At 43.0% G+C, this 71,412-nt stretch overlaps 2 protein-coding genes across 2 annotated transcripts; both read left to right on the forward strand.

Moving 5' to 3' along the window:
* Window positions 1-2,250: 2,250 nt before the first annotated feature.
* ACSL3 (acyl-CoA synthetase long chain family member 3) lies at window positions 2,251-32,911 on the forward strand. The gene is made up of 14 exons (XM_054385954.1): window positions 2,251-2,643; window positions 8,102-8,279; window positions 15,357-15,466; window positions 17,024-17,162; window positions 19,572-19,722; window positions 20,295-20,418; window positions 20,671-20,742; window positions 21,549-21,688; window positions 22,352-22,524; window positions 24,285-24,359; window positions 26,204-26,395; window positions 27,938-28,052; window positions 30,914-31,071; window positions 32,324-32,911. The coding sequence occupies exons 1-14, from the start codon at window positions 2,251-2,253 to the stop codon at window positions 32,485-32,487; spliced, it is 2,184 nt and encodes a 727-aa protein (XP_054241929.1). The 3' UTR covers window positions 32,488-32,911.
* A 21,522-nt stretch (window positions 32,912-54,433) lies between these two features.
* KCNE4 (potassium voltage-gated channel subfamily E regulatory subunit 4) lies at window positions 54,434-54,925 on the forward strand. The gene has a single exon (XM_054386243.1). It carries the CDS (start codon window positions 54,434-54,436, stop codon window positions 54,923-54,925), a length of 492 nt encoding a protein of 163 aa, XP_054242218.1.
* Window positions 54,926-71,412: the final 16,487 nt, after the last annotated feature.

Genomic DNA, 71,412 nt, shown 5'->3' on the forward strand with positions numbered 1-71,412 from the left:
TCATAGAGTCATAGAATTGTTTCAATTGAAAAAGACCTTTAAGATCACTGATTCCAACTGTTATCTACCTCTACCAAGTCTGGTGCTAAACTGTGTTCCTCAGCACGACATCTGTTCATGTTTTAAACACCTTCAGGTGTTTCAACCACTTCCCTGGGAAGCTTATTCCAGTGTTTGATAACCATAGAATCATTCAGGTTGGAAAAGACCCTTGAGATCATCTGGTCCAACCATTAACCCACTCTACCAAGCTCACCACTAAATCATATCCCTAAGCACCACATCTAAACAACTTCTAAACACCTCCAGGGATGGTGATTCAACTACCTCCCTGGGCAGCCTGTCCCAATGCTTGATTACTATTTCAGTGAATATTTTTTTTTTTTCCCCCTGATGTCTATCCTAAACCCACCCTGGTACAGTTTGAGGCTGTTCCCTCTTGTTCTATCACTAATAACCTGTGAGAAGAAACCAGCACCTGCCTCTCTATATTGTCCTTTCAGGTAGCTATAGAAGGCTTCCTTCAGCCTTCTCTTCCTCAAACTAAGCAATCTCAGTTCCCTCAGCTGCTTTTCATAAGACTCATTCTGTAGGCCCTTTAATAGCTTAGTTGCCATTTCAGTGAAGAAGTTGCTTCTAATGTCCAACCTAAATCTCCCATGGTACAGCTTGGGTCCATTTCTTCTCATCCTATCACTTGGTATTTGGGAGAAGAGACCAATCTCCCCTATAACCCCCTTTCAGGTAGCTGTGGAGAGTGAGACATTCTCCCATCAGCTTCCTTTTCTTTGAAATAAATTCTATTCTTGCACAAATGAGCAGCTGATTCCTCCAGGACTTAGTCTGCTGACCTTTCCTACATCAGAAGTCAGGGTAGGGTATGAATGCTTTATTCCTCCAAAATCCCTCTAGGATTATGTGAAACCAGGATACATTTGTGTTCTAGAAAAACCTAAGTGTTTACATCTAATCCAGACCACTAAGTTAAAGATCCTTTCTTGTGTCCTTTAATTTTTATTTGTCAGTAATTAAGCTGGAGTGACCCAAGAATGGTACTGTAATGGCAGTGGGCTTCCTCACAGTATCATAATCTAATTAATACTAAAACTGCTTAGGATCCTGTTGCTCTCTGCTTTCCATTCTCTGTCCTGCAATGTTTGGTTTACTTACCCTCTTTTTACGCTCAGAAGCAGTTACATACTTCCAAAATTAGGCAGGTGACCATAATTTATATTTCAATCAAATCTGAAAGTGCCAGTAGAGTATTTCACCAAGTATTTCAGAGTTGTGTTTTTTTTTTTTTTTTTTTTTTTTGTTTGGTTTTGATTTTGTTTCTCTTTGAAGAGAGAATACAAACCAGCAAACAGTGCATCCCTGTCCTGGCTTTCAGATTTGATATAACCTTGAAAATGTCTCCCAAGCTTTTTGGTTTTTAATTATGTGCTTTCATTTTGAGTTTTTAAAATGCCATGCATTAGAGGTTCACAGTAACAATTGTTAGAAATACCTGTGCAGACATTGAATCTGAATGAGAACGATCTTTTTCTTGCACAGCGTCATTAAAACTGAGGGATTGTAAATGTTAAATGAACTTTAAACCCTGCCTCCATCTGTTCCATCTGAACATAAGTAGAAACTTTCCTATGAGGATTCTGGACCAGGCTGCCCAGAGCTGTTGTGTATCTCCTTCTCTGGAGGGTTTCCAAACCCACCTGTACCTTGTGATTCTGGTCATCTTGCTGTCCATGATCCTGCTTTAGTAAGGGGGTTGGACTCGATCTCCAGAGGTCCCTTCTAATCTGCACCATTCTGTGATTCTGGTTTGGCTGGAGAAAATCTTTTAAATTGTATTTTCATATAGCATTTTCCAATAAGTGCATGCTGTTCGCATGCCACTTAAGTAAAAAATCAGGTCCTGAATTCTTCAGGTTCTGTATTTGGGTCCAAAGAAATAAAAATATTAGCAAGTACTGTACTCTGTTAAATGGGAATGGAAGACGTTTTCCTCACAGATCTGTGTCAGGTTTTGTTGTCATAGAATGGTCTAGATTAAAAGTGACCTCCAAAGGTCATCTAGTCCAACCCCCTCTGCAGGTGAAGACTTGTTCTAATTTCTGAATAAAAAATATCTACTTGGACATGCATTATCATAATATAGTTGAAAATAACCCCCTTGCCAATAGCTCTGTAGTTTACCGCTAACTTTTTCTCCTCTCTCTTTTCAGATTGTTGTGGATCCCAAACTGATCCATGCTTTCTGGCTCTCCCTTACAACCTTCACAGGCAGCCAAGATGAAGCTGAAGCATAACATCAACCCTGTTCTCCTACAGTTTATAAACTTAGTAATTCTGGTGTACACCTTTGTAACCTACATTCCATGGTACATACTTTCAGGATCAAGGCAGGCTATAGAGAAAGCCAAGCAGGTTAAAGCCAGACCTGTGAATAACAAGCCTGGGGGTGCATACAGATCTGTGAACAGCCTGCACTGCTTAGCTTCAGTTTTATATCCTGGGTGTGATACACTCGACAAGGTTTTTAAATATGCTAAAACAAAATTCAAGGACAAGAAGCTCTTGGGAACACGTGAAATCCTTAAGGAGGAAGATGAAATCCAGCCATCAGGCAAGGTTTTTAAAAAGGTAAGTCTTTCTGCAGCCTGCCTTCAAAATTATTTTGAAGTACATTTCTTTTGCAATATTTCCAGTCCAGGAAAGCAAATCATGGGGAAAAAAGTAAATTTCTCTACTTAGATTAAGTAGTTGTGCAAAGAATTAAATTATCTGCTTCCTAATCTTTCATTACTTGTCTTTTAAAACAAATCTAAACCCTCTTGTATTCTTGAGTAGATACTTTTTTTTTTTTTTGGCTTCAGCTAAAGAAAAACCACAAATATGTTTTAGGTGTTTGTAACGTGATGCTGCCACTGAGTTCAATGCTTCCCTTTTAAGTGAGTTTAAAAAGTCATCTTTTGTGTTATTCTAACTGTAATGAGATAAATACAGGAAAAATAGTGGATGCCTCTGCTCACATGTGCCTTTCTGGTAAACTAAACTGTACATTAAGGATTTACAGTTTTGTGCTCTGAACTCAGGGTTGAAACAAACTTTTTGATAGGAAAAGTATTTGACAGACTTCGACTGGAAGACCTTTCTTTGTCTTTCAGCCTCCTTTAATGTGAACTAAGCTGTAATCACAGTGTGGGGAGAGATGCGATTTTAGTATAAAACTCTATTTCAGGGACTGATTTGTTGTAGTCTTAAATTCAGAATTGTGTTGTCAGTTGCTGTTTTGTAGTTGTTCAATGGCATGATCCAAGGACCAAAGCATTTCTTCTATGAAGATGTCCTGATAGAGTTGGGGTTGTTAATCCTGGAGAAGAGAAGGCTCCATGGAGGCCTTAGTGCAGCCTTCTAATATTTGAAGGGAACCCTACAGGGTAGCTGGAGGGAGACTTGTTACAAAGACATGCAGTGACAGGACTAAGGGTAATGGCTTCAAACTGGAAGAGTAGACATTAGAAAGAAATTCTTCCCCATGAGGGTGGTGAGGCACTGGATCAGGTTCCCCAGAGAAGTGGAGGCTCCAAGCCTGGAAATGTTCAAAGGCAGATTGGATGGGCCTTGAGCAAGCTGGTCTAGTAGGAGGTGTCCCTGCCCATGGCAGGGGTTTTGGAACTAGATGATCTTTAAGACCCTTCTAATCCAAAGCATTTTATGATACTGTGATTGGAAAATGTAGCTTGCTGGAAGAAGCAAGTCAGGGATGTGCAAGTGTGTTAAAGATCTGTACTGCTGTATTAGTTGTTAACTACATGCTGTAAAGACAGCTTTTAGTTCAGATTAGTTTTCCTACAGAAGAATAATATATTTCTTCATATAATAAAATGATTATAAAGGATTAGTTCTTACCTAGGATTTTAAAATAGAAATAAGTTAATATCATGATACATGAATTATAGGCTGCTTTGGGTTGGAAGGGTCCCTTGAGAGGTGGACAAAGGGACTGTGATAGGACGAGGGGCAGTGGCTTCAAACTAGAGAGGAGTAGATTTAGATTGCATGATAGGAACACATTCTTTACTGTGAGGGTAGTGGAGCACTGGAACAGGTTGCCTGGTGAGGTGGTTGGACCCCCAGCCCTGGAGATACTCCAAATGAGGCTCAGTGGGCCTCTGGGCAACCTGATCTAGTTGAGGATGCCCCTGCTTACTGCAGGGGGGTTGAACTAGATGAGCTTTGGAGGTCCCTTCCAACCCAGACCATTCTATGAGACTATAAGGTCATGTAGGCCAGTCTGCCTGCAGAGAGGAGGTAAATACCTTCAACTAGAGCGGGTTGCTCGGAGTTGTGTCCAACCTGACCTGGAACATTTCCAGGAATGGGGCTTCTACCACCTCTCTGGGCAACCTAGAACACTGTCTCACTACTCTCAGTGTGAAAATATTAAATTCTTACTTGCATCTAGTCTAACGCTGCAAAGGTTAGGTAGGTCTGTAAAATCTTCATAGCAGCTTCTTCCCAGCTCTGAAGTTAATAGTTTGGTGTGAAGGAGGTACTGGGTACATCTAATCTTGCTTGATGCATGTTTTTTTTTCTGTAGTTTTTTTCCTTAGTATCTTATTTATAAGAAGAAAGTTCATGTTGTACAGAGTGCATTTCTGAGCACAGATCAGAATTTTGGCAGCTCGTGATCTGTGCTCTGGTTTTCAAACATCATTAATAGCATAAAGCTTAAGAATTTAGGAGTTTAAGTCTTTTTCCATTGTGCAAGCAAAATGTTCTCAGTGTTGGAAAGTAGAAGAGTGTTGGTGTTGACCCACTTAAATTACTTGTTTCTAAGTATTTAGACTTAGAAATTACCTAACTGAGGTAATTTTGTGTAAGCGTGATGCAACAGCTCATTATGATCCGCTTCTATTCTATCCCTCAGAGTATTTTGTTCCAAGTTGTGGCATTATCACTTACATCTACTTTTAATTTATGGTTTGGTGTTTTTTTTCCACTAGGGTTTCTTAAAGTTTTATAACATGTTCGAGCAAGTGAGCGAAATGGGAAGGTTTCACAAGATAACTTTTTGATTCCAGAGTTCTTTACCTTTGATTTTTTTTTTTGTCTTTCACTTTCATTGCCTTGTTCCTTCCAAAGGCAACCTGTTGAGGTTTATTTAGTGCACAGCAATTTCAGTTCTTAGCTGTAATGCCTGTAATTTCTATATTTTACAGAACCTGTAAGACTCATTAATGATTTTTCTTCCTTTTAAGAATTCAACATGAGAACAAATGGTTGATGCATTTTTATGAGGTTCTCAGCATGCCAGGGGGCAGATCTGAGTGTAAATCATGGGTCTGTGTACTGAATTTTATTCCCTGTGCAAATTATGATGGGCTAGATTAGCCTTATTAATTAATGGAATTAAATATATATATTTTTACTCCCTTAATAAGGCTAAATCAGAGTCAAATATTAAGCCTTTGATCCTTGGGAAAGCTAAGTGTGCCCAAACTTCTAGCTAAATTTTTTTAAAAGCTAGATATTGAACATGTTTAACATCAGATAATATGTTTATTTATTGAGAGCAATGCTATCACAGATAATTTCTTGAATTTTTATGATACTGTGTTGTTCAGAAGATTGATTTATTCCTGCATAGTGGCAAAGTAGCAAGAATTCAGAGATATTAATAAAACACAAGCATTTGCTTCTACTTACTTTACATTTTATGACATTTCATATGGAGTTAGTTCTTCTGTTTCCTTCTGTAATCCCTTTAGTACAGGGATTAGAGAAGATAATTAATATGCATAAATACATATGTACATCAAGAAAAAAGTAATGCTGAAAATACCTCACAGACCAAGATTAATTAGAAAAAATAATTAATTTAAGCAGAGCTCAAATTTTGAGGCACAAAAGATGGGCTTTATTTTGGTGGTTGGTTCATTTAATGCTGTTTTATTGCATGTGGGCAAATACTTGGAAATTCAGAGCTGATACCAAAACTTAGTGTAAAGTTATGGTTCTAGGCATGAAAAGTTGTGGAGCAGTACAGAGTAGCTTATATGGTGTTAGAAAATGTAGGATGTAGTGTTATGGTGGGGATTCCAAGAAATGTTCAGCTGCAAACCACATGTTCATGTAAAAAAATGCCCGAAATGGACATGTAAAATAACCTCCTTTGCATTATTTTTAATATACTTTCTCCAAGGAAATAAATGTATTTGAGTTGTGAGAACTGGTTTGCAAACTGTAGTTAAGGTTCTTTTAGATATTGACAAGCATTGATATCTAAAAGATGGGGGTGAAGAAGATGGGGCCAGACTCTTCTCAGTGGCACCCAGTGACAGGACAAAGGACAACAGGCACAAACTGGGACCCAGAAGGTTCTACCTGAACATGAGGGAAAAATTCTTTCCTGTGAGGATGCTGGAGCCCTGGAACAGGCTGCCCAGAGAGGTTGTGGAGTCTCCTCTGGAGAGGTTCCAAACCCACCTGCACATTGTGATCCTGGGCAACTTGCTGTGGGTGACCCTGCTTTAGCAGGGGTGCTGAACTTGACCTCCAGAGGTCCCTTCCACCACCTACTATGCAGGGATTCTCTCATTCTTCAACCTTTAAAAACTACTTTTAGGAAGGTTATGAAAGGTAGCTGAGTTTGACTCTACATGTACCAGCAGCCATTGCGAGAACATTTTACACCACCTTCACACTAAAAATTGGAATGTGCATGTGCTCACTCTGCAGCAAGTAGTCTCTGTACTTTGCTGGATTTCCAGGTATTCATGCAGCACTGATATTTGATGTTCTACAATTCATTAAAACTGAAATCTTTATCATGAATTGCATTAGATAACTCAGTTATTTGAATAACTAGGCACGTTTAAAAACTGTTGCACTAGAGGGCAGCATTTTTCTATGGAATGTTGTATTTGGAAGTGAATGTTCTGAGGTGCTGTCCCCTGATTCAGGGTTTGGTTTTGTGTGTCTAGTCAGATCTCCATAACTAGCTTCTTGGGCCCATTTCTTGCAAACTCTCAGACAGCTAAGCTAGTTTTTATACACGTGTAAGTAGCTATCTAGCAGAAATAAGTTGTGAAAGTTGAAAAATCCATATAATTGTGTACTTTGGAAGAGACCTTTAAAGGTCATCTAGTCCAACCCCACCACAGTGAGCAGAGTCATCTTCAACTAGATCAGATTGCTCAGAATCCCATCCAGTGTGACTTGGAATGGTTTCAGGGATGGGGCATCTACCACCTCTCTGGGCAACCTGGGCCAGTGTCTTACCACCCTCACTGTAAAACATGTCAGGTTAGATGGAAGAATCCCTCTTCTTTTAGTTTAAAACCATCACCGTATGTCCTGTCACAACAGGCCATCGCTGATCAATGTTAATTAATAACTAGTGGCGGGGGGGGGGGTTGCAGATGGAGGGGATGGAACCCCAGACCCTTTTCAGTGGTGCCCAGCAAACAGGATAAGGGGCACAGGCACAAAGCTGAACCCAGGAGATTCCATCTGAACATGAGGAAAAAATTATTTTCTGTGAGTGTTTGAGAGCTTGGGACCAGGCCCCCCATCTGGAGAGGTTGTGGAGTCTCCTTCTCTGGAGAGATTGCAAATTCTTCTAGACATTGCAATCCTGGGCCACCTGCTGTGGGTGACCCTGCTTTAACAGGGGGGTTGGACTGAGTTCCCTTCCAACCCTGGCCATGCTGGAATACTGTTCTGTACTAGGTGGTGCTTGACACCTTTTACTTAAAATAAGCCTTTGTGAAAACTGAAGGCCTGTGCCTCAGATAATCATGGCCTTTGGGAGGGCTGCTGAAGCCTTCTGAAACATAGTGGGAATTGTGTGCTTCCCTAATGTGAAAACAGGAACAGAGGTGATAATGTGCATGGAGAAGTTGCATTGTTTGTGTTGGAACTTCCACAGTGCCTGTAGTGTTTTAGGCAGGAATATTATTCATTATCTTGAGTAAGCTGCTGTGATAATTCAAGAAAACGTGAAACAACTGTGGTTTCCTTGTGTGGATGAAGATGCCATAGCCCGTGTGTTAAGGATTTTAATTTCCTAAATAGAATTTATTATTCTTATTAGGTCATCCTTGGCAAGTACTCCTGGCTGTCATATGAAGATGTATACATTAAAGCTGTTAACTTTGGCAATGGCTTAGCAGTATTGGGTCAGCAGCCGAAGACCAACATTGCCATCTTCTGTGAGACCAGAGCGGAGTGGATGGTTGCAGCACAGGCCTGCTTCATGTGCAACTACCAGCGTAAGTCTGCCTCTGCCCTGACATTTCTGTCTTTTGATTGTTGACAGGGGTTAGGGCTGGGCCAGCCACTAGACAAGTGACAAACACTCACTGTGAACCCCTCTCCCTTCCCAAAGGGGAAGAAAAAGGGAATAAGGGAGACACTGATGGGTTGGGAAAGAAACTAGACCAGCTTGAATGGAAATAACAACATGGATACAAACTGATGTCAGACCCAACCCCCTGATGGCAGTGGCATCACCATCACAACTGATGCTGTGGGCAGGCACTGAAAAAGTCCCAGAGTGGACTCAGCAGCAGACAGGAACCTGGAGCTAAATTCAGGAGATGAATTTTGGAACTAGATTCAGAACATGCCATGAACTTCACAAAGTACTGTCACTGAGAAGAGACTGAGTTGAGAAGTCAAATCCCTGAACAGAATTAGTTCTGTTCTAAATCAAACCAGAACAATTGTGCAACAGAATCTCAAACATTTTTCTTACTCCCCTTAATGTATAAAGAAAACTTTATATAATACAGAACATTTAAAATTACAAATAAAAACTTGTGTATAAGGTAGAGATGTGGTCTTTGCAGTATTTTACTTTGAATAAAGAAACCTGTGTCTGTTGGCAGATGGTTTCAGTAAGTAGAGCTTGCTCAATGAATTTGCAAGAGGTTTATTTTCTTTCCATCTCAAACCAGTACAGATTCCTGAGTTCCTAAAAGCAAACAAACAAAAATCACATGATGTTCATTGACTCAGTTGCAGGAGCTGACATCAAGACTTTATCTGTGCTTCCAAGTCTTGTTTTAACTGTGTTTTTGTCAGTTCTTCAATTTTTATTTTGTTGGAGTTTGTTGTATTGTTATCTCTAGGTAAAGGGTTGATTAAGTCCTGTCTTTGTTTTGGAAAGCTCTGTTGAATTAAAAAGTTGCTTAGTAACTACTTTAGTAAACTAAATCATTCCTTAACTCAAACCTTAATCACAGACAATGCATTTTTTTAAAAAACACTTTAGTCTTTTCTTTCTTCTCTTCTCCTTTATTTTCTCATAGTCCATTGTGTGTCATTCAATACATCCTAATTTAACCTGAGTGCTGATTTGAGTGTGCTCAAAAATAAGCTTGAGTCCTCATTACTTCAGAAACCTTTAGGTTGTGCTTAGTCTTGGTGGGCTATCAGTCTGTTTTAATCATACATTAACTGGATCCTTAACCCTGGCAGTGGCCTGAAATGGGGGTCTCTGGTGTCTTTGGGCTCTTTTGTCCCATGACGCTATTAGTCCAACCTGTAACTTCTAGTTATTTATCCTTTAGTCTTCTGTTGTTTTATTGTGGAGAGTGTGAACTGTTAGGCAAGAGCTGAATCTGATTGAGGCGAAGAGGTTCTTGGCAGGATGTGTATGCTGGGCAGTTGCAGGCTGTATTGGAGATGTGTTTGAGGAGTGGTAGAACAGGACAGAGTGGCTGAAGGTGTCCTTGCACAACTTGACCCCACAGCTCAGGGCAGAGACAGATGAGAAGCCAAGTCAGCTCCCCTGTTTTGAAAACTCCAGTCATGGAGATGGCCACAGGTACCTCTCTGCCATGGTGGAACACCAGCTATATACTCTATCCTGTGCCTAGGCACAAGGATATGTATAGGAGCTCCAGGCCTATTATTCAGAAACCTATTGAATTGTCATCTAAACTTGGTATAGGAATTGTTTTCAAATATCTTGTTTCATCATCACTCTTAGTATGTGAGCCTAGCCTGGCTGGGTTCTGTGATTCTCTCAGTGCTGCGGTTCCTCACAGGCTTTGATATCTTCCCTCCCATGACACGTTTACTCTCCTTCAATAAGAAATGGGCTGTAGACGACAGATGTGCAGAAACTCCTGATTCACTACCTACCTATACTAAAGACGTGTATGAATTAGACTTTTCTCAGATTTTGGAAGCAAGGTCTTTCTCTGCTCGAAGCACAAGTCTGTTTCAGTTTGAGAAGCCATTTGTTGATGACTATACAGCAGCTGTCAATGAAAGAAGCCTTTCCTGTAGGTTATTTTGTGCATACCCTTAGACTGTTTTGTTCCCTGAGTTTTAAGGGTGATCACAAGATGTACTGCCCTGGCCCATGCTATTTCAGAATCACCCTGCTTGCCTTGTAGATCCGATCTCAAGTAGGTATTTTTTGTGCCCAACAGAAAGAGACCTGGGGGTGTTGGCTGACAGCTGGCTGAAGATGAGCCAGCATGTGCCCAGGTGGCCAAGAAGGCAAACAGCATCCTGGCTTAGATCAGCCAATAGTGTGGCCCACAGGGCTACAGCAGGGATCATCCCCCTGTACTCAGTGCTGGTAAGGAAGGCTGATATGCAAATATGGGAGCATCTGGGGTAGTAATAGCATGAATGTAGCAGATAGGTCCAGGGAAGTGATCCTTCTCTTTCTTTTGACCAGTGGAGTATTGTGTCCAGCTTGGGGCTTCCCAGTAGGGAAAAAAAACATTAACATATTGGAGTGAGTCCAGTGGAGGGCTGCCAAGATGCTGAAGGGGTTGGAGAACGTGACATATGAGGAGAGGCTGATAGAGCAGGGTCTGCTCAGCATTAAGATGAGTGAGTGGAGATCTTGTTGCTGTCTAAAACTATCTGATGGGAGTATACAGAGAAGATGAAGCCAGATGCTGCTCAAAGGTGAGTTTAATAAGACTTGGAGGTAGTGGAAACAACTTGAAACACAGAAAAAATTGATTTGTATGTTGTTATTCTTCATTGTGAGGGTGGTTAAATACCAGAAAAGGAACCTAAAAGGATTGTGAAATTTCCATCTTTGGAGATAACACTGAACTGTCATGGGCCCGAGTGCCCTGCTGTAATGAGCTGTTTTGTGCAGGTGATCTTCTGGGGTGCCTTCCAACCTAAATTCAGTGATATGTTTGGTCCTTTCTTCAGTGAGTGACTCCTGCTGCCTTGCCTACCAGAGAACATTAGAGAGTTGCTCTCAGATGAGATGCCTGTGTTGCTTTTAAGCTACATGTCTCCTAATATGCCATGTCAGTTCCCTTTTATCACTTTTGGGATCTCTTCGATTCCTAGTGACTATATTGGGAATAAAAAGCAAAGACCTGTATCAATTATTTTTCATTTGGAAGTGAAGTTCACTTAGAAATCCTAGGAGGATTTTGTAATTGGAGAAGGGGAAAAAATATCTGAGCTAGAGGATATTGTGTGCAGAATGGTATGCATGTCGTTTGGTTCTGGTTAGATTAACGTTTTAGATTCCCGTCTTGAGACGTGCTTCAGCACACTGTCTGACGTGGTGTTTAGCAGCGAAGCTGTAGGTCGTCCTTCATGGACTTGGCTGACTTGGATGCTGGCAGATGATGATGATATCATGCAGTATTCACCATTGGTTTGCTGAATGAATGATCAAAGTCAAATGATGTTGAACCATTGAATAGCTTAGGTTGGAAAAGACATTTAAGATCATAGAGTCCAACCATTAACGCAACACTACCAAGTCCTACTAAACCGTGTCACATTTACACATCTTTTAAATCCCTCCACCACTTCCCTGGGCAATCTGTTTCAGGCCTTTGCAACTCTTTTGAGGAAGAAATTGTTTCTAATGTCCTGCCTAAACCTTCCCTGGGAGAACTTGACTCCATTTCCTCTTGTCCTGTTACTTGCTGTCTGGGAGAAGAGACTGATCCATCTTCCTTACAGGTAGTTGCAGAGAGTAGTAAAGTCTCCCCTTTGCCTTCTTTTCACCAGGCTAAACAATCCAGTTCCCTTAGCTGTTCCTCACAAGATTTGTGCTCTAGGCCCTTCGCCATCTTTGTTCCCTTTCTCTGGACATGCTCCAGCACCTCAATGTGCTTCTTAGAGTGAGCACCCAAAACTGAACGCAGTATTTGAGGTGAGGCCTCAGGAGTGCTGAGCACAGGGGATCAAACCCTGCCCTAGCCCTGCTGGCCACACTATTGCAGATCCAATATGCTGTTGCCCTGTTCACCTGGGCACACATTGGCTTATCTTCAGCTAGCATTGACAAACATTCCTGGGTAATTTTTCACAGGGCAGCTTTTTAGCCATTCTACCCCAAGCCTGTAGCATTTCAGGGTTTGTTGTGTCCCACGTGTAGGACCTGGCACTTGGCCTTGAAGAAGCAGTGTGGCAAGACATTGCTAATTGACTGTTAGTGGTTTTCAGTTTACAGGTTTCACAGTTCAGTAATGTAGAGACATTCTTTGGGAATGTGGAATGTATTCAATCAGGTATGTGCTTAGAACTGACATCAAAGGACCAAGTTCATCTGCTTCATGCAGAGTGTTGGAGTTCCTCTAATAATTAATACAGAAATAAAATGGCAAACGTAATTATGTTAGGGATTATTCACACAAGTGGTTTTACGATTAGAAACACTTGATTGCAAATATTGCATTGTTTGAAGTCTTGTGTTTACAGGAGGTAGAACAGGATTGCTAGTTCAAAGCTGAAAGCTAACATGAAAACAGATTTTCTTCCAAAGTTATCTCCTCTTCATCTGTGTGAAGAGCTCTTCACCAGCGTGGGCAGATGAAACACATGAATGTATAACCAAAGAATGCAATAAATAGGAAAGGTTATGTTTCATTTTCCATTCATGCCCTCCTGAAGCTTGGGCAGAGAAGTGGTTCAGCCAGAACTGGTCCATCTGAAGCCTTTAAAGATACATTTTCCTTTTTATTTATGATGTACAATGGGTGCTAAAATACTCACTTTAACATTTTAGTTACACTGAAATAAGCAAAAGTTATATTTGTTTGTTGATTTTTGAGGGTTTTCTTTTTGTCAGATGTCTAAAGTATTCCTGGCAGAAGTTCAGCTAGCAAAGACTCACTTGCACTATTGCTTTCTCCATATGTTTTCAGGAGAGCAAGGAGAGGAAAAAAATTACCTAAACTTTGATATTTGCCTGAAAAGGTTTTAGATGCCAGTGTGAAATAAGCTTTTCACAGATCAGAGTCCATTGCTCAGCTTTTTTTCCCTTATGACATCAGTACATCATATGAACATCCACACCTCTCTGTGGCTCTGCTGTGCAGCTCTGCATTGTCCTTGATGTACTTAACTTGTAGATGGGCCATGAACTACCTAAACAGTTGTTTCACCCCTTGAAACATTCCAGATCAGGTTGTTTGGGGCTCTGAGCAACCTGCTCCCATTGAAGCTGTCCCCTGATTTCAGGGCCCTTCCGAGCCAACCCAGTCTGTGACTGTATGGTTTCAGAGGTTGTCCTTCTCTTCCTGGGCGGTGCATCACTTCGGTTGTGCTTGCTGGCTGGGGGAAGCTGGATGTCTGCTTAATGTTTATGTAACAGGGGTCAGTGGCGTGAGGAGGGAGAGCTCGTGGGAACGAGGAGAGGCACTCTTCAGGACTTTGCTCCCACCAAATTAAAGAAAACACAGTGCGTGTGCATTTGCCCTGCAACAGTTCTGATGGACTGTTTTAACAAGGGAAAAAGAAGTAGAGGTCAACTATTTACTTCTCTGTGCAAAAAAGCTGCTTTTGAGCTCTTCCTTCATGTCCTGCACTGGGCCAGTAACTCCTTGGGTGTCAAATCTTTGAATACACTAGTTTGATTTTTTTTTAATTTTTTTTTTCTGCAGTGAACATTGTGTAGTTACAGCCCTAGCATACAATAAGGTGCTTTGTTAGAATAATTGTTTAAATATTTAGTGAAATCCAAACTAAAATACCAAAGGCATTCTGATACCTCATGAGACAAAACTTTCAGCACCAATGTTGCAATTGTTAATGACTGTTTTGATTGACCTGACAACTTCTTTGCCATGCCTCTGTGTAGCACTCTTGTTGGAAAATAGGAAATTCTTTTGAAGCCAATGCCCCTTTTCTTTTTTTTATTTTTCTCTTTTCTTACTCAGTTCCCATTAAAACAGCAGGAAATTAACAGTTTCTAAATCATATTTAATGTGAACTAATTGTGGTTTAACACTCCAGGACACTAGTGAGCTGTCCTTAAAACCTCTGTTTCCTGTATTCAGTAGTCAGTTTCCTAAAAACTATCTTTCCTTGTTATTCTGTATTCTCATGATGTCACTTCAGTGTCTGAAGGCTTAATCATCTCAGACATCATTACGTTGTTTTAAATAGATGGGAGAGTGTGATAGTTGCAGATTTATTGCTGAGTGTGAGAATGAATCTGCTGCTGACATGTATTATGATGTTAGTGTAATTTACTAGCACGCAGTTATAAAAGGCTGGTAAGAGAGCATGTGAATCCTGGAAAGGGAAGTCAAGTCAGTGAAAGCTGTTTGTCTCCTGTGTGCAAGAGGACTGTTAAACTGTGTTTTAGACTTGCCTTTACACTGGTGAAATGGAGGCTGAGAGGCATCTCTCTGAGCAGGAAAGGCTGAGAGACCTGGGGCTGTTTAGCCTGGAGAAGGGAAGACTGAGATGGGATCTTCTTAGTGCTGATCAATATCTAAAGAATGGGAGTCAAGATGAAGGAGATGAGCTCTTTCCAGTGATGCTCAATGACAAGACAAGTGGCAGTGGACACAAACTGGAACACAGGAAGTTCCACCCAAAAAAATTCTTTCCTGTGACGGTGCTGGAGCCCTGGACTAGGCTGCCCAGAGAGGCTGTGGAGTCTCCTTCTCTGGAGAGATTCCAAACCTGTCTGGACATTGCAGTCCTGGGCAACTTGCTGTGGGTGACCTTGCTCTAGCAGGGGGGTCTCCAGAGGTCCCTTCCAACAGCCACTGTACAGAGGTTCTGTAAAAATTCACAAAGGTACAAGAGTAGATCTACCAAAGAATTACATGGAGTAATGGAGTTTTGGTACCTCCGGTGAGACCTTGAGAAACACTGAACAATTCCATAGTCAGTGGTTACTCTTTTTATTCCTTCTGGGAGTAATTGAAAAATCATGCTGTATTCAAATGAATATGTAGTTTCTGAAGCACAAAACTATACCACCTTTTATATTGGTGGACAATTTTTTTTTTTACTGCCTTGCCTAGCTTGTAATAGGTTCATGTCATAAACCTTACTTGAAAGATTAATGTGAGATTCACCGTTTTCTCCCCCATTTTCTCTTTCAGTTGTAACTCTGTATGCTACTTTGGGAGGCCCAGCAATAGTACATGGGCTAAACGAAACAGAGGTGACCACCATCATTACAAGTAAAGAACTGATGCAAACAAAACTGAAGGTCAGAAAACTTTTCTTTGTCTTTTTTTCCAGTGTAGCTGTTTCTTAGTGTGAAGAGAGCTGGTTCCATTGTACAGAGCAATGATTTATTGCCTTTCTCTAGGTCAGACACTTTTTAGAGTAAGATTTATGCCTCTGTTTTCATGAACAGCAAAAATGATTGTTAGTCTTCAGAGGGATTGAGGCTCTTCAATGATTCTGGAGAACAGGATGAGCAGTTTGCACTTTTGAAGATAAAGTGGTGCCTGGAACAACACCTTTACAAAAAAAAAATGCTGTGATTTCTGGGTGGATTTAATGCCTAGAAATGTAACAGTAGTAACAAATGGGAGGAACAGAGAAGTGTATAAACTGTCTATCTAGTGAAAGGTGTCCCTGCCTGTGGTGAGGGGGTCGGAACTAGATGGTCTTTAACGTCCCTTCCAACCCAGACCATTCTGTGTTTCTATATAAACAGCTAAATGTCATCACCCTCCTGATTTATTATTGGATGTTTTCCCAGCAGATAATGGCCCTAAAATCTAGAGATGGGTGCTGGTAGAGTTAGAGCAGTTTTCCACTGCAGGGGAAAGCTTATTAAACATGAGAGCAGCCAAAAAATCTTTGACTTACTGACCCAGATGAAATACATAAGTAGAACAATGAATCTGCACAAGTTTCATCATTAGCTGGTTTGGGGAAACTAGACCTGTCACATATGGGAATTTTTAATTTAAACCTGTGTGCTGTTGCTGAATTTTGAATGACAATTTCCCAAAACTTTTGTTACTAAATTACTAGAATGACAGGATATATACACTGCACGTGGTGACAGTGTGTATACAATGCACATTTATTTCAGCTTGCAGTAAGAGAATGTTTTGTTCTGGTGTTTTTTTTTTGTCTGCTAGAGATGATAATCTGGCATTTGATAATCTGGCACCTACACTGGGTTCATACTGCACTGGCAGGGGTTTGGATTTAGATGATCTTTAAAGGTCCCTTCCAACCCCTAATATTCTGTGAACATCGATAAGTATTTTAGGAGTCACATTTTGCTTAGCTAGTGCTTAACTTGTAATTCTCCACATTTTATTTCTTTTCTACCTGTTGTGTATTTTAAATATACAAATTTTAATTACATAAATTTAAATGAATAGATCCTTTAATCAAGGAGCAACTTACCTATAGTGAATGTACTTTCAGTGCATATACTGAGAGTACTTTCAGTGTTCTCTGAGAGTTGAAAGTCAATTATCTCTTTGAGTCATTGGGGTGGTCTTTGTGAGCTTTGCTTGAAATAAGATGCAGCTCAATAAATGGTTGGAAAAGGTTTTGGACTTGTAGGTGGAAAATTCAACCAGTCCTGCAAATGTAAATGTGGAAGGTTTAAAGCTTTGCAGCTATTTGAGCTAGACAGGTTCATCTTGTGATATTTTAAATACTTGGGTATTTTATATCAATGTTTGAAGTTTTTTGTATAGATGAGATTAGCAGACACGTTTAGTTGTTTCGGGTGGGTGGGTTTGTTGTTTTTCTTGGCATAAACCTCATGTTTGATTCCTGTTTGTGTCCACAGGAAATTGTTTCTCAAGTTCCACTCCTGCGACACATTATTACTGTGGATGGCAAGCCAACAACATGGTCTGAGTTCCCCAAGGGTGTCATTATTCACACCATGGCTTCTGTGCAAGCCATGGGGGCTAAGGCAGGTCCTGGTAGGTTCGCTTCCTTCTGCTTGCATCATCTCATTTGGTGTCCTACTTTGACCCTGTTGAGCAAACTTGGAGGAATAGTAGATCTCAAAAAAATTATGCAGCGATTAACCTTTTATCAATCTGCTTTTTCTTTAAGTACAATCTGTTGGGTTTTTATTTTGGATGCAGTTAGATTTTTGGAGTGTGGTTTTCCACAGGGCAAGATGCTTTTAATAAAATCTCTCTTCTCCACAACAAAGTGTCACATGTTGAAGAATAATTTTTAGGATAGGCCTGCCAGGATAGAAATGTAAAAGGATTTCTATGGTTGCATATTAAAAGCAGGTTGTTCATAGCAGGCAGAAAAAATTATTGTGGGCCTTAGAGCAAAAGATAGTAGTAATTCATTACTGTTAAGTTTTGTTCAATTCAGAAATAACAAAATATAAATTAGCCATTTAAATCTGATGGAACTTGATCACTTCTGTTGCATTTCTGAAAATATATATCCACTAAATATAATAATCTGCTGTAAACTTAATGTATTTGCAATCTAGATAACATTTTTTGAATGAGAATTTAAAATTCCAGAGGATTTTTTTAACTATTGTCATCAAAAATTTTTTATTCTTGGTTCTGAGGAGCTGCTAAAGCTAGTATCTAAAATGTTGTTCTTGTTCTTCGTGTTTTCACAAAGGCACATGAACATGGGATTCAGTCTTGGTTTAGGAGTAGGGTGGGTGATTAATCCATCTGCTGTTAATGTTCAGAGGGATGGCAGGTGTGCCCCCAACCTCTTAATGTCTTTAAAAAGATGATTTTCCCATTCTGATGGTGACTCCACCACCTCCCTAGGCAGTGCATTCCAACAGCAGATCACTCCTTCTGTCAAGAACTTTCTCCTCACCTCGAGCCTAAACCTCCCCTGGCACAGCTTGAGACTGTGTCTTCTTGTCCTGGTGCTGGTTGCCTGGGAGAAGAGACCAAACCCCTCCTGGCTACAACCTCCCTTCAGGTAGTTGTAGACAGCAATAAGGTCACCCCTGAGCCTCCTCTTCTCCAGGCTAAACACCCCCAGCTTCCTCAGCCTCAACAGGGTTGTTGTAGCCAAAGTGCAGCACCTGGCACTTGGATTTGTTGAATGCCATCCTGTTGGACTCTGCCCATCTGTCCAGCCTGTCAAGGTCCCTCTGCAGAGCCCTCCTACCCTCTAACAGATCAATACCAGCTCCCAACTTGGTGTTGTCTGCAAACTTACTAATTGTGGACTCAATCCCCTCATCCAGATCATCAATAAAGATATTGAACAGGATGGGGCCCAGCACTGATCCCTGGGGGACACCACTAGTGACAGGCTGCCAGCTGGATGTGGCACCATTCACTACCACTCTCTGGGCTCGGCCCTCCAGCCAGTTCCTAACCCAACACAGAGTGCTGCTGTCCAAGCCACAGGCTGACAGCTTGGCCAGGAGTTTGCTGTGGGGGACAGTGTCAAAGGCCCTGCTGAAGTCCAGGTAGACTACATCCACAGCCTTTCCCACGTCCACCAGGCGGGTCACCTGATCATAGAAGGAGATCAGGTTGGTGAGGCAGGACCTGCCCTTCCTAAATCCATGTTGGCTGGGTCAGATCACTTGGCCGTCCTGCAGGTGTGCTGTGATTGCCCCCAAGATGATCTTGCCTGGCACTGAGGTCTCTGTTTCACTCTTTGCGTTCAGCAGGTTTTTTGCTGAACAAACACAATTGTTTTCCTGTTTTCCTCTTTCATTGTCTTTAAATATTTATAGAAATTTGACCTCATGTTGTCTCAAAGTTCCTTGCTGCAGGTGTGGGAGCACATGAGAAAATAGGTTGTTGATGGGGACTGACGCTGTGGCAATGTGGAACCACTGACACATAGCTTCTCAGTGGCATTCTGGAGAAGCTCTGCCTATTTTTCTTTCCTCTGCAGGAATATGGGAGACATGATAGAAGAGGTGGTGCTGTGGTAAATGAGGACAATCACTTGGAAGTATTGCTCAGCTAATCCAAAGAGGTTCCTTCTCTTAGTGAGGGCATTTAAGGGTTTTTTGCACCTTTAGGTTCATCATTAGTCACAGTTTATTTCCTGAAAGGGTTGTCAAGCCCTGGAACTAGCTACCCCGGGTGGAGTCACCATCCTTGGAGGGATTTAAAAACCATGTAGATGTGGTGCTGAGGGTCATGGTTTAGCAGCAGCCTGGTAGTGCTTTGTTAACAGTTGAACTTCATCCTAACAAGTCTTTTCCAACCTAAACAATTCTGTGATTCTGTGAAAGCAAAATGTAATAGCGCAGCAATCATGAAGTGTTACATCAGAATTCTTGCTGAAATATGTAGGTATACCAGATCTGCAGCCTGATGGGCTCTCCACACGTTATGCACTCTTCTTTTTTCCAGTACAAATTACAGGAAACAAGCAGCAGGCTAGGCCTGTGCCCTCTGACATTGCAGTGATCATGTACACGAGTGGATCCACAGGAATTCCCAAAGGAGTGATGATTTCCCACTGCAACTTAATCGCTGGGATAACTGGAATGGCTGAGAGGATTCCAAATCTGGGGTATGTACCAACAGCTGCTTCCCAGCAAGTAGCCACGTAGTTGTGTGTAATTTTAGATGGATCACTGTGTAAACTCTTACCTGTTGTATACTGCTTTGTCTGTGACACCAGTCTGTGCACTGATGTCTGAGTATCTCCCAGTACTGCATTAAATGACATGACTACTTCATGTGCTGTTTGTGTTCTCGTCTTCTGTGTGTGGGCCAGACCAGGACACAAAAGCCTGTGTGACCGCCTTGCACTAGAGGGGCTGAAAGCTTCCCTAAGCAGTACTTTCTTTGGTTAGTGTAAAATTCTGTAGTTTCTTTCCATTGGGTGTAGTTTTTCATCTCGTCCACGGAGTTGTCTTTGCAGCCATAGCACACAGTTGTCTTGGATGAGTAAACATCATGCTTTGTATTCATGCCTTGAGCCTACAGTGTGTAGCACATGACTGCTGAAGTAAACCCCATTTTATCTGGAATGCCTTCTCCAGCACAAAGGCATTTTTCCACTTCCTCTGTGTAAATTTAATCACTCCCCTGAGGGCTCTAATGGTATGACAAAACCCCTATCCTTTAAATTCTTTACAGGGAAAAAGACATCTATATTGGCTATCTGCCTCTTGCCCACGTCCTGGAGCTGAGTGCTGAGCTGGTGTGTCTGTCCCATGGGTGCCCCATTGGTTACTCTTCACCTCAGACATTAGCTGACCAGGTATGTTGTAGGTGTTAGCTCAGAGGGTAAAAAAATAAAAATATTATTACTGACATCAGATCTTCTTAAAATACTGTAACAAATCTTCTTTTCTACAATTGACAAGACAGGGTACTGGTGGTTATGAACTGGTTTTAATTGTTGTAATATAAATGAAAAGGATAATTTGTAACGATGGGCTGTGTCAGTTTGTTTCTCATGTTGAAAATTGTGAATCTGTCTGCTAGCAAGCTTTTTTTTTTTTGGCTCTAGTCCTCTAAAATAAAGAAAGGAAGCAAAGGTGATGTTACCACCCTTAAGCCGACCCTAATGGCAGCTGTCCCAGTAAGTAACTGAAGGACCTTAAGAATAGTTTTTCAAATGTAATTCATAATTCACGTTTTAACATCTAAATTAATGCAATTGTCATTTATTGTACAATCATAGAATGGTTTGGGCTGGAAGGGACCTTTAAAGGTGGTCTAGTCCAACCACTGCAGGAGCAGGAACATCTTCAACTAGACCAGGTTGCTTGGAGTCCTGTCCAAGCTGACCTGGAATAGTTCCAGAGATGAGGCATCTTCCGCCTGTCTGGGTAATCTGGGTCAGTGTTTCACCAGCCTCAGCATAAAAAACATCCTCCTTCTGTCTAGCCTAATTCTCCTTTCTTTTAGTTTAAAACCATCACCTCTTTTCCTGACAGAAGAGGCCCTGCTAAAAAGTCTGCCACGTTTAAGTACTGAGAGGCCACAATAAGCTCTCCCTTTTACTTAAATAAAAAAGGTAGAGCCTTTGATGTTAAGCTAGCACAAAATATTTGTGTGTTGGAGGTAAACATTCATCATCATATGAGTATCAACACTTTTCAAAGTTTAATTAGCTATGGGGATTAGATTGCCATTTCAGTCATCTGTAGCTCGTCATACAGTCAATGAATGGAGGGAAGATAGCTGGCAGCTTCAGGTTAATTTGTGCTCCTCCCCAGATGTTTGCTTGCTGGTAGATATCTTGCTGTCTCTTAGCAGTGGAAGAGGAAGAATCCTGGGAGTGGGTTGTCATCTGAAATGTGCTTAGAGTTTCTAGATGATAATTTCCTTCTCCTACAGAATTTAGGATTTGTTTCTCTGAAGTTAATCTTTTTGTGTAACTAGGAAATTATGGATCGGATCTACAAAAACGTCATGAACAAGGTGAATGAAATGACCACTTTCCAGCGCAACCTGTTTATACTGGCCTACAACTACAAAATGGAACAGATTTCCAAAGGTTATACTACCCCACTCTGTGACAGGTAATTTTACCATGTGAGCAGTATCTGATTTTTTTTTTTAACCTGTTTTCATGTTGACACTTTGCACATGAACAGGTCTGTGATTACATGTAAATCAAAACAGCAAATTAGTAGTTTTTGTGATGATTTTGAACATTTACTGATACACTTCGAGTGTTAACTCCCATTTAACTGATTGGAGTTTTATACCCATTGCATTGTTTTCATCAGGACTTTAAGAATGGATTTTACAATTCCTGGGTAAAATGGGAAGTCTGTTCCTCTAGAGACCTGTAGACTTGATGTTTTCACAGAGGTGTATGATAGAATATCTCAGGTTGGAAGGAAACCAATAAGGATCAATGAGCCCAACTCCCAGAGACAAAGAATGATTGAACTGCAAAATCTGTACAGCTTACTAAAATTATTTTGGAGGAGAAAATTGCAGAACTTCACTGTCTTATTCAATCTAACAGAAACTTTTAGCCTGTCTTCAAATCGAAATGTAGAAACAAGCTTAGAAACCTTAGAGACTTAGTTATGCTTTTACAGCATTCAAGGAAAACTTTTAAAAAGTTGGGCAGAAGCTTTCAGCTGGGTGGAAACTTTCAGTTCAGATATAAATTAGCTAGTCTCATTTTTCTCTGTAAGCCTCAAACACCCACTCTTATCTTTGTATTTTAGCCTTATTTTCCGGAAAGTCCGAATGCTGCTAGGAGGAAAAATTCGCGTCCTGCTCTGTGGAGGAGCTCCACTCTCAGCAGCAACCCAGCGGTTCATGAACATTTGTTTCTGCTGCCCTGTAGGACAAGGATATGGACTAACAGAGTCAGCTGGAGCTGGAACCATCACAGAAGGTTAGTACTGGTTCATTCCACCTGTGATCTATGCTGAGTGCTGTGTGTTTATCATTTCTGACAGTCCATTGCTTTGGCACATGCTGCCAAAGCGATGAATGAATCCTGAGAGCTATTGGGAATTACAAATGTAGAAAATAGCAGGACTAGTTTTGACACAACATGCTACAGCAGGGCACCTACGTATAAAATTTCTCATTTGTGATAGAGAAACCTGCAGCAGTGTGAATGGGGATCAAATTTGGCATTATTGCACCTAAGCAGTTGAGCTGAATATAGCATCTGAAATTTTGGCGAGTATATTGAGGCATTAGGAAAATAAAGAATGGAGTGAAAAAGCCTGCACCAAATTCCAATTTCATGTAACAGAATCTAATGAGTTTAGCTGCCTTTAGTCCTAAAACATTCTTCATATTCAGCGGTGGCAGAAACAATGCTGCTACTTTTTGACAGTGCTGTGAATCCACATAGGCATGATCTGGGGAGTATCTATAACTCGTTGCTAGATGATGCTGGATCATAGAATGTGTTATTTTTCTTGGTGATCCATTGTCAAGGGTTAGGGCTGGGCAGGCCACTAGATGAGTAACAGACATTGTATGAATCCCTCGCCCTTCCCAGAGAGAACAGAAAGGGAATAAGGGAGAGAGACTGATGGGTTGGGAAAGAAAATAAACCAGCTTTAATGGAAATAATAACAACAAAATGAAGGAAATAGAAATAGATACATACCAACATGTCTATTGCTACAAGCATTGATGGCAATGATGTCACTGTCACCACTGATGCTGGGGGCAGGCACTGGGAAAGTCCCAGACTGGATTCAGGAGCTGGATTATGGGCAGGACAGAGTCCTTGACACCAGCTGTTTGAAGGGGCTTTATCCTGGTGATCCCTCAGCTTTATACTGAGTATGATGTCCATGGAACGGAATCGAATCCGTTGTTGGTCAGTTTAGGGTCACCTGTCCTATCTGCTCCTCCCTGCAGGTGTCATCTCTTACTTCCTGACCTCAACGTAGGGCACAAGTTTTAGCAATGACCTTGTTCTGCACAGGAGCAATGATAAGCAAAAGCCTTTCTGCACCCCAACCTTTGGTAGCAACTCTAACCATCAGTGTTCTCACTGCCAGAAGCAGCCCCTGTCTGTGAGAACATGCTGTGAACTTCAGAAAGTGCTGTCACTGAGACTGAGCTGAGAAGGCAAATCTGTGAACAGAATTAGTTCTGTTCTAGCCATACTGGGATAGACATAAATTGTTCTGATCTGTTTTTATTCCAAGAGGTCTTTGGAAATGGCTTTGTTGGTGGCATGGAAAACAAAATGATGGTGAGGCGATAATACAAATGATGTAGTCTCCAATGATGCTCTTCTGGGAAGATGCCCAGATGCAGAAGTGGTTATGATTGAGTGAATCAAAATCTCAAATGCCTGAATTGATACCAAATATTGCTATTTATTTCAGAATCCAGCAAACACTTAAGTTCTCGTGCCACTTCTGAAGCATAGTCCACATGGATAACTCACTATAAAAGCTGTGTTGGTATCACTGGAGGTACCTTTAAATGCAGCAATCTTTTCTTCCTGCAGGATAAGGATTTTATCCATATTACTTTAATAGATGCATTGGGTTTTCTTGGAAGTTCTGTTCTATGAACTAAAGTTCAGAAATCACTAACAGTTAATTTTCACTAAATAAGATGCATGAAAAGAGCTTTTTCTATTTTTTTTTTTTTTAATGCTCTCTTTTTATATTCCAGTTTGGGACTACACTACAGGGAGAGTGGGAGCACCTTTGGTCTGTTGTGAAATCAAGTTAAGGAACTGGGAAGAAGGTAAGAATTTCTGTGTGGTTAAAATACAGTGTGCTTAAGAAGTTCACGTAGCTGTTTTTCTAGTGGGCTTTGCTCAGGAATACTCATGAAAAGACTTTCTTGTTTTTTTTTTCTTTTTAATTTTAAATGCTACTTTTACACTTAAAAGTTTGATCTTGGGTAAAATACAGGCTGATGGGTGGTGGGATTGAACGCAGACCTGCAGAGGAACATTTGGGAGTACTGGTGATGAAAAGCTGGACAGCAGAAATGTGCTCTCACAGCTCAGAAACCATCTGTATCCTGGGATGTATCTGCAGCAGTGTGGGCAGCAGGTTGAGGGAGAGGATTTTGCCCCTCTGCTGTGATGAAACCTCACCTGCAATGCTATCCCGTGTTCTGTAGTCTTCAGCACTGGAGAGGTGTGGACCTGTTGGAACAGGGCCAGTAGAAGCCACAAAAGTGATCCAAGGGCTGCAACTCCTCTGCTGTGAGGACAGGCTGAGAGAGTTCGAGGTTATTCAGCCTGGAGAAGAGAAGGGTCCTGGAGAGAGGGCTTGTGTGCTGTGTCTTAGATGTACTCAGCTGAAGCACATGGTGTAATACTTCCTGGTGCCATTAAGAAATGGCTTTAAAATAGTCTTCATCATACTATTAATAAAATTATTTTTTAAATGACATGTGGAATGGAAGCTTAATAGGTGCTAAATAAAATATACGTAATGAAGTTTGAAATGCATTTAGGTGATTCCCTGTCACTGTATTATAGAGCAGAAGAACATAATAGTTCAAGGTGTTTTGGGCTAATGGGAAACATTATAGTATTGGGCTTTTATCTTTCCTAAAACATGAAGTGAAATTTGTGGATTTGTTGTGGGTTTAGTTTTGTTTTGTGGTTGGTTTGTTGGTTATCATTGTTTTGTTTTGGGTTTGTTTGCATTTTTTTTTCTATTAGAGCTGGTATAAAACTGATGGAGCCTGTAAGTCCTGGCAAAAACACTGCAGAGAGCTTGCTTTTGCCCTCTGCACATGTGTGAATGTTTGTAAACACAACTGTTAAATGCCTTAAGTGTTTATGTGCTGAAAAGAATTGAAACCCTTGGAAGGAGTTCCCCCTGAGCTAGCAATATGCCTTCATAGCCAATGGTCCTCTGGGGGGGGTATTGAGAAGAATCGGCCAGCAGGTGGAGGGAGGTTCTCTTCTCCCTATATTCTCTGCCCTAGTAAGGCAACATCTGGAATATTGTGTCTGATTCTGGCCCCTCCAGTTCAAGAGACAGGGAACTGGTGGAGAGAGTCCAGTGGGTGCTACAAAGATCATGAAGGGACTGGAGCATCTCTCTGACAAGGAAAGACTGAGAGACCTGGGCTGTTTAGCCTGGAGAAGAGAAGACTGAGAAGGGGATTTTCTTAATGCTGATCAATATCTAGAGGGTGGGGGCCTAACTCTTTTCAGTGGAGCTCAGTGACAGGGCAAGGGGCAGTGGGTGGCACGGTCTGGAACCAAGGAGGTTTCATCTGATCGTGAGGAAGATCATCTTCTTTCCTATGAGCGTGCTGGAGCACTGGACCAGGCTGAGGTTGTGGAGTCTCCTTCTCTGGAGAGATTCCAAACCCATCTGGTCAGTGTGATCCTGAGCAAGCTGCTTTGGGTTACTCTGGTTCAGTAGGGCAGTTGGGCTTAGATGATCTCCAGAGGTTTCTTCCAATCCCCACCTGTGATTCTGTGAACCATGTCTTCTCTTACTTAACTTTAGTAAAGGACTTACCTGAAGTGTTTAGATCTATATTTAAATAGCAGAAGTAATAGAAATTCTTGCTTTGGAATAAATTTTAGTTTTTATTAATAAAAACTTTACTTATAGGTGGATATTACAACACTGATAAACCATATCCTAGAGGTGAGATTCTTATTGGAGGGCCAAATGTGACAGTGGGCTACTACAAAAACGAAGTTCGAACCAAAAAAGATTTCACTGTTGATGAGAATGGGCAGAGGTGGCTCCACACTGGAGACATTGGAGAGTTTCAGCATGATGGATGTCTGAAAATTATTGGTGAGTTAATAAATTCAGGTCAAGATATAGTTAATTTTGTCAGGACTGCTAAATACTGTAATTAACCAAAATCTTGGCATGGAGTCAAAAGCCTTCCATGTATCCTAGGGAAATTCTGATGTGTTCATGCAAACTTGATTGAGTGTTTTGAAAGCTAATTTTTAAGCTACCCTGTTAATTAAACTGGATGGTAATTAGAGGGTTAAATATCAGCTAATTGAGCTGGGTGAGCCACCTTAGATCTTAGCAATTCTGTAAGTGTGGCATTTAATTCAGTAAAAGGGCTCTTTTGGTAATGAAATTGGGAATTAAGTCTGTTAAAAATATTTTCTTAGAATATCCTTTTAATGTATAGAACAAGGGGAAAATATACTAAAGTAAAGATGTTGTACATAAGCCTGTGATTCTTTGCCACCTCTAGGCACAGAAATAGGTGCCCTGTAAACTACCAGGTGTCTCTTAAGGTCACTAGGTGATTCAGGGTGCTCTTTAATCCTGAAAACCAAGTTTATTTGGTTTATTGCATGAGAAGAGTCTCAGGTCTCACTGCAGTTGAGCAAGCTGGCCAGATAGCTACAAAAACACCTTGCCTGGTTACACAAAGCATCATGAAGATGTACAGCCAAGGAGAGGGGCTCCTGGCTGCATTGCAGCTAAGTGGGAAGGGCAAGAGCACCTCTGCATATAATAACCTCAAGTAATTTGGGTTTAATTTTTGGTTCCTGCTGTTCTTTCACGTAACAGATGGACAGTTGCCCTTCAAATAAGGATTTGCCTGGGAAGAAATAATAAAATGTCACCAAATGCTGTTTCCTGCCTTAGAACTGGATCAGACAGCACAAAATGTGTGCATCTAGCCACATGCTGGCTTTTCATACTCCTGGTGGTCTCCCATTCCCTCACCAGCACAGTTGTGTAGGAGATGCTGTTCTAAAGGCAGAAAATGCACGGGCTTGAAATGTGTCTTGTGTTCAAGTGGGGGGCAGATTGATAAAATGCAATATCTGGGTTTGGTCAGCCTTGAGAAGAGAAGGTTTTGGGGGAGACCTCATAACCACGTACAAGTACATGAAGGGCAGCTATCATGAGGAGGGAAACTTTCTTTTCTCTTTACAAAGAGTCCTGTGGTAAAGACAAGGGGTAATGGGCACAAGTTGCTGCTGGGAATATTCAGACTACGTGCCAGAAAAAATGTTTCACCATTCAAAATACGAGACATTGGAATAAACTCCAAAGGGAGGTGGTAGATTCCCCTACATTAGACAGTTTCAAGGGCCAGTTTGACAGGGTGCTGGGCCATCTCATTTAAACTATATTCTTTCCCTGAAAGGTTGGACTAAATGAATCTTGGGGTCCCTTCCAACCCAGTATTCTATGCATCTATGAATCTGGAAACCTGATATTAAATGGTTACCAGAAACATCAAACAGGACTCAGCTTAGCTTTTGGAGTTCATACACACGCATTTCAGAGAAATTTAACGTCAGTGTCTACAGTTTTGTGTTCTGCTGTTAATGTTTAATTCCTTTTTTGCCTCAATAGATCGTAAAAAAGATCTTGTAAAACTCCAGGCAGGAGAATATGTTTCTCTGGGCAAAGTAGAAGCAGCTCTGAAGAATCTTCCTCTGGTAGATAACATTTGTGCATATGCAAGCAGGTAAGAGGGAGCCGACACTCGGTTACTGCTTTGTTCTTTCTGTCCTACTGAAGCAGAGAGCAGAATTCTTTTTTGTTTGCCATTCAATTTGTGAAAATTTTAAAAGGATTTGTGAAATTTTAAAAGGATTTTACTTAGAATACAGTTGAGTAATTTTTTCTATCAAATCTAAACCACCTGAAATGAGTGGGTTTAGTTTTCCTTTCCCATTTATTTTCATCATTCATTGGAAAATGCCAAGAATGAGTCTCTTTCATTCCCTTTTCTCCAATCTGAAGAGCAGCTAAGTTCTGCCTGCATTCATAACAGACATCACTCAACCATTTGAGGTATTGTTACCTGTAGATGCCCCAGGACACCTTGTTCCTTGTCATATTTAGCTGTAGTCTGTTCTTCTGAGGGAGTGCTGCTTGTACTTCAGAGGAAGATTGGGAGGAAAAAAAACCACAATGAACCAACAACCCAGAAACTGGCTTGTGCATTAAAAATAGTTCAGCCCCTTTAACCAACAGAACCCTTGAATTTTGAGTGAAAACTCTAAATACTGTGCAAACATACAATTAATAAATGATGGTCCGATGTCCTTTCTGTTTGCTTTCTACTTGTACTGCTGAATCAGGCATCTAAAGGCTAAAACATGTCTTAAGTTTCTACCTGTGCATAATGCAAGTTTAGAGATAAAAATGTACTTCAGGCTGTTTTCTGGTGTCATTTTGATGTTTGGAAAGGAATTTTGGAGCTTCTGAATCATCAGAAATGTTCCCCACTTGATAACTGGTTGAAAGAGGCGAGGGAAAGCGTACCAGAGAATTGCTCAGTGGTAATAGCTAGAAAATTAACTTTTGGTTTGTTCACCTGGTTCTCTGTGTTATTTTTTTGATGTTAACTAATAGCAGTAGTCCTGTAACTTTGATTTTGACAGTTTTGGATCATTGGGCTACCATGCATTGGGCATATCACTGCTGAGAAGTGGTTTTGACCTGCTGAGCGAATCTCATGTTCGCTTGCTTTGCCTGCCTGCCGTTATGTGCCTGTTCTGAGCATGCTCTACATCGTCTGTGGAGAAAGTGGCTCCTGCAGTTGGTGGTTTCTGCTGTTCTAGGTCACTACTGGAATTGTAACATCAAATTCTGCATTCATTTCAACCAGCTCAATATAGCATTGTAGGTTGAAGTGCATGTCAGCCAGGCACATGGCTATTAGTCTTTGTCTTGTCTGTTACTTAAAAAAATAGATAATTTAAAGGCAATTTATAAACAAAGCCCAAATACCTTCAAAACTGTTTTGGTTTTTCTGCTGCCATATTTCTTCTTAATACTTTTATGTGTAATTTGACATAAGCAACCACGGAATACGGATTCTCTGAAAGGTTGTCCATATGCACATTTCATTGTGGGTATACATTTACCTCAGTAGTATGAGCTCAAACTTTTTGTTAGCAGTGCCTCTAACTTCTTTTAAATCCTGTCTCTCCTTATCGTTTGCCTGGGTGATCTCATATGCAAGGTGAATCCTTCATTTGTAGTTGTTCTGTCTCGACTTGGGTGGAATCTGTAGCACAGCAAGGGAATGAGAATGTTGAGTGTAGAGAGATGTTTCAGTGAAATCCCTTAGTCATCATCTTCATGTTAAGAAGGTCCTGAGGACCAAATTCTGAACATTTCATCCTTTGTGCTGTGGTTGTGGCCTCCAAGACTGAAAAGCTAACAAATTTAAAAGATCTGCAGAAGGAGCAGTAGTGAACAGGGAAGTAGCTGCTCCAGAGAGATGATGTAGTCCTCAAGATACTGCTCAAGACAAATGGTGCTTTAGCATTTGAACTGCAACAAGTGAAGATTTGACTTAGTGGTACAGAATGAAAAGTTACGTGTTCCATGAGCTGTGAGCTCCAAGGTGTTCTTTCCAGGAAAAGCACAGTTGGGTAAACCCTTTTGTCCAGAGGGAAGTATGCTTCTACTCAAGAGGCTGAATTTTAGATGAACTGTGAGTCTGAGGCTTACCCAGCCAACTTCTGTATGTTGTTTGTCCCTGGGGACATCAGGGACAAACATGGATGACATCGGTTGGTGATCCTGAGGGTCTTTTCCAACCTGAATGTTTCTGTGATTCTGTGGTCTTCAGAGATGGGTTTTAGCACTCCAGTTCTGTGAAATGCTTTGTTAGAACATGGAGGTTCTGTTCACATTCTCCCTTTACACCATCTGAAAAATCTTGAATACTTGTATCAGGGCAAATTGTGCTCCAGTGTTTTCCAAACACTTTGATATCACAGCTTCATGTGTTCTTGGCATATCAGGAGCAGGCAAACATTGCCAGCAGTAGAGTGAGCGTATGGACAATCGCTTGAAAGAGAGAGAAGTCACCTCCCTTACACAAGCAGGCGTTCTTTGAGATGTGTTGTGCATATGCTCATTCCACAACCTGCTCTCCAACCCCTCTTCACTGCAGTCCTCTACTCCTCTACAGTAACTGGATTCTGCAGTTGAGTGGAATCTGAGGTAGGGAAGCCACGCACCAGCCTTCATACCGGGATGCAAAAGATGAGGAGAGGCAGGGTGAATTGACATCGTATGGGTGCTGCTTCCCCAAAGCTTTGAGCATGAGACACAGTGGAATATGCATATGGACAGCACACCTTGAAGCAATCCTCTTGCTGTAAGGTAAGTTCCTTCTCTTTCTACATACTTCTAAGCAGGCAAAAAAGGTAATTTGTGTCCTGTTGCAGAGAGATGATCAGGTGAACAAAAGCCAACAGTTAAGAGCAATATCTCTGTATGTGATGTAAACTATCCAAAATGAAATGTTGTTTTTGGAAGCTTTAACTCTACAGAATTCATACTAAAGTACATTGTGCTTCTCAGTTTCCATTCTTATGTCATTGGATTTGTTGTGCCAAATCAAAAGGAGCTTGTAGAACTAGCTCGAAAGAAAGGATTTAAAGGAACTTGGGAAGAGATCTGTAACAGTCCTGAGATGGAGAAAGAAGTACTGAAGGTGCTGGCTGAGGCTGCCATGGCAGGTGAGTAGCTGGGTGGGTAGCTTGTGGACTGTAATAGGTGTGAAACAGATATACGTGCTCAGGAAGACACTTCTAAGGCCTATGCTTATGTCATACAACATGAAGTGACATTTCTATACAAAAACACTCCCAATAACAAACATGAGTTGGGTCAGGCCTTTTGGTTCATGGCATTTGGGGTTTTTTACTGTGTGCATCTGCTGAGGAAAGAATTAAAAAAAAAAAAAAAAGAAACAAAACCAAAAACCAACAGGGCAAACATAAGCTCAGTTCAGTTCCCCCTTTATATAGAATCACAGAAGCCATGGAATGGTTTGGTTGGAAGGAACCTTTAAAGGTCATCTAGTCCAACCCCTGAAGTCAGCAGGGACATCTTCAGCCAGAGCAGGTTGCTCAGGGTCCTGAACAACCTGACTCGTGATGTTTCCAGGGATGGGGTCTCTACCACATTTCTGGGCAAGCTGAGTCAGTGTCCCATCACCCTCAGTGTAAAAAATGTCTTGGTTCTATTTAGTCTAGTTTAGAACTATCAGCCCTTGTCATGTCACAACAAGTGTCATTTCAAAGATTGTCCTCGACTTTTCTATAGGCCCCCTGTAAGTACTGCAAGCTCTCCCAGAGCCTTCTTTTCTCCAGGCTGAACAACCTCAGCTCTCTCTGTCTTCACAGCAGAGGGGTTCCAGCCCCCTCTCAACTCCTGACTTGCATCTGAGAGTTTTTCAGTGTCTATTACATTTCCCTTCAGCTGCATCTTCTTCATGCCAGTTGCTCATAGATTGTGTAGCAGTTCTGGTGCAGAATTAAACAGTGGCATAGTGATCTTTTTGTTGGCTCTTTCATAATAATGTCTGCCCTCTTCTTGTGCCATCTGCTCTGCATGACCCTGCTTTAGCAGGGAGGTTGGACTAGGAGATCCTTAGAGGCCCCTTCAATCCCTACCATGCTGGGATTCTGTGATTCTGCTACTGTCACTTCCATGCACTGAGGCTTTTCCCAAGTTAGAGAGCAGCACAGCTGCCTGAAAAACTGAAGCGTATTTCAGTATTTCTGTGGAAACTGGAGAACTGGTGGCTGCTGTCACTCTCCTGGTGACAGTGGTGCTTTTCAAAGCTGGCCATGGGGGGAATTCAAGGAGCACTTCTGCTTGCATTCAACATGTTTTTCAGCGAGGGAACATGGTTCCTCCTTTTGTGCTTAACGGTAGAGAAACGGTTCTGTTGCCGTTCTGTGATAACGATGTTTCTTTCCACAGCCAATCTGGAGAAGTTTGAGATACCAGTAAAAATCCGTCTGAGCCCAGATCCTTGGACCCCTGAGACTGGTCTGGTGACAGATGCCTTCAAGCTGAAGCGCAAGGAGCTGACGGCGTACTACCAGACGGACATTGACCGAATGTACGGCCGGAACGTCAAATAGTCCCCTTCTGGGTTCTGGTTTTCCTTCCGCACCACTTGGCTACAGTGAGCTTGGATCAACTAGGAAATACTTGAATTGCCTGTCTCAACACTTGGGAGCCACACACACCACCCACCGTTTCTCCTTTGCAGCTCCAGCTCTTCTTTCTGGTGACATCACCACGATGACTGGCGAGTTTAGTAAAACCTTCTGGCAGCAAATTTCTCTTTTGTCTCCCCTTTTTTTTATTTTTGTTTTGTTTCATCCATTCATTTGTTTCTACCTTCTCAGCCCGTGGACTTATCCCTGAGTCTTTTTGAAAAAACAGCAATTCTCTGAAGCCTCAAGTTCTTCAACACTTATAAATCCTGTACAATGTTTTATTTGCATCTTTGAAAATTTGGATGTATATAGAGAGAACTTGGCTATATAAGAAATGGTTATACTGGAGGCCTTTTTTAAACAATTATTTAATGGTAAGAAGGTATTGATGTGCTGACATTCTGAAAACACTTGTAAGGACATCCTTGTGGATCAGAGGACCAGGATTTTTGCTGCTGTGCTATTCTTCTGTGTGAATCCAAGGGACAACATGTTTGGCATTCCAGCTTGTGTGATCCACTGTCAATTTGTGCCTAATACTTGCTTTGATTATCATCTGGGAAGGAAAAGCCAGCTGTGGCATAAAGACAGGTACTCTTGAAGGTGTTAGTTAAAGCTTAATACAAAGGATACCATTAACACAGCAGACATGGAACCTAAAAATCATCTTTCAAACTTTAGCTAGTTCACAACCGTTTCATCCAGTAGTTGAGTTGCCTGGAGCTGATAGTAAAACTTAGCATGAATTTCACTGAACACTTTAAGTCTGACAATGTCCTTTTGGTAGAGAGACTCTTAAGAACTTTGGTCTTTTCTCAATAAATTTGGATATTACACCAGGTTTCCTCTTTTGGTGGTCGTAAGAGTCTGGCAAGACCCCTGTTCTGCCCTAGCTGCAACCCAAATCATACTGGGGGGATTTTTAAAGTCATAATGACAGTTACGTTCTCAGCTCACACAGTGCCTAGCTGCCCTTTGTGCCATTAAAAATCTCCCTTTCATGCTTTCCTGTAGTACTGTTTTGCTTTAAAAGCAGAGATTTGAAGCATTTCTCAGCCAGAGTTATTTATGTTGCTTGGTTTGTTGCACACCCAGTTGTTACCTGGGGACGGAGGCCGAGTTTGTTTGCAATAGGTACATGAATGTTGTCTAAAGAGCTCTGGGAAATCTTTTTTTCCTTGGTGAGAATATTTAGATTTCAGATAGAAATTTTATTTTCAGAACAATTCTAGAAACAATGTGTTAATCAGGGTTACAAAAGAATGTGAAAAGGCATACACTAGTCAGCATTGTGATGGAGCACGTATTAAAGTGACTTTAATTTGGGGATTTCTCTCTCCTGCATCATACGCTTGTAGTAGCAAAAATCTGGGTCTTGATGTGAGTAGAACTTATCCTGCTATGGCAGCACATCGTGGTTCTGAAGCAGGAGCTTTGTTTAGGGAGGGAGTTCCTGCTGCTTCTGCTCGTGGCGTGGGAGTTTGGGGAGATGTGTGATAAATTCTCATTTTAAAAAATCTGGAATGCTATTTTGTTGAACTCTTCCCATTGATTATAGGAACCAGTTTCATGGGAGTTGGAAGTTACCATGTAGGTTCTCTGGACTTTAGTGTTGATGACATGCCGAGCAGGTTTGGGCTGTGTTTTCTCTTACACCACCATCTCTCCCACTGCTCCTGGATTTCACCTCCTGCTGTCTGTGACAAACTGGTACTGTTTGGTGAATTTTGGTGTAACTAGTCCAGTGGAAATATAAGCAACAAAACTAAAATTATGAGGTTAATGCCTTCAGATACCTAATTCTGAAATGAAAGCTTTCTGGCAAATAGTGGTAAGATTAATGTTGGAAAACAACAGAAGAATGTGAAAATTGCCAGTTCTGTGGGGAAGTGTCACACCCTGGGGCAGATGTTACTGATATTTAAATGTATCTACACTCATCAACAGGTTCTTAAATAGTCAGCACTCAGCACAGGGTTTGCATTGTTCAGCTATTTTTTGGTGATTTTTCATGCGAAGTAATGAATTGCTGACATAATTTCTGTATCGCTTGGTGCATTGCGTAGCAGATTAAAGGCAGCAAATCTGCTTTTGGTTAATTTGGAGGGAATCTGAAGCTTGTAATTTTTTCCACTGAGGGCTTAAATCCTCTTGGCTAGATGGCAGAAATTAAACTTTGAAAATGCATTAGGAAATGGCAGTTTTAATTTTTCTTCTGATCCAGTCACCAGATTGGGTTGCAGAATCTTAACTGTGCGTTCAATTCTTGCAGTTCAGGGTTTTTTATATTTGAAGTGGACATCCTTCTGTGCAGTTCTTCCTGCTTTAGGCATCGAATTCATTGTGGACATTTATTTCTTCTACAGAATGTGAAAATAAAGCAGTTCATTAGTTTTTTGTCTCAGTGCTGGAGATGGAAATGCTTTTAAACACTTGTATGGGTTTAAAATACTTGTGATGAGTCTGGTTTTTCTTTTGGTTTATCACAGAAGACAGACTTTAATGCTGGTAGATTTTGAGTACTTCCATGTCCTGTTGAGGCCACTGGTTCCATGGGTGCCCGCATTTCTTACTGACCTCATTAATCGAGGCTGTAATGGGATAGTGAGTCCCAGCTGCTGTTCAGAGGTTGGATTTCCTTGCCCTGGGAATCTGCCTGGCAGATCCTTTTGGTTGCCATCATGTTCTCACCCTGTGCTCTTGCATTGCTGAGTGGAAAGGCAAAGCTTAGGGGAGTCTGAAGCCCTGCACAGATGCACTACACTCCAGCCAGGAATTTATTACCTGGTCTCTCTTCTTGCTTTGTGTGTCTTCCCATGCCCAGTGAAACAAGGAGGACAGAAGTCCCTGTGGGAAGCGCTGGATGTGTCACAGAGGCTGTGGACAGGTGTGAGGACTGCATGTAACATCACATGGGGAATTTTGTAATGGAAAGAGACACAAATGTTTTAAGAGTCTTTGAGTTCACACTAAGAAGCAGCAAATACCTCACCCAAAAGGGAGGATTTTTAAGAGTAAACATAGGACAAAAGTCGCTGCTGGGATGTGTTGGACGTGCTCCAAAAGCTGGGGACAGCTGTAAATGCGAAATGTGTGGTTTGGGGGTAAGCTTCATCATGTGGGGATTTCTGTAATGGAAAGAGCTGTAACTTCTAAAAGGGTCTTTCTGAGTTCACATAAAGATCAAGGAGCAGGTACCTCACCCAAAAAAGGTGTGGGGGGGATTTGTAGCAAAGCTTTTGTAAATACAAATTTGCCAGGACCCTGAATCGTTGGAAATAGAACTGCTGCTGATTCTGTTGTGAGAACTTACTCATTACAATAAAGGACTGACTATGATGTTCCAAGGCAGCTGTGAGTCTCCTTTAAATACAAACATTCCTACAAATATTCCAGGGATTGAGGTTCAATTCCATCAAGATGTTGTAAGTGTTCTTTGCAAAGAACAGCAATTCAGGAGTAGGTTAGGAGATAGAAAAATTACCTGTCAGGAAAGATCTCGCAAGTTCAGTGATGCTGCTGCAGCAGTTCATGCACGAGCAGGACCATACCTCAGTGGGAAGCTGCACCTTGGAAGGGAAATATTTTGCTGAAATAAAAGCAAAAAGCAATGTGCAACTGAAGAACATCATGCTTCCCTGAATCCTCCTGGGTGCATAGATAGGATGCAGAGGAAGGTATGGAGTTGGAGCCACACATTAAAGACACCTTGCTTGCAAAGCTTGTAAGTTTAGGCAGAAATTGCTGTAGGATGAAGACTCCTTCACGATAACCTTCTTCCTGTTCAGATTCACGAGCTTTTATTCCCTCCTAAAACTACATTTAAGCAACTCCATGCAGCTTTTTGAAATTTTTATTAATGTGATGTATTAACAACTTTGGACTTAGTAAAAGACATCTTTTTACCAGGAAGTGGAACAGTCTTGGGTACACCTTGGACCAAGCCCAAACAACAACTAGAATGACCAGTTGTGTGTTGGTGTAATTGGTTATTTAACCTAAACTCCTTTTCAGTGTGCTCTTGGTCATTACTATGAACTGCCTGAACATTGTATATCCTCATTGAGAGCTATTGTATGGATTATTTATTTGTAATTGGATATTATGTTTCAAAAAATAAAATTAATTTCACAAATTTTTATCTGAGCCTTGATAATTTGTGGTTGTAAACGAGTGATTCAGTGAGCATGTGGCTGTTTCAGAAGGGTCTCTAGTGTTCAAAATGTCATTTTACCAGCAAAACCTATTTAGTGGTGCACATATCCTCTCACTTTGCTCTCTTCCTTGTGGGGCTGGGAGCCTTTGGCGTAAGGTTCTGTCCCTGCACTGCTTATGTTCAGCATCATGAGAATTTTCTGTGCTCATGTGCTTTGTAGGTAGGGAAAGCTCTCTGGCTGACTGTTTGCTCAGCTTTTGGTGCTCTACAGATAGCCAAGGAACCCCAGTATGGTGGGGGTCAGAGATCGCCTAGTCTGACCCCATTGCTAAAGCAGGGTCACCCAGAGCAGGTTGTCAGGATCACATCCAGGTGGGTTTGGAATCTCTTAAGAGAAGGAGGCTCCACAACCTGTCTGGGCAGCATGATCCAGGCCTCCAGCACCCTCACAGCAAGTAAGTTTCTCCTCATGTTTAGGTGGAAGTTGGTGTTGTGTGTGTAGTTTTCCATGTGTTAGATAAACTACTCACAATATTACCTGGAACAGTTAATAGTCACCCCGATGGGTGAGGCTGGCCAATTCAGGGGTAGGAGGGATACCTGATAATAGCAGGAATCGAGCCAGCCTGGGTCTTGGAAGCTATAATTTCCAAATGTAATGGTTTCTAGATGAATCTGCTAAGTCTGGTTTTCCAATACAGGGAACACCTGTGCTACATTTCCATGACTGTACCTGTTCTGCTTTTTGGGTTTGAAAGGCTCGAGTAGTTCTCATCTATCTTCTGAGGTGCCAGTGACAACTGGGACATCACTGAATGTTCCCAGGAGAGAGTTTTCATGTGGGGATGGTAGGTGCTGACCTTTGGGACCAGAGCTGATGCTGATGGGCATGTGCCCATGCCTATCCAGGTAGGATGAAGATGCAGGAGCTAGAGGGACAGCCAGGGCAGGCAGCTTGCACTTCACAGAATATTGGGAAATGTTTTCTGTTTTCTTTGCTGAAGCAAAGGAGTAGTTTCAGCTGTTTGTAACTGAAGGTCTTGCATGTCTTTGCAGAGTAAAGACCCAGCCTGTCTCTTCTTTTACGTCTGACTCAGCTCACCCCCTGCCCTGTGTCTGGCTGGCTGGGATGGGGACTAGGACCATCAGAATGCCATGGTGCTCTGTTCATTCTTTTCCACTCTATTTTCTTTATAATATGTAAACTGGGGCACAGTAAGTAGAGGGCAGCCTGGCTTTACCACTTTCTGGATTGAAATGCAGTGTTCAGCAGGAGTAGACCGGGATGGAGAGCTCTGGCTTGGCTGGGCAGAGGCTTGTCCTGCTCCTGGGCCAGCGTGCCAAGGTGTGATGGTGCCAGCTAAGCTCTCTCTATCCAGCTCCCTGCCAAGCAAGCTGAAGGGCTGCCACACGCTCAAATGCTGTGATGGGAACTGAATGCTCAGCAAGAAATTGTTCCTGTCACAACAGGTCAATGGGGGATGGTTTTAAACTAAAAGATAGAAAACGTTTTTTATGCTGAGGGTGGTGAGACTAGCCCAGGTTGCACAGAGAGGTGGTGGGTGCCCCATCCCTGGAAACTTTCCAAGCCAGATTGGCTGGGGCTTTGAGCAACCTAGTTGAAGGTGTCCTGGCTGACTGCAGGGGGGTTGGACTGCATGAACTTTAAAGGGACCTTCTGACTCAAACCATTGCATAATTCTAAGAAACTTATTTTATCTCAGTTCTTTTCCTTAGGGAAAGAGCTGAGATACTTTGAATAATAGAGAAATGTGTCTGCTTTCATCTGCTGGGCATGTCCTGGCTCAGGGACTTGTGTGGTGACCTGGCTGTGGCCAGGGCTATCCCCGGCAAGTGCAGGGAGATACCTGGATGGGGGGATGCTGAGCCTGGGCTGAGTTTCATGGGGACTCAAAGACATGGTTCTCCTCAGAGCTGGTGGCACTGCTGGCTTCAGGTATGAATGAGGACCTGGAGCAGAACAGCTGTGGTTTATTGTGGGAAAAAATCCAACCACCAGCAAGCCCTGAGCCATCAAGCCTGTGTCTGATTCTCTCTGTATATTGTATTTCAGATCCTCACCACCTGAGAATAGCTCTGACTTTGTGGAAGTGCCACACACATTCATGTCTCAGGTGACTTTTGGGACTAGTGTCATTAGTGACAGCAGCCACAGTGATGGGCACCATGATCTAACTGGTTTGGATAAGAAACCTGTTTTTTGAAAACTCTTGTTATTCCCTGTTTGATGCAGCTGAAGGTAGGTAGATAGATGGGTAGATAACTTCTTGCTACTGTTCCAGATATGACCAGCAGGTAGGAGAGGGAGGGGAGTAGTTCTGGGGATACCCCAGCTCCCCAAGAACTTTTGTGATACCTGGTAGAGCCCCCCGGCTTTGGCTTTATCCCTGTGCAGGGAGCAAGGTACACTCTGTGGGGTCAGCCTCCTTCCAGAGGCCCTGCTAGTGTTTGAGAGCCCAGGAGCCTCCCACCTGCTTATGCCAGGAGTGAATTTCCTTCCTTTTTGTAGCTTTAGGTTCTTGGAGCCCAGGTCAATCAGGGACAATTGCAAACCACACTCCAACAATCTCAGGCATTCAGATCATAATTATTTCCATCTGCCTGTCTTTGTTTATTTACTTTTTTTCAAGAAAGCTCCAGCAGTACTCAGAACAGCTTTGTTCTGGCAGAAATTTCCAGCCTACTGTGATATGCAGATTCTTGTACAGACTTAACCCAGCAAGGCCTTCATAGAAGGTCTGTTTGAGCCCACAGACAGTGACACTGTTTCAGGTTCCCTTTCCCACCTCATACTGAGGCTACAGTTTACTCCCCAGCTTATTAATTTTGTTTAATTGAGACTTATTTTTAAAAGCCTATAGTGGTTTCTCTTCCATGCCCCTATTTGTCTCCTCGTATCTGGCTATACCTCCAGGTTTCCTATGATGTATCCCTTTCACCTTCAGGGTCTGACCAGAGACAGCCATGTTGGTGATGCCATGAGGAACACCAGTAACGGATGGACCCTCAGTCCTCTCTTCTCTAGGATTTTGCCCACTCGTTTGCTCTCTGCCACAGCTATGTGCAGTGATGGGGGCTTTCTGGCAGGGAACACAAAGCCTTGCTGTGCTTTCCCGTCCAAAGCAGGGTGGTCCATGTCACCATGTGCAGCCAGCTGCTGAGTCAGGACTTGTGCCGAAGCCCAGCAAGGCAAATTGTGCTTTTCCCTCTGTTGTAGGAAGACTTTGGGTTACGTTCTGTAGACTGCTTACTCACCAACAGTGACTTCATACAGTGATGGATGCTGCTGTGGTAATCTTCAGCAGAGGCTTCAAAAAACTATACCCACTTTATAGTCCAGCTTTGGTTTTCATCCCAGCTCTGCTTGAGAAACACTTTGGTATCTTGTTCCTCTCCCCTCACTCCTCCACTCCTTTCCCCATTCCACCCCCCTTACTTTTTGATTTTTGTTGCCAAGACCTTTCTCATAGTTTTTGGAGGCAAATGTCTTTAAAGATTGATACATCTCAAATGCTTGTAGCATCTTTTCAGTGGTGCCCAGTGACAGGAAAAGAGGCAGTGGGCACAAACTGAACCCAGGAGGTTCCGTCTCAACATGAGGAAAAGAACTTCTTTCCTGTGAGGGTCCTGGAACACTTGGCCAGGCTGCCCAGAGAGGTTGTGGAGTCTCCTTTTCTAGAGAGATTCCTGACCTGCCTGGACATTGTGATCGTGGGCCACCTGCTGTGGGTGACCCTGCTTTAGCAGAGGGCTTGACTGGGTGATCTCCAGAGGTCCCTTTCAATCTTCACCATGCTGGGATTCTGTGACTCAGTACCAGAGCTGACTCAGTACTTTCCAGATATTAGAGAAGAAAAAAAACAACGTACAGGATTAGTAAATTGTGGCAAGTATTTGTGATTTGGCAGTGACTTGGTTACAGTCTCTGGTGTGCAGCAGAGAACTTGGTGAGCAGCAGTGATGGTTGTCTTCCTCTGAATTTGAGCAGCTTGTACAAGGGCCAAGTCCTGACTCCCTTGCACTTGGGATGTAGAGAAAAGCAACAGCTCAAGGTATAGTAAAGAATTCATCTCCCCAGCTGTGCTTTATTTAACTGGAAAGCATTTTGAATGTATTCAGGATAGCAAAACCCTCTCTCTAGTCAATCCACCCTTTGTAGTTTTCCTGCAGTTGAGACGAATTCCTGACCTCACAGAGGCCATCTCCCTCCTGGACAGTGACCCAGCCATGTTCTGCTTCTCAGCCCTGAAGCAAGGGACTTGCCCAGAGACAGAACCAAATGCTGTAAACTGGAAATCTCCACTTCTCAAGCCCAGGTGTCTTCACACCAACCTCAGAACAAAACACGTTGGCTTGGGATTCTCCTAGGTCTTTCATTTGCCTGCAATGCTGTTTTCATAGATGTGAGAACTTTTTAAAGCTCTTTTAAATGCTGATGTTAAGCTGAAATAAGATTGTAAGCAAATCTCTACCTGAGGGTAAGGATCATCTTGTTGCTACAGAGGCTGGGCAGCTGGACATAGGGTCATTTACTTTCTGCTGGCCTTGATGTTGACCTGCCACCATTAGCATCCTTGCCAAGTGGTAATCACAGGTACTGAGTGTTGCAGCAATGCAAAGCCCAGGGTACCTGGGGACTGTATATAATCCTGGTGATCACTAGATGTGTTTAACTTTTGCTCCAGCTCTGAGATCTATGCAGCCCCTTTCCCCTCCATGGATTTACTGTTGCAGAAGCAGCAGTGTTTCAGAAGTGCTCTGACAGCATCCTCTAAGGAGAGTGAGGCCTAAGATACCTGTTTCTGTTTCGGATCATAAATGATAGGCTGAAGTCAGGCTGGATGGATTGTTGCAGTGTCTCTGAGCTTGCTCTGTCAACCCTGCCATCTGCCCCCCACAGCAATGCCAGTGGCCTCTGCCATGGGGCTTCCCCCAGTCCCAGGATGTGGCTCTCTGAAGCTTTGCCCAGGATAAATAATTTCCTTGTCCTTGTCTGAGCTCTTGCTCAGATCATCTGCATTTTGAACAATGTGGGAAAGCAGCTGAGAAAAGTAGGGGCTGTGTTGTGGACTTCCAGAGAAGAAAGAGGGACCCAGCTGAGGGTGCAAGCAGGCTGAAGGCTTGAGGGGAAAAAGGGTGCAGGTTTATGGTCATGTCTGCATTTTTGAAGTTTTATTACTCTTACATACTCAAAGCTACTTGTGATTCAAAAATCACAACTCTGATCCCCAAAATATTCAAAATAAAGTAAGGGATTTTGGGATTTATTGTCTGGTTTTCTGTTACCTGAGGCATGCAAAAGCCATGGGCTGAACTTCTTCCTTTGACTTATGAGGAAAGGCTGAGAGACCTGGGGCTGTTTAGCCTGGAGAAGAGAAGACTGAGAGGGTATCTGATCAATGCTTATCAATATCTAATGGGTGGGAGACAAGAGGAGGGGGCCAGACTCTTTTCAGTGGTACACATTGCTAGGACAAGTGGCAATGGACACAAACCAAAAATCAGGAGGCTCCATCTGAAAGTGAGGAGAAGGCTTCTTTCCTGTGTGGATGCCAGAGCACCAGACCAGGCTGCCCAGAGAGGTTGTGGAGTCTCCTCTGGAGAGATTCAAAACCCAACTGGACACTGCGGTTCCGAGCAAGCTGCTGTGGGTGACCCTGATTTAGCAAAGGGGTTGGCCTAGGTGATCTCCAGAGATCCCTTCCAATCCCCACCATTCTGGGATTCTGTGACTACAAGAACAAGCAGCTTTTCTGTCTTGCTTCATTTTCTTTTTAGAGCAACCTTGAATCCTTCTGGAGCCCCTTGACAACCAGCCAGCAGAAGATTATTAGCTGATGCTAATGGAGAATCAGAAGTGTGAGTGGAGTCTTAGCAAGAGCTGTATAGCATGAGGTATCTCAGCATCACAAGGTGCCTTGTTAAATGGGGAAGTGGGGTGTGATAACATAGGTCCTCTTAAGGGTGCCTGTGGATCAGAGTCTGAGTCCTACACACCTGCAGTCACAGACAAATCTCCAGTAGTAAAAACCCCATTACAGAGGAGTTTGCTTCTTGCTTGTTTTCTCTTACTCTGTGATTGACTCCTGGGAAGCCTTTAACCCTCCTCTTTAGGATGGTAGTAATGTAGAATCATAGAACATAAAATTGTTAGAGTTGGAAGGGACCTCAAGGATCACCTAGTTCCAACCATTGGGCAGGGACAGACACCTCACACTAGATCAGTTTGCTCAGAGCCACGTGCAGCCTAGCCTTAAAAATCTTCAGGGATGGGACTTCTACCACCTCCCCGGGCAACCTCTTCCAGTGTTTCACCACCCTCATGGTGAAGAATTTCTTCCTAACATCCAACCCGAATCTACCCATTTCTAATTTTGCTCCATTCCCCCTAGTCCTATCGCTACCTGACATCCTAAAAAGTCCCTCCCCAGCTTTCTTGTAGCCCCCTTAAGATACTGGAAGGCCACAATAAGGTCTCCTTGGAGCCTTCTCTTCTCCAGACTGAATTGTCCCAACTCTCTCAGTCTGTTCTCATAGGAGAGGTGCTCCAGCCCTCTGATCATCCTTGCAGCCTTCTCTGGACACACTCCAGCACATCCAGATAGGGGGCTCTAGAACTGGATGCAGTGCTCCAGGTGGGGTCTCAGTATGGCCATAAGGGACCTTTGTTTGCCTTTTATTTTTCTCGGTGCGTATTAATTATTTCCATTTCATTGTTATCATGGTAGAAATCCAAAATACTTTGCTTATTTGATTTGTTAACAAAATATTGCATTTTTGCCATTTTAAAGCTAGATTAAAGCCTCTCCTAAGTTTAATCAATCAGAAACACTGCTGAAGTTCTGTATTACTACTTGTAAGTGGCTACATCATATTCCTTTAACTAAAATTATGGTACCTAGTTTTTGGAAGGTGTTACCTGCCCTGCTTTGCTCAGAGCCATGGCAATCCTGTCTCTCTAGCAGCCTTGTTTCTGAGCACCATTTGTAGCCATGGCAACCTGGGCTGATGGGGAAGCCCAAGCTGGCCAGTGCTGGGAATGTGGCAGGCTCCCTCCTGCTGCAGTCACGATATTTGTCTTTTTTTTGTCTGTTATTTTGTGTGCAATCTAGAACAGTAGCCCAGCACATGTTTCTCCATGTGATAATGAGCCTACTTGATTGAAACTTGAGTTGTTCTGAAATGAAGGGTTCAATAGGACAAGAGAAAGAAAATGAAAGTGCTAAGAAATGAGGGGGCAAAGCTGAAGTTCACGTTGCTCATAAAGCTTCTACAATCTTTAATTGAGGAAACTGGCTGCTACCTGGAGCTGAATGACAGGGAGGAGCTGGGCAGTTTGAAGTGTCTGAGATCCTGGATACCTGAATCAACATCTGTATCATTTTTTTTCCCCTCCTTTATGAGGCTTGTCAAGCTCTGAAACCAGTCATGAGGCGGAAGGAGAAAACAAGATACGCCTAAAAACCCCAAAAGGACAGCTCAGTGCTTTGGTGATGACCTATGCATGCCCCCAGTGAGCTTTTCAGCAGTGAGGAAGGATCTTTTCCAACTTTCCTCTGTACAAACAGCTGGCTGAACATGAGCCAGCAGTGGGCTTAGGTGGCCTGTATCAGCAATAATGTGACCAGCAGGACTAGGGCAGGGATACTCCCCCTGTACTTGGTGCTGGTGAGGCTGCACCTTGAATATTGTATTTGGTTTTGCACCTCTCACTACAAGAAGGACATTGAGTTGCGGGAGCAGGTCCAAAAAAGGGCAACAAAGCAAATGAGGGGTCTGGAGAACAAGTTTTCTCAGGAGCAGCTGGAGAAATGGATTTGTTTAGCCTGGAGAAAAGGAGGCTGAAGGGAGGCTGCCTTGCTCTCTACAACTACCTGAAAGGAGGCTGGAGCAAGGTGGGTATTGGTCTCTTCTTCCTAGTAACAAGTAATAGGACAAGAAGAAATGGCCTCAAGTTGTGCCAGGGGAGGTTTAGCTTAGGCATTAGGAACAATTTCTTCCCCAAAAGGCTTGTCCAGGCCTGGAACAAGCTGCACAGGAAAGTGGTGGAGTCACCACCCCTGCAGGTATTTAAAAGTTGTGTAGATGTGGTGCTGGGGGACATGATTTAGTGGTGACCTGACAGTGTTGAGTTAAAGGTTGGACTTGATGATCTTAAAGGTGTTTTCCAACAAAAAATAATTCTATGAAATATTGAAGTTTGTTGTGGTTTGCTGAATATCAAAGAAAGGGTCTGGGAAGTGATGACAAGGCTGCACCATATGCCAGCAGACATTAAACTGTGAGACCTGGAGGTGCTACAGCAATGTCTGCAATGAGGACAGATTTGCAGTAACACTAATATGGTGTTCAGGAGCACTATGAATTATGGATTCATAGAACCTCTCCTGAGTTTGGGCTGAGCTGGACTAAAGCTTGGTAGGGAGAGGTCAACACTGTGCAGCAAGACAGGGACATGGCTGGGCCATGTGGAAGAGAAGTTGTATGGTTGGGAAAGGGGGAGAGCAGCTGGGAAATACCCAGAGTAAGTGGTTGGTGTGCATCCCTACCATGATGAGAGCACATAGGGTTTGCTGGTGTTAGGTGAAGAAGTGATGGTTAAGAAAACCAACACAAACTTTCTATGTCCCCTATTCACTTGGAAATGGGTAGCAGCATGTTAAACAGTTGTTCAGGGTTCTTGGTGAAGAAACCAGCAAATGGGTTCCTTGCCTTGCAGCACAACAGCAAAGGGAGCACAGACCCTGCTGTGCTGAGCCCTTTTGTCTGCTAGAGCACTACAGCTCTTCCCTTAGAGGGTGATTTATGTGAGAACCACCACACAACCTGGGCTATATTTACAAGTAATCCAGCAGTTACATTGCTTTCAGGAAATTCTTGAACTGCTCAGTTCTAGAATCGATTCATACTCCATCAGTGTCTGAATGCTTATGAAAGAGTGAGGAGATGCTGTGCCTATGGCTACATCAGAACTCATTAGTTACATGACACAGAGGAGTACAAACTCATTCTGTGTGTCCTGATGTATTATTTGTATTTTTCCCATCTGGAATAGCAATATTTCTTTTCTCAAACATGCTGCACTTCCAGAGCTCGTTAGGAAAGCACAGGATCAACTGTGCCTGTGCAGAATTCCCTACTTCCTGTTGCTTCCTAGACCCAAGAGAAATACCAGCCAGGATGAGGAGGAAAAAAATACCACACAAGACCTCTTGTTGTTTACTTTGGGATGCTTATTCACATGTCTTGAGCAGCCAAGAGAGGAGAGTGTTTTCCCCTAAGTTCTGAAAGCACAATTCCATCAAACCAATGGTTGTGTTATTGCACTGTCCATGCTCTCTCCACCATCAGTTCAATACATGGTATAGGACCAGGTTCTATTTGGGATGGCCATGGACCCCTTGGGGAGCACAGCAGTAATCCCAGAGAGCTGCATGCTTTCTGTCTGATCTTATGTGCACCCACGGAGTGCACCTGATCTGCAGGGTGCAAACTCACTGTGCCAGTGAGGGAAAGGGAAGGAGATAGACCTCTTGGAGCAAGTTCAGAGGAGGCCACAAAATTGACCAGACTACTGAAACACCTCTGCAGTGAAGGCAGGCTGAGTGCTGTTTAGCCCAGAGAAGGCTCCAGGAGACCTTATTGTGGCCTTGGTTTTCAGGAGTCACAGCTCCGTTCTTTTCCCCCTTTGCCATACAGAATTCTTCCCTTTGGAGAGGATGTCACTGATTCCTTTCTGTCCTCTTTGCTGTGCACCTGAGGTTCATGCAGTTGATGCTGTTTACACTCCATGTTGCTATTGTGTGCCTTGTGTTGTGTTTTTCACAGCAGGCTTTTGGACTAAGAACACAAATAGCTGGTCTATTTATGCTCTAAGAGTGACTACAGTCAGCAGACGCCAAGATGCAGTAAATCAAACTGAAGTGCTGCTTTAGCTGCTTCAGCTTGGAAGGAGACTGCTGTAGAACAACTCAGTGATGAAATCTAAACTGTATTTGCAATCCCATGAAGGTTCAGGTCAATGGGGCTGAGAGCAGAAATTAACAGAGTGTGATGTTGGCTGCAAGAGCTACAGCAAATGCGGAGGTTTCACAACAAAAACTCTGAGGGAGCATTACAGATGTGTGATGCTGAGTGCCTGACGCTGTGCAAAAGCCCCAGGGCCTTGAACACCAGAATGAGAGAGTGCTCAACATCTGGTGTCCATGTGAAAGGGAACAATCCTGTACATGCAAGAGGTCACCATGACCTGGGATGCTGTGCTGCCATGGCTGTGAGACAGCATGGGCTTCTTTTTACTTTGAAAACTCATTCTCTAGGACTGGAAAGTGTAATAATGAAGAGAGACGTGGCTCGTTCCTTCAGGGAAGCACTTTCATTTCAGCTGGGCTGGATGTGTGTCACTGCCAAAGGACATCTGTCATTTTATCTCTGCTCCACAGCCATTTCTGGGAGAGGAGAGTGAATGTACCTCTGCACAGGTTTTCTCTCTTCTTGAGGATGGAAGATCACTACCACACTTGTGTTGTGTTCTGCACTGCATAGTGTTACCAGTTCCTTAAGGGCCAGAATCCCTTTTAGGGGCAATGGCTGATGGTTTCTGTCCCTTTTTCAATCTCTTTTCAACACTCTGTATTCATTCCTCAGAAACACCCCTTATGTACTGGCCGGTACTTTAATCTCAAGCCATAAAATTAGACAGGTCCATAGAATCACCGAACGGTAGGGGTTGAAAGGGACCTCTGGAGAGCATCTTAATTTCTGCTTCCCTGCAAAGGTTGTCAAGCTTCATTCAGGAAGCCAGACTGGTACCTTGCTCTGTAGTAGTTGTATTCTTCACCCTCACCAAAATCCTGATGGAATCAGCTGCAGTTCTGGGCATATATCTGAGGCAGAACTTACCTGGGGTCTTTACTATTTCTCAATGCATGGAAATGAAAACTAAAATGCTGCAGTTTAGTGAGGCTAAGCAACAACTGTCTCCTTGACTGCAGAACCTGTGGTTTCCCCAGTGGTTAAATTTTTGTCTGTTTGGTTCTCTTCTAATTTTTTTGTGAACTTTGAGAAGTGTTTTACCTCTCTGCCCAAGGAAGTGAAGTTACTGGTTGTGTGAAACTTCATGAGAGCATTTTGTGCCCTCATTTTCCAAATATTGTCTTCAAGAAAGGCCAAAGCAACATGACCAAAGTTACAGCAAACTAAACCCTAGAAGCTGGAGAGAAGGTGGATACGTGCGTCTTCTGGACTTAACACTTCCCTATTTCCACCAGTGAAGCCTGTGAGGATGTAAGGCAGGACTGCAGGATTTTACTACGGTTTCCCCAGTTAAACACTGGGCAGAGCATTGCTTCCATTTGGTATCCAAATGGTAACACAGGATATTGTGGATGACACTGAGAAAATTGCCACCTTCCTCTAGAAATTGCTCATGTGAAGTGCATATATATGTGTGTGTGTGTATATACAAGTCATTTATTTCTGCAGTATGAAAAATAAGGAAGGCTGATGGAAAATGGCACTGAGCCGTGTGAGAATTGCTCAGCTGCCAGCCCAGCCCTGTGGTGATGCTTTCATGCAGGTGAACACAATGGTTATTACCTGTCCAGGTAGTCATCTGCAAGTGCATTACCATGCTGTACCTTCACAGCACCTGTAATTTGTGGGTGTGAGTAGATTCATTTCACATGGGAGTGAACTGAGGCATAGCAGTGTTAAGAGCATATAGTAAAGTCCATAAATTTTGTACTGCAGGAGGCTTGTTAGCAGAGAGGCACAGGGCTTGTGCTACTCATTCCCTACTCTGAGACCAAAAGTCATAATGTACATGGAAGGTAGAGGTTAAGAGGATGGGGCCAGACTCTACAGTGGTGCCCAGTAACAGGACAAGGGGCAATGGCACAAACTGGAACTCAGGAGGTTCCATCTGAACAGGAGGAAAAAGTTTCTTGTGAGGGTGCCAGAGCACTGGGCCAGGCTGTCCTGAGAAGTTGTGGAGTCTCCTTTTCTAGAGAGATTCCAAATCCACCTGGACATTGCAATCCTGGGCAAGCTGCTGTGAGTGGCCCTGCTGTAGCAGGGGGATTGGGCTAAATGATCTCCAGAGGTACTTTCCAATCCCTACCATGCTGGGATTCTGTGATCTCAGCATGGCAGATCTTGTGCTTAAAGACCAAATCAAGGGCATAAACATCCTCTTCATTGTGTGTTCCTTTGTGGTATCAAACCCATCTCTTGATCTCTAATTCTGTGTTAACCAAAATCGTATACGTGAGCAAAAATATTGACCATCTTTGCTGTCCTATCCCAGCTGCAGGTTCTGGAAGGTCTGAATCCTGCCTAAGTCAATATTTGCACAGCAAAATTCTCTGTCCTCCTTCTCCACAAACGTACTTCCATCAAAGGTCTGTGCGCTGGAAGAAAAACCTCAGCCCCTCTGTTCTTTCCATTTCTGTTTTTTATTTTGTTTTGTTTTGCAGATTTTGAGCTGGTTACTCCAAAAATGTACATGCTCAGACACTTCTGAGTGATACTGTTGGCATACACTTATTAAGCAGACTCAGTTTCCTGTAGGAGCTAACCCTTTAACAGCTGTGTCCTGTATTTTAGTCTTATTAACTCACTCAATGAAAAAAGAAGGAGAAATGCAGCATCAGACCATGGACTGTGCCCACAATGAAGTGTTAGACATGTATTTTCCATGGCAGCCTGCAGAGTCATCTGAGCCTCTAAGGATGTTTCATGTCGTGGCTCCACAATGGATTCTGTCCTTGTCAAGCTGTCTAACTATCCTCACAGTCTTATTTGGAGAAAGGGTTCATGTTATACTCTCCTTTAAGCTATGTTATGAGGAATTCCTGCCCCATGGAATGCCTCACGCCTCTACTTTTTCATCCTTTAGTGGTGGAGGTTGCTGCCACAAAAGGCTCTCAGGAGACAGGGACCTTGAGAAAAAAATCTAGCATCAGCAGCTCCAGTGACCTTTTCATTGTTGGAGTGCCTGGCTGTTGGTTTGCTTTACTGGTCTGAATGTTTTCCAAAGGGAGGATCTAGAAGGTGAGAGCAACTGCATGAGGATTATTCTTAAATATTATAGCCTAGGTTGGGATTGATGTGAAGAATCACAGAATGGTAGGGATTGGAAGTGACCTCTGGTCCAACCGCCTGATAAAGCAGGGTCACCCAGTGCAGGATCTCAATGTCCAGGTGGGTTTGGAATCTCTTCAGAGAAGGAGATTCCACAACCTCTCTGGGCACCCTGTTCCAGGGCTGCCACACACTCACAGGAAAGAAACTTTTCCTCATGTTCACATGGAACCTCCTGGGTTCCATTTTGTGCCTGTTGCCCCTTGTCTTGCCACTGAGCACCACTGGAAAGAGTCTGGCCACATCCTCTTGCCCCCTGCCCTTTAGATACAGATAAGCATTGATCAGATCCTCTTCATCTTCTCCAGGTGAAACAGTCCCAGGTCTCTCAGCCTTTCCTCCTCAAATTGATTCTCCAGTCCTCTCACTGTATTTGTAGCCTCCACTGGACTCTCTCCAGTAGCTCCCTGTGTCTCTTGAACTGAGGAGCTGAGAACAGGCCACAATACTCCAGATGTGGCCTTACTAGGGCAACAGGCAAACCTCCCTTGGACCGCACTTCTTCATGCACCTCAGGATGCCGCCGGTCTTCTTGGCCACAACTGCACATTGCTGGCTCTTGGGAAAGTTGTTGTGCGTCATCCATTCCAGGTCCTTCTTTGCAGAGCTGCTTTCCAGCAGATCAAGCCCTAACCTGTACTGGTGCAGGGAGTTATTCCTCCCCAGGTGCAGTACTCTACACTTGCCCTTGTGGAACTTCATGAAAGTAAAGAAAGTCAAGAGGGACACATGAGAATCAATCACTGAAAATGTGAGAAATCTGTTGACTGAAATTTCAGGAGAAATCCTGTGAAATTTGAAGAAAAAACCCTCACCTGAAAAGAAGAAATAACGAGCAACAGCTCCAAATCGTAAATTAATTAAAAATAAACAACGATTTTTACTGTGATCAATAATTTTACAATATAATTTGCAACAAAAGTGATTTTGAAACACAAAAGTAAAAGGCTCCAATTTTCTGTTTTCTTGGTCTTGTTTTTACAGCAAAATACAGTTTCTGCAGGGTACAGCAAGCAAGTGCCATATGTTTTTCAGGTGGTTATTCCTCAGTGTCTTCCCATCCCTCTTCATGTCTCTAGAAGGCTCAGGAATTCCTTCCAGACCTTTTTAAAATGAATCTGTTTTTCAGAATCATGGGTGAACAGATGGAGAAGGGCTGTCATCAGCTAGCCAAGGTAAACAGAGTTGCAAATAGTTTTCGGCAGTAGTTATGCAATTCAGCTTTTGGGAACTTTGTGGGATTGCATAAATCCAGGGATGTACCTGACCAGTCCTCCCCTACTCCTTCCGGCTGCCGCAGTTCAGCTTGGTGCTTTTGTACGGAGCTCCATCTACATGAAGAGCATGAGGTTTTGGAGCAAATACAAATCATAGAATCATTTTGGTTGGAAGAGACCTTTCAGATCATCAGCCATGTCCCTCATCACCCCATCTATGGGGCTTTTAAACTGCTTCAGGGATGGTGACTCCACCACTTCCCTGGACAGTCTGTTCCAGGGCTTGCCAACCCTACTGGGGAAGAAATTGTTCCTAATGTCTAACCCAATCCCCCCCCAGCACAACACGATGCTGTTTCCTCTTGTTACTGGGAAGAAGTGATTCACCCTAATCTGACTCCAGCCTCCTTTCAGGAAGCTGTAAAGAGTGAGAAGGTCTCCCCTCAGCTTCCTTTTCTCCAGGCTAAACAACCTGATTTCCCTCAGCTGCCTCTCACAAGACTTGTCCTCTAGGCCCTTCACCAGCTTACAGTGAGGGTCCCAAAACTGATCCCAATATTTGAAGTGTGGCCTCACCGGCACCAAGTGCAGGAAGATTAAACACTATTCTGGTCCTGCTGGCCACACTGTTACTGATACAGTCCAGGATGCTCTTGGTCTTCTTGGCCCCTAAAGAGACTCTATTTAAACACCTGCAGAACAGCTTGTCTGCCTCTGGTCTGTGGGCTCACTGGTGGGAGTTGTGGTGTGTTGTGCCCTCCAGGTGTCTGAGAATGCTCTTTTTGTTGAAGTGAGTGATGACCTGTATGTTGCATAGACAGCAGGCAAAAGGACAAGCTTTAGTTGATCTTTTTCTCAGGATCAAGCTGTTTTCAGAGTGTCATGGACACAGAGAAACGATTTTGTCTTGTACTGAGCCAGTTTTTACTGACCTAACAACACTGGTTGTCATTTGGGTCCCCGTTCTGTGAAGGCTGGTGGTGAAACCTGACATCAAATTCCAAACTTCCAGAGCTGAATACCACATGGCGCTGAAAACGATGCAAAATAAAACTTCCCCCCAAATTTAGCTAGAGAAGCCAGAGACTTGCTCTGGGTTATGCTTGAGCCTACCAGTTAACATGTTCTCACTGCCTGCTCAGGAATTTGTCAGGAACAGGGATGAAGAATCCAGACTTGGCAAGCGGGTGCTGCAGACAGATTTTGTCAGATGAAATCCCAGTAGACCTTAGTCCAACATCAACAGCTCCTGAGCTATCACATGGGAATGCACAAGGACATAAAACCAGCAGCCTAAAGAGTGGATCCTCTGTTTTAAGGGGCAGAGAAGGGAAGGAGATTAAGGTAATTTTTGCCTTTTATTGTGGAGTTGTTCAGAGGAACAATGGAAAATGCCAGTTCCAAACACAGATATAATTCTGTCTTGTCTTGAATTCTTCATTTAAAGTTGCTTAACTCCTCTCTCTTTCCTCTTCCAACATGTGAAGAGAGGTTAATCTTATCTGCCATTACCTCAGAGGGATTGTGAGGGCAGGGTTTGGAGAAGAATTTGCCATCTATGCAAAGAATCCACAACTGACTGCAGGGGAATAAAAACCCCAGACCTACCGTTGGGAAACTCCAGCACCAGTCGGCTACTTTCTGGAAGTGCAGTGTTCTGTTACATAAACATCCTCGAAGCTTTGCAGAAGGGGGTGACGTTCACATGTGGGGCCTGACTAATTGGTCTTTGTGCATGAAGAATGGGGATAGAAAGGATAAGGAAATGAAATCCCCAAGGTGCAAGCTGGGCCTCCTTCTTCCCATGGCCTGTGCTGTTGCCTACGTGTTGAAAAGGGGTCTTGGAGTCTCCTGTACCACTGAGCTGATGACTGGGAACTCTGTGGGCCCTGCGACCCACCCTGCATCCCTCCCCAGCAGACTGGGAGGCATCTACTCAGCCCAGCAGCCAGCTGCAACAGCTTCCATCAGTCACTTGCTGCATCCCTCTGCCCAGGAGCTGTTAACATCCCTTTGTACTAAATTCCGCATCAACTTGGTGGTCCTGGCCTATTTATCCATAAATAGCACTCAGACCATGTAGCCTCTTAAATGCTTCTACAGTGGGAGAAGGAGACTGCAAACTTCAGGAGCATTTAGTTTCTCCCTGCAGGAGTCTGCACCCTTCCACTGGTTATGTAAAGAACCAAAATCCTGAGGCTGCTAGTTTAATGGCCAAAATTATGTGGCACCAGCACCTCTCCATCCAAAACTCACTAGAGACCCAGGACTCAGCTTTCCGCAGTCCCACAGCTTATACCAAAGGGGAGCAGCAGCTCAAGCTGAAAGCCACCACTTTGTTTTTTGTAGATTTGTAAAGCTTTGTCACTAAATCCCAGGCACAGAAAATAATCTGATTCCTCCTTCATCTCCTCAGGGGAAAATGCATATAGCAGGCATCTAGATAATGTGGTAGTGGCCACTATGAGAGTCACCTTGTCTGTATTTTTTGACAAATGCTGCATAATGGTCTGCAGGTTTTCCTCTCTGCATAGCAGCTCTCAGGGGTACAGGTCAGATTTAGCAGCTGGGATGGCAGTGAAAGAAACAAGTTGAAAGAGCCAGTGCTGAACTGGTTAGGAAAGAGTAAAGCCTGAATTCCCAACTCTTTTTCTTTTCACAGCTGTTAAGAGTTCAGTGGGTTGAACTGCAATCCTTCAAGTTCATCTGTTGACTCCAACACAAAACTATTATAAACTGTGCCTCTAAAACACGTGATGAAACATTTCTTGAGAGCTATTTATTCCAACGGCAGCAGAGGAAAGTTTTCAGAGCACCCAGCATTTGGTGGAGGAAAGGTCTCTTGAGCTTTGCAAGAGGAGGAATTTCTTGCATGCCGACGTAAGTTGATTTTTGATCATTTTTTTCCCCACATCGCTGTATGAAACAGAACTTCTAACTTTTTCAGCCTTCTATGGAAACATGCTTAAGTAGCACAAAACTATGCCTAGCAGGGTGTTTCTGTATAGTTTTCTTTCATTGATCATGGGGGTTAGGGGATTTATGATTCAGCCTAGAACTTGACATGATTTAATGTTGCATGTTTTGCTTCCTCTAACATTTTCTGTGTCTGAGTAGCAGTTCATTCACGGTATTAATGCAGAGAGATGATGGGCTGCAAACTTCAGTCAGGTGTGGTTTTTGCAAGCTTGGAAATTACAATCAGCAAGGAATAGCCTGAGGTTAGCTTATTTTATTTTGGGCTATTGTTTTATATTTTTGGTCTGAAGTTTCATCTTACATCCACATACTCATTCTCCTCCAGGCTTTAGCTGTGGTAAAACACTCCATGCTGAAGATGGACCATGCAAACGTGACCCAAGCCATGCTGGATGCAGAATCCCACGACATGGAGAAAAGCCATGGCAATGAGTACTTTTACATTCTGATCGTCATGTCCTTCTACGGGGTGTTCCTGATTGGGATAATGCTCGGCTACATGAAATCCAAAAGAAAAGAGAAGAAGTCCAGTTTGCTTCTGCTCTACAAAGATGAGGAGAGAGAATGGGGGGAAGCCGTGAAGCCTCTACCAACCATATCAGGGATGAAGTCTGTCCAGATCCCCATGATGCTGAACATGCTGCAGGAGAGCATGGTGCCATCCCTGTCCTGCGCCATCTGCTCGATGGAAGGCAGCAGCGTGAGTTCCGAATCCTCCTCCCCAGACGTCCACTTCACCATCCAGGAGGAAGTGCTGGATGCTGAACTGGGGGAAGTGTCAGAAACACTCCTCAATGAGAGTAGTGAGGGATCTGCTGAAAACCTCCACAAGAACTCCTAGCACTTGCAGAGCTACCTTGAACAGCTGCCAACACAGGAGCGGAGCTCCCACTAAGAACTTGTGGTTCTGCTTTCCTGCTCTCTGCTGAACTCTGAACAGGTAACTGTGCCCCTAGGCCTGAGGTATTCCTCAGAGCTGGCAGGACAAGGAAGCAGTGATACTCAACTCCAACATGTAACTTGCACATCATTGGGATGCTTAACTTTCATGTTTCCAATATTATTTCTTATCATAAGAGCAAAGAAGAAGGAGAATGTATTTTCTAATGAGGTAACTGTTACTGACATGTCTCTGCATATTTTGGAATTCTGCAGATATGTGGAAAATGTTTAGGGAAGTTACCCTGATGTGAGTGCCTGGTTGTTAAAGATTATGGGTAATGCTCATTGACACAAAACTGTGACAGACTAGAAGTACTTTCAATGTGGGTTTTGTTTTTTTTTTTTTTTTCTGACAAACCACATCCAGCAGCAAATTTGCTCAGCAAAGCCTCAAAAGCTGAGAATCTGTTGATGCTGCTTGTGCAGAGAGATTGCAGTATGGCTGGAGACTGACTTTAGGCACAGAAAGAATGAGATTAAAAGAAGGTCTCTAGAGCCCAGTTTCAGAGCCTGCCACTCTATCTGTCTTTGCTTCACTTGTAGCCATACTGACTGGGTCAGGTTCACCAATTTCTGCTGTAATCCACCCTTTGACTGAGTTACCGGTAGGGAAAGTGTGGTTTCATTTAGTTTTTTGTATTTTTTAAAGATATTTACATTTGAATTACTAAGGGCAAAGATTTGTATGGTAAAGATGACATGAAAAGATCTTTGCTACAAGGTGTAAGATATAGAAAGGCTTGAACAAATGCTGCTCTGTTACACCCCCTTGAAAAACAGGTGGAATTCAGGGTAGGATTTAACCTACAGGGGTGAAATCCTTGCCCAGTGGAAGCCATCAGCTGAGTTCTCCTGGCTTCAGGGGAAGTGCACAAGATTTTGTGCTTCTCTGTTGGAGTTAAACTGTCCATTTGAGGTCAGTTCAACTGCACCCATGTGCATCCTTAAAGAATCTAGACTTTCTGCTCTATTTAAGGTAGATAAACATTGCATTACCTTTTTTCCCCCTTCTATCAGCTTGCATGTGACACATGCATTTCTATACAGTCATTAGTAAGTAGCTTTTAAAACCACCACAAACTTCCCCCTTCCCCTAATTCAATGGTACTGTGATTGTTTTAAATGCTTATGAAATTATCTACTAAATTATTGCACTGTTAAAAGAAGTAAGGATGAATAAAACTAAAAGAGTGACTATTTCAATCATACTTTATATTTTATAATAACTTAATAAGTTATTGATGTTTGGGTTAGCTCTGAAGTATGAGGGTTGAAGAGCCAGAATCTAAAGCATTGCGCAGCAAAAATGTTTGCAAAAGTTCTCCACATATTTCCTGCACTTAAAGAGCTCTGTGACTTATCCACTGGCGTGAGAGCTTGAGAGACAGCTTGAAAAACACGGCTGCTGAGCAGCAGAAACCAGTTCCTTCTGCCTCTGAGGAGGGAGAGCTCTGCTTTTGGCTTGGAGGGTTAGCATGCTGCAGCCTGCAGAGGTATCGCTGTCTGTCTCACTAAACACAGAACAAAAGCTCCTTTGTTGCTCTGAAGGGTCTGATCCAGTTCAGTCCGAAGGCAGTGGGAGTTTTTCCATTGACTTCAGTGAACTTTGGATCAGACCATAAAAAGCTTTTTGGTAGATTTACTCCAAAAAGGGGCTGTTTTAAGTTTGAAAGAAGCCAAATTGAGTTTGGCGCTTTGCCTGGAATCACTTGAATCCTGAAACTTTCCAAACGAGACTGACTTAGGCGAGTTGTCACATTTTCCATTGCTTTCTCCTTCGTCCTTTTACTTTTGGTATAAATGTATTTGTATCTGTTAAAAAAAAAAAAAGAAAAAAGAAAAAAAAGATGTATATAATTCCTAATGTTGAGTTGTATATAATTGTCTCGTGTATTTAAAGTTTATTGTTTCTACTGGCACTACATTTTTATTTAAATAAAGAAACACATTTCCTGGAAAAGTTCCCATGTTTCTTCACTACATCAAATACATTTCCAGTAATGAGCTTGGGCAAAATTTCTACAAGATCTTTTTCTTAGCCTCTTCTTGAAACGATTTCTTTTGTTTGACAGTGCTGCAATGCAGGGGCTCCAGATCTGTCTTGGGACTGTGCTGGCCCTTTGGGCCATTGGCTGACCTCCTGGTGCTCAGCTCCTACACAGTGTAGGCAGGACCACAGGGATACAGAGAGCTGGGGCTCTTGTTGAGCTGTTGAGGAGCCTGGCAAAACCAACAAACTGCTATCAAAGGGTTTTTTGTCATATATTCAGCCTCTTGAAACACCTGTATTTGGAGTTTTGGGTTTAAGTTTGCACTGTAGCAAATGGGTGGACTAAGGTGGAGGTTATGGGTAAGTATCTGACACAGGTCTCTGGCCCTACTGGATTGTTGGTACTTGACCATGGTACGTAGCTGTCTTTGTCATGAGCTTTGACCCTCGGTCTCATTGCTGCTCTGTCAATTTCCAGCATTAGGAACAGAGGAAATTTTGAGATTTTTAGCTCCCAATGCAGTGCAGAATTGTTTAGAGGCAACTTTGCACTTCCATACATCCTTTAAGATGTGATAGTATGTACAGGCTTGAACATACCATGGGGTAATTTGAGGTTGTTTCAAACATCAGGTTGCTATGAAGTTATATTTGCTCACCTTCCCACCAAACATGTTCCCCTGTGCTCTGTTATCTTCAGTCACTCCCTGTTCACAAGTTTCTGTGGACCTAAAGCTACCCATCTACATGACTGCATTTCCCTCTGGCAGTGGAATCTCCCAGGACACCACAGTGTCCTGGAATGGCACGTCAGTCTTGTTGCGTATTCCGAATTTACCCATGTCACTGTCTCTGTGCTTCAGTGTTTCCATTGCCACAATAATGAATCAAGAGCCTTCTGACAGCACTGGTGATAAGAAGGAAAACCAGAGCAAGAGGTATATTACAGCTCTGCTTTACAGATTAAGAAGATGTCTTAGTCCAGTGATAAACTGAGCTGCTATAAAGAGAAATACTGTGGGGGCTACACACATTGAAGTGAGCACACAAATGTGGCCACCTTGGAATCACAGAATTGTTTTGGTTGGAAAAGACTTTTAAGATCGTCAAGTCCAAACATTATTTAACTCTACCAAGCCTGGTGCTAAACTGTGCCCTTCAGCACCACATCTTTGTCTTTTAAACACCTCCAAGGATGTGGATTCAACAACTTCCCTGGACAGCATATTCCAGTGTTTGATAACCCTCTGAGTGAAGAAGTTTCTCATAATATCCAAATTAAACCTCCCCTGGTACAACTTGAGACCATTTTCTCTTGTCCTGTTAGTTGTTACTTGGGAGAAACGACCAACCATCTCCTGGCTACAACCTTCTTTCAGGTAATTGTAGAGTGAGAAGGTCTTCTCTGAGCCTCCTTTTCTTCAGGCTAAACAACCCCAGTTCCGTCATCTAGTCCTTACAGGACTTGTTTTCCAGACCCTTCACCAGCTTCGTTGCCCTTCTTTGCACCCACTCCAGCACCTAAATGTCCTTCTTGTAGTGAGGGGCCCAAAACTGAATCCAGTGTTCAAGGTGTGGTTTTCTAGGGCTGAGTATGGGAAGACTTGTCTTGCTGCCCCTGGTCTTGCTGCCTACACTATTCCTGCCTGATACAGACCAGGATCATGTTAGCCTTCCTGGGCACCTGAGAAAATGTTGGCTTGTTTTCAGCCAGTTTTCCATCAACATCTCCTCCAAGTCTTTCTCTACTGGGCAGCTTTCCAGCTTTCCCCAAATCTGTGGCATTGCTGGGGTTGTTATGACCTCCTTGCAGACTGTGTTGGATCTATCCTTGGGTTTGAGAAAACACAGGTGGTAGTTCGGTATGCATTTTTTCTTAGTCCTAGGGCATTTGTCTTTGTCCAAATTAGTATTCTGATGGCACCAGGGGAAAAAAAGATTAGCTGTAAAAGTTAATTGAATATGCAACTGAATGCAATGATGCCTTGAAGATAGCCCAGTGACCCAAGATCATTATTAAAAAAAAAAAAATAGAAACATTGTTAATCTTAAAAAACTACAGATGAAAGGAAGAAAATAGCCCCCATTAAGCTTGTTTCAAAATCTTTTTGACTAGTATGAAGTAAAAGGTGATAATTTTTTTCCCCAAAATGACAGATTTTTCCAGTGTGCTTCAGTAACTGAGTGAAATCAGATTCAGAGCTAATAGATCTTAGCTTGAGGGCCATGATAATTGACTGCAATTTTGCAATTTGACAGAATGGAGATGATGTTACTTTTACAAATGCATTCCTTCTCAAAAGAACAGAGCAATTAGGCTCCCATTTCTTGGCAGTGCTATACCCCATTCATTTGCTGGAAGAGAGGTAATGTCTCGCCTTTGATAGAACAGGAAAAGATGGCCATGTATGGCATGTGCACATGGTCTGGCTCCAGGACCTACTGTAAATGTAAGGTCCAGCTCTCAAGATTGCCAATCAGGATTTGTGATATTGATGTCTGATTTATGATTCTACATCTTCCCAGTGGATTGCATTCAATGGCAGTGAAGTGCAAGAAGTCTGATGAAGGGGTCTAGAGCATGAGTCTTGTGAAGAGTGGCTGAGGGAACTGGGGTTGTTTAGCCTGGAAATAAAGGAGGCTGAGGGGAGACCTCCTCACTCTTTACAATTCCCTGAAAGGAGGTTGGAGTGAGGTGGGGGTTGGTCTCTTCCTCCCAAGTAATAAGCCAAAAGACAAGAGGAAGCAGCCTCAAGTTGTGCCTGAGGAGATTTAGGTTGGACATTGGGAAAAAACTTCTTAAATATCCTGAAGATATTTAAAAGTTGTGTGCAGATGTAGTGCTGAGGGACATGGTTTAACGATGAGCTGGCACTGCTGAGTCAATGGTGAGACTTTATGATCTGAAAGGTCTCTTCCAACCAAAACAATTCTCTGATTCTGTGATGCTGTTACTCATCCAACAGACTGAACCTGCTGAAGAATTTAAGTGGGGTTGGAGAAGTTCTCTTCTGCAGGCACAGGATCTTCCAGGACTGATGAGCTCTGGACCAGGAAGCAGTGAACCAGGATGGGAAGGTTAACGAATACAGGAGTCCCCTTTCCTAGGACCAGAGCACGGTTTACAGATCATGGTAAGTAAAACCAAAAGCCTCATGTCTTATAACTCATTGCAAAGTTTCTCTCTCCCTCTTGGCCCTATCACAGTGGCTTCCCCTGGATCTGTCCCTTTCTTAGACAATTGCCCAGATCTACCCAAATAATCACAGTAGGTTTCACAGGATTAGAAAGGAAGGAAACAGATCAACTCTAACAATCGTTTCCAAGTCTTCAGTCCATGACAGAAAAAATTCTCTCCACATGAGAGATGAGCATTCTCAGGGCTGCTCAAAGTGGGGTGCAGGACAGTATCACTGGTTACGGCAGACGCAGTGCTGCCAAAGCTGGGCCACGCTCTCCTGTGGTGGCCAAACTATTTTGCTAACGTTATCATCTCTTTGGACCTTGTTCAAGTGGAAAGATGATGTCTCCCTTAGTTTTATTTTAGATTTAAAACAAAAGGTTTGGATTTAAGATGCACAAAAGTTAATAAAATTGGCTAGGCTGTTGGTTTTAAAGCACTAATCACATTTTCTCTGGGTATGTGGTTGATTTGCTTTTGTCCCCTTTCCATTTTCAGGCACCTCTGCAGTTCCTACTGCATGCAGCAAAAAATAGCTGGGAGATGAGCCACCTTCTTAGTGTGTTGATGCTTCTGTATCTATCTCAGCTAGGGGAAAAAATGGAAAACTGCACAAAATCAGTAAGCACCAGAATTTGTCAACGTTTTTCTTTCTTAGCTTTGGTTTGAGTAGGCTTCCAGTTTGTATTAGGCCAGACTAAAAGAAGAAGAATAAAGACTGTTGAATGGTGCCATACAGGCTGTGTTCCCATCTCTCTCTCCTTGGGTACTGTTTAAATGTCCTGACCTTCACTTGCTTATCAGGTGATGCTACTTGTATCCTCGTCTGTGAGAGTATGATGTATGCTTGATAAACATGAAACACTTGTCATTCCAGACAAAATATAAGGCATAAAGACCTTTGCACAGCTAAGAACAACAAACTGCTCTGGCCTTCTTAGTACTAGAGTAGACACTGGCAACACATCACAATTGCTAGTGTCTTTGACTAGCTGGAAGAACAAAGCTCATCCCACTGGTCCTCCTCATATTGGTGAAGCCGTGTAAGAAGCCTTGGTTAGTATGAGGGAGGAGGTGCTGGTGAGCAGGGCAGTAGACCTGGGATGTGGGAGACTAAATTCAGTTCCTTCTTCTGCTCCAGGTTCACTGGAAAATGATTTAGTTTGGTTAAAACTCTCATTTGGACACCATGAGGAGGAGAACATCTTCACTGCCTTAAGCAGATGTGAGAATAACTCCAGTTAGAATTCAGGGTGTCCAGCTCCTAAGGAAAATGAGAAAAAACAGATGACTTGTTTCTCCTTGTAACCACGAAATTAAAGGATTTCCTCTGGTGTGAACTCCAGCTGTTTAGCTGGGGCCAGCATGTGATGTTTCCATCACCTGCAGCTCACCTATGAGTGTTGGACCTGGTGCTGGTCCCCATCTTAGCCCTCCCTGGGACAGCTGTGTCTCATCCCAGCAGTGAAAATATTAGCTGAATGGTGCCAACAAGAGGATGTGAGACACACAATGTTCAGAAGAAGTTTTGAATTCCATCCTAGGGAATATACAAAGGACCCATCTCCCTTTCTCTTCAGGAGGAGATGTAAGCTGTGTGCCTAGAAGGATGTAAATCCTCCTTCTCTCGATAAACTGATCAAGCAAGATTTCCTGCCTCTGACAGAGAATGCTATGAATTCTTAGTAGTACTGGAGCTATGCAGTAGCAGACAGACTGACCTTGTATGTTACACAGACAAGCCTCAGTAGTGCTTCTTTCAAGGCCTTAATGAAACAACATCTCATTGTTTTCATTCAAATACCTGATGGTACAAAGTGACTCATTGCTATGGTTGATGCTGTCACCAAGAGCAGGCTAACAAGTGTGCTTTCAGGCATGCTAGCACTGTGCTTCTGCTGCCCTGGGAAGCAGGGAACACTTTCCACACTTTAAGGAGCATGTTGAAGTGCTGGGACTGCTGAAAGCCCAAGCATCACTGGCACATTTCTTCAGATGTGATTTTCCGCATGCAGCGCTGTGGAGAGCTTGGAATTGTGCATGCATTTGTGTCAGTTTTCATAGAATCACAGAATGATATTCATTGGAAGGGACCTTAAAGACCTTCTAGTTCCAATCCCCCTGCCTTGGGCTGACAACTCTTACTAGACCAGGTTGATCAAAGCCACGTAAAATCTTCCTTTTTGGAGCCTTCACGACTTCTCTGGGTAACCTGTTCCAGTGCCTCACCACCTCATTCTTCCTAATACCTAACCCAAATCAGTCTTCTTCCAGTTTGAAGCCATTACCCCTAGTCTTGTCACTGCATGCCTTTGTAACAAGTTCTTCTACAGCTATCCTATATGCCCTCTTCAAGTAACAGAAGGCTGCTTCAATTGCTAGAAGGCTGCTCTCTGGAACCGTCTCTTCTCCAACCTGAAAAATGTCAACTCTTTCAGCCTGTCTTCATGGGAGAGGTGCTCCAGCCCTCTAATCGTTTTTGTGGCCCTTCTCGGCAGTTGCTCTAACTGATGGTTCCTGTGCAATTTTGACCAGTTGCACATGATATTGCCTCAAAGTATTCTGTTGACTTTGATTAGAAGGGTGAGTGGTAGCTAAGAAATCACAGGGAGGCTAATGGGTGATGTGTTGGTAGCATGTACCCTTATTTACCTAGGAACTGTTCATTTTGCCTTCGAAGCAGCAACAGATCCATCACACTCCATTGCTCAGGGTGTGAAACCTAATTAACTTCAGTCACATCTAATTAGCTGCTCTTTGACCAGGGTACATATCTCAGACAGCTTGTCACTGTAAATTTTATTTCTCCTCTATTCGTCAATGATGAAGCCCATGACAAAGGGATGGAACTAGATGATCTTTAGGGTCCCTTCCAACTCCAACTGTTTTATGATTGTACAGATGGCCTCTTCAGGGAGCCATCATTAGGGAGGTGCAGATGGCTGCTGGCAGAGCCAGCCGTCATTAGTTGGTCATCATGCTTCAGTGGCCAGCCAACGTGTGGGCTTAGGGCTGACTGCTCAAGGATTTTACTGCTTCAGGTGAGCTGTGAATACTGTACTTAGTGTTTGGGTGGATATTGATATACTCAGTTATGTGTTCCTGTTACAATAAACCTCATGAAGCACACACAAAGGATTCTTTTCGTTAATGAGAAAAAATTTTTCACAACTTCTCTTCCATGGCCTTTAGTTTGCCTGGTAAAGTAGTCATGAGGAATGATGAGAGTACTCTATTCATATGGAAAGAGAATTTTTGGTATAAAATAGGCAGAGCTTTGGGATTGAAAGTGTCCTGCATAGGAATATTTGTGAGATATATGTGTGTCAGGGAAGGATCACATACCCAGGAGTTTAGAGTAGACTTTTTGAGTCCTTGTATTTATGATGTCTAGACAGAGAGTGAATTTCTCCTCATTTTTCTATGGACAGCTGTGGCAGTTTGAACTAAGAGAGTCCAATAAATGGAATTCTATCTGCATGTATGTTCCTGATGTGCCTAATTTTTTTTTTTTTTGTTTCACTATTATTTTTCTGCAGGACTGTAGCTCAGTAAATTTATTTTGTCAGGCTTCTCCTTAAGATCTCATTCTTTTCTGCATAAAAGACATAGCTTAGGACATTTAAGTCTGGTTGAACATGACTTTTTCTCTTCCTTGGCACTTTCTAACGCTGACTGCTCCCATCTCTTCTGAGTAGCTCAGTACGTGCTTTCCTAACAGCTACACGCAATTCACGCACACTGACATATGGTTAACATCAGTTTTATAGGGGCCTGGAAGTGCAAGGGATTGTGTTAATTTTTTTTTTCTTATAAAATAGGGCAAAAAATTTGTTCTGCTGTGGGTCACCAGTTCAAATGCAAATTCAGGACAGGACTAGCCAAGCTTGGTGTGGGGATTTGATGGCTTTTGCATTGCTGGTCCTGTGAGACTGGATCCCTCAGCACACTGAAAGAAAGTTTGAATGCAAAGAGGAGACATTTTATGTTTTGGTCTGCAAAAGCAGCAGCACGCCTGTAAACTGGGTAATGTGAGTTAGACTCTGAAATCACTGGCTTATGAGAAACTGGTGGAGCCCACTCCCCGCTGACCCCCAGGCCGGTCTGATTCAGTGATCATCTGCTCTTCAAAACACAGTTGTAGAACCACAGAATCATGGAATCTTTTTGTTGGAAGAGGCCTTTAAGATGATCAAGTCCAACCATTAACTCACCACTGCCTGGTCAGGGTGCCAGTCCCAGTTGGCACCACTCACCAAAGACTCCTGGGCCATGAAGGTGGAAGGTACAGGGGGTGACCAGCCCTTTTCTTAGGCTGACCCTAATTTTGGAGAGGTGGACCTTCTTCTCATAAATGTTACAGAAAAAGCAGCATCAGAGTTTGAGGAGGGCAGGCTCCAGGTGGGATTTGATGAGATAACCCTTCTTGCTCCCTGACTCCTCCAAGCCAGGAAGTTGTCTTTCAGAAACAATGTCACTCCCTGTCACTTTTTCTTTTTCTACTTTTTTTTTCTTTTTGTTCCCTCTGGGCTCTGGAAACATTGCTACACAGCAACTTCCCTGAACTCTGTCTGGAAGATTAATGGTTCATTGAAGAACAGGCAGGATTTAGATTGTCATCAAGAGACCCATAAAAGTAAGCATGTAAAAAGTGTTATGGAAACAGAACATAGCCCCTTGGAGTTTTCAAGGGTGGAAGATGGGCTATGCATCCAGCTCCTGCACCCCTTTGCTAAGAGCACACGTGGAAGGGCAATGGGAGTCATTCTTCGTCCTGAATATTAATGAGTCCCTGACTATGTCATTGGCTTTAAATGCACCTCTGCGGTTGATTTTTTTTCCCCCAGTGTAACTGCAGCTTTGTAAGCATGTGTGTATGTGTGTGTGTGTGCATTTTGTACGTCACTGGGAACACATTAGTTGCCATCAGAAACGTTTCTTTTGAAATTCTCACAGATATCCCTAGTGATCCAATTTGAAGCATTGCCTGGAAAATGATTAACTCCTCTCTTTGGTCTGTGAGGGATAGGATTACACAAATCTGCTCCACCACTTCGGGCCACAGCCAGCTCATTCCTGTAGTCATCCTCATGTTCCTCTCCAGGGACCCACGCTTTTAGGGAGTCCTGCACATAAGCTATTGTTGCATCTGAAGGCCAAACTGTTCCGTTTCAGCATGGGCCTATGAAAGCGGCTGAGCTACAAACCCTGGGGAAGGACTGGGCTGCCAACAGCTGGTGGAACCGTGACAGTGAAAACAGCACCCTGCTCTAACCTCAGCCACCCCCTCTGCCTTTTTTTTCGACCTACTTTCCTGATCCTTTTAATGAGATTTGTTATTGGTGATATTTTGTGTGTGTGGAAATAATGGCTTCCTATATACCCCAAGTGTTGTGAGGTCAGCTATGCAGCGAACGTGCGCAGTTACTGTCATTGTTCCCTTAATCACTCAAAATTGGCTGAAGTTCACCCTTTTCCCATGCAATTTGCACATTAAAGCCCAGACAGAGCTGAAAAATGAATTCTGGAGTTGTAATGCTACCACTTAGGAATGGGTTTCTTTGGTTAAGGGTTTAAAATAGAAGCTCTGAAGATTTGTTAGGACAGCTCATCCTCACACACATAACTGTTCACTCTGCTACCTTTGATCCAGCATCTTCCCCCCAGTACTCCAGTTTCCATGAGTTCCCCTGCCCTCTCTAGTACCCAGAAAGGGTCTCTTTCTGTATATAATAGTAGAAATGAAAGTCAAGTAGTGACATAAAACCTATTTCTTTAACTTTGTGTACTTGTCAACCTGGTAAAGAAGCAGTTTGCTTTCAGCTTTTCTCATTGGAAGAGGTTTCTCTATGAACAGTTCCAGTGGCCCTGGATCCCTCCCTTCAAACATTTCAGACATGCCTGTGGGGTGTCCTCACACTGAGCCTGGGGTTGTTTGTCCAGTTCACTTCAGTTTCTTTACCTTCAGTCACAGATGTCCCTGAGAGTGGGTTAAGGGGCAGCCTGTCTTTGACCTGCCTTTCACAGATGCACTTTTCTCCTCACTGCCCCTTGGTTCAGCAGGACAGGTATAGGGCCATGCCAGCACTAGACCTCTGCCCCATGCGGTGTGGGCTGGGGGCTCTGGCACACCCCAACATTCCCTTTCACCCGCCACGGTGGAAGAATCTGTCAGGGATGAAGGAAACCATTACACAGACAGGACAGACACGTCGTAGGCACGTGGTTGCCTTCGCCCAGGGTTTCCAGGCAGCCCGAAGGCTGTTTTGTTTACGTCTGTGGTTCGACTGGGATTTAGTGGAAAACTCTCTTTCAATTATGCCCACAGACTCTCAGACAAAACCATGAGGTGACAAGAGCCATAAAATGAGAAGCACTACCTCTGAAACAGGGTAGTGTGTGGCATGCAGCTTGGTGAGGGTCTGTGTCTCACAGCCCCCAGGGCTGTCTTTGAGAGGTTTCACTAGCCTGAGCTAATGACTTTTCAGTCCCACACAGCCCAGGGTCTCCACTCAAGTCCCTGTTTTCTGGGGGTCCTGTGAAGAGCTGCAGGCCCAAGGGCCCTGTAAGTGCCAGTGGCAGAGGCCTTCCCACAGGGCTGCCGAAAGGCTCCCCCCAGGGTGGAGGGCACTGTGTCGACCCAACAGCCCCCATGCTGGCAAGAATAATGACAAACCCTGTGATTTCCTCCATAATTGCACCTCTCAGGTGCTGCTGCTCGCAGCATTATGCTTTGTCATACCCCCCAAGGCACATTATTACTTCCCAGCAGCCACAGCAGGGTACATTTTATTGCTTAATTACATCTCCCCGGCTTGAGCAACATCTCCAGTTGCTAGGCTTGTCAAGCCCTATTAACCCATCACATTTGCCTTCCAGCTCTGAAAAGCCTGCTGTAAGATGCATCAAGTTTATCCAATGGATGTTTTGTCTTTGCTGCATCTTTAACACAAACAGCTCTGATGCTGACTTCTCCTTTACAAAGCTTCTTTTTGAAGGATAAAAATAAGTGAGAAGTTTGGTGAATGCCACCTTGGTTACTGGGGTTGAACTGCCTGTACTGCTAGCCAGGGAGGAGGAGGAAAAAGGATGTGGCTAGTCTGTGGTGGTGATGGTGGCCGTCACAGGGCCTTAGTCACAGGGTTGTTGAAAAGCAATTCCTTCCCACAGACTGAAGTGTGCCTCAGCTTTGCCTTGTTGATATCTGTGAGACCTCTAATTAGATGCCTTTTCAAATTGCTTTCTGTCTGAAGGTGATAGAGTGTCATCCCCTTCTCTCAGAACTTAAAATATTTCCAGTGAATATTGAAAAGGGCAATCCTGTCAAGTATTTTGTGACCTTTAATTTGGGAGAATGTAATTCTTGAGGATGACTGTGGTCATTTTGTCTGTTGCATTCCTCACAGTGATAATTTGGTGATTATGGCCACTCTAGAAATGACTACAGCTGAGTGTGTACTAAGCCCACAGGAAGTTCCTTTCTAACAAGCTGCATAAAAAGAAGAATTTACTTCTTAAGATGTCTGATGTAATTTACCTGATCTAGTTGAGGATGTCCTTGCTCACTGCAAGGAGGTTGGACTAGAAGACACGAAAGGTCTCTTTCAACCAAACCATTCTGTGACTGTTGTTTAATGCCTACAGCAAGGTACCCCCAATGAGTCAACTGGCCTGCAAAAACAGAAGAAAACAACTCTGATTAATAATAAGCTTGTTGGGAAAATTATATTTAGGTCATCCCCAAATTATTTATTAATTCAGGTCAAATTCTCTAAGTCATTACTCCTGGGATTTTCTTTTATTCTGGGAGTGGAATTTTCTTCAGAGTAATTTTCCCCTTTTATTTAACTCAGGGGTTAATGCACTTGGCAAGAAATTGGGAATCCCTCAGTCAGTTCCAGTCTGCACTTGGGTGGGGTTAGTCAATCCAGTCCCACTGAATTACTAGTACTTGTGAATATGTCAGGGAGAAAGGACAGTGCACCCACAGTTTTTTTCCATGGTGCCTGTGTCCCTGCAGTATAAAATATGTCTTTCCTGAGCCAGAGAAAATGAGATGACAGATAATCCTTACCCCAGTGGTTAACAAATACACAGAGGCAAGAATATACTTGATTTCAACTCCAGTGACTCTAACTTGCATGAAATTGTACAAAAATATGATGACCCTGTATCATTTGGCTGTCCTGTAGCATGGCAGCCATAGTGCTGTCATATAAGATGTGTATTCCTTCAGGGCCCAGGTAGAAAGCAGCCTGCATTCACTGCTTTTTGGATTTAATCAGCAAATTAAATACTCTATCCTCCTTTTTTTCTTTCTTTCTTTTTTTAATCTTTTACCATTTATAAGAAGAAACAATTGCATTTCAAGTCAAAGCCATGTTGGTTTTGCTTACTTTGGTGAAGACACCAAGCATTTCAATTTTTACATCATCTTTTTGACTAAAAGCAGGTATTCTCATGAATCTGTCATCCGCTAGCTGCTAAAGGAAGGGATAAAAAAGCAACTCAATTCACAGAGCCTGCAAGTCTAGGAGAGGAGATGTACTGTAGGTGATGGACTGTAGGCAGGTATTAGTTATTTGGCAATGGTGTTAATCTTTAAAACCAACCTGAAGGCAGTAATTGGATCCGATTCACTGCTTCAGTGTACTTGCCAAAGGTGCTGCTAGCTACTACAAACTTTTCTGGTGCAAGCATAAGGGAAATATTCAGCCCATGAGACAGAATTAGTTGACCTCTTTTCTTCTCAGTCTGTTCCACGTGTGGCAGTTGCAAACCCCCACCAAGCACTCCTCAACTCAGTAAAGCTCAGGTGAGGCTTGTGAGGAGCTGATCTTTATCAGCTTTTTGTCTCTAATACCTCTCAGTCTAAGGTCCTTTTGTTTGCTTGGAGAAACCAACTAATTGAGCAATTGACCTCAGCCAAACCGATGTGGGTTAAAATGGAGTTCTGCTATAGGAAGGAGCTCTCTCTGCTCTTGCTCCACAGAAGCAGCCTTCGCAGCTCGGCACTTCTCTCCTTTAGAACGGAAGCTAAGGAGCCTAAAGAACCTCGCTCATCCCTCTTGGTGAGTACAAATACATGCATATATATCTATATATCCCTTGGGTATCTGTGGAAGATTTTTCCTGTTATGAGTGAGCTGTGTGCAGGTTTTGGCTCATCTCTCCAAATAATTCAAATGGTTTAATTAGTCGTGTGACAGTATTTCCCCAACCGGCATCCGAACCTGTAATTATGGTGTGATGAAGACAGACAGAACAGGAGGCCAACATCTACTGGTTTATTACAGTTAAATCTGCTTTCCTTCCAACACCATGTACAGAAGAGAAGGTGAGGCTGGGCTAACATTTCTTTTTCTGAGAAGAAGCTGGCCTGCCTTTAAATTGTTCTTCGGGTTTTTCCATGTGATTTTATAAATTGCATGTTATTTTATTGCACCCTTAATTGGAAACAGAACTAAGAGTTTTGATGAGAATATGTCATGTCTTTTTCTTAATAGCTGCTAGTACCTGGGAAGGTGGACAGTGTTGGGCATGGGGATGGAGGGAAATCTTGTGAAACATCATTAAGCACAGGCTTTTAGACCGGTTAAGGAAAGAGAGAGTGCTTGAAATAAGTCTTTGCAGTTTTGCTCATTTCCTTAGACACTTGTTTTTACTGGGAAAAAATAAAATACCTTTCAAAGTCAGGAAGGATGAAAACACTGGGTATAACCTATGAGAAGGTTTGAATTTCAGGCGCATTATCATGCTGGGAAGAAAAGGCAGAGCATGGTGGCAAAGCAAATAGGACACTATTGTGGGTTATATAGTCTGCAACCCTCTATGAAGGACAAACACGTGCAGCCTCAACATAGGAGAGAAAGAGAGATGTTGGTCTGAGCTGCCAGGTCATAGAACCATAGAATAGTTTGGATTGGAAGGGGCCTGTAATCGTCATCTAGTCCAAACCCCTGCAGTAAGCAGTGACATCTTCAACTAGAGCAGGTTGCTCAGAGCCCTGTCCAACCTGACCTGGAATGTTTCCAGGGATGGGGCATCTACATCTCTCTGGGCGACCTGGGCCAGAGTTCCGCTGCTCTCATTGTAAAATATTTCTTCCTTCTTTCTAGTCTAAGTTTTTCTTCTTTTAGTTTAAAAAGAAATTGGGAGCCCATAACCTGTGAGGAGGTGGACCCCAGGGCTGTGAATTGGCAGTGGAGCATAACACAAAACCAGAAGTATGAGGGAAGCGGTTAAGAGATTTACTCTCCTTTTACAATGTACTGCTTTATTTTGAGGTCTCCCACACAAGTGTTGAACTCTTCCAGGTGTCTCTCTCTTTGATTAGGACAATGAACCTGTAGTGCATTATTTTTTGTCTTCTGTGGACGGGAATGTCTTGTTGCAGTAAGAAGTCAGGCTCTCCTAGTGGAGGAATTTCTAAGTGTGGTGAGATATATTGTGTTGTCTTGGCAGGTACTAGCCCATCTCTGTGAGATAAGAGCTGTGCAGATTCTCAGTCCTACTTAGCTTTAGGGACATTTGTCTGCAGAGGCCTGTGACCCATCAGGGACATGTGCCTTCCATCTCATGAGCTGCTCAGAGCAGGTGGAAGGGGTTACTATGGTAGCTTGCTTAAGGTGGGTCAAGACTACACCATGGAACTTGAATTTTGTTCCTGCTTGAGCTGGGGTGGCTGGGAAGTTTCTACTGTTTTGCGTGTCAATGTGTGCTGCAAACCCATGGGTTGAAAACTGTGATGTGACTCACCACATTCAAATGTTGTGTCCAGTTGCTTGTCCCACATATTTGCTGAGTGACCTATGGAGCAGTGTGTGGGTGTGCCACATGATGTGTATCCCCAGCTGTGCCCAGTTCACAGGGGATGTGTGCATATGGGATGCATTTGCTTGAGAGCCTGCTGTGTTAGCAGGAAGAGCTTATACTTTTGAGTTTTGTGAATCGCTGCTTCAATCCTTGATGCAGCAAAAATGCCCCGTGGTGGTGTGCTCAAAGCTCTTGCCTCAGCAGTGAAGGGAAGTGCAGGGAAAGGGAGAGCAAGAGAAAGATACATGGACACAATAACCCTGATCTCACAAATGCACTTGGTTAAGTATAGCTTCCAGAGATCTAAAACAAACCTTAGTTTGGGGTGGTGGTGATTTTTTGTTTGTTTTATTTGTATGGTTGGGTTTTGTTTGTTTGCTTTTTTCCCCTCTAGAAAGAA

Source organism: Indicator indicator, chromosome 13 (assembly GCF_027791375.1).
Source record: "Indicator indicator isolate 239-I01 chromosome 13, UM_Iind_1.1, whole genome shotgun sequence".
NCBI lineage: Eukaryota > Metazoa > Chordata > Aves > Piciformes > Indicatoridae > Indicator > Indicator indicator.

Excerpts from the sequence above, each read along its gene's own strand:
- ACSL3 (XM_054385954.1), top strand. The coding sequence starts at position 2,251 with ATGCTTTCTGGCTCTCCCTTACAACCTTCACAGGCAGCCAAGATGAAG. Across the intron at positions 20,743-21,548 it reads CCCTAATGGCAGCTGTCCCA|GAAATTATGGATCGGATCTA; the intron begins GTAAGTAACTGA and ends TTGTGTAACTAG. Across the intron at positions 26,396-27,937 it reads TGGATGTCTGAAAATTATTG|ATCGTAAAAAAGATCTTGTA; the intron begins GTGAGTTAATAA and ends TTGCCTCAATAG.
- KCNE4 (XM_054386243.1), top strand. The coding sequence starts at position 54,434 with ATGCTGAAGATGGACCATGCAAACGTGACCCAAGCCATGCTGGATGCA.